The sequence below is a fragment of the Callospermophilus lateralis genome, chromosome 2, assembly GCF_048772815.1.
Source record: "Callospermophilus lateralis isolate mCalLat2 chromosome 2, mCalLat2.hap1, whole genome shotgun sequence".
Taxonomy (NCBI): Eukaryota; Metazoa; Chordata; class Mammalia; order Rodentia; family Sciuridae; genus Callospermophilus; species Callospermophilus lateralis.
In genome coordinates this window covers 38,941,552-39,013,640 of record NC_135306.1, presented here as the reverse complement: position 1 = coordinate 39,013,640, position 72,089 = coordinate 38,941,552, and the positions used below count along the sequence as shown (strand labels likewise).

General features: G+C 38.5%; 1 pseudogene; it reads left to right on the top strand.

The window, feature by feature from the left end:
* The first annotated feature begins 31,580 nt into the window (after positions 1–31,580).
* On the top strand, positions 31,581–46,507 carry LOC143385837 (sodium-dependent phosphate transporter 1 pseudogene; annotated as a pseudogene).
* The last annotated feature ends 25,582 nt before the right edge of the window (positions 46,508–72,089 follow it).

The window sequence follows — 72,089 nt, the reverse complement described above, 5'->3', positions numbered from 1 at the left end:
AGCTTCTAGTTTTTACTCTGGCTGTTAATTGGGCCTCTTTTTCACTTCTTTTCACTTCTCCTTAAAGTGAACCAGATACACATGTGCATAACTTGAGCCTCTCTTTCACCTCTGTCATGTTTAGGCAAGGGCAGGATTCTCTCTGTTCAAGGAGAGCCTTGGCTCTGTTTTAGCTGGCATGCAAATGTGGAGTGTGATCCATCATGTTTTATTTAATAGAGTCACTGAGAGAAAGGGAAAAGGAAATTGTTGTGAATTAAATGTCCTTGTCTCTTCAGGCAACAAGATAAAAGTTCTGATTGATTGCCGAGATGGCTGGAAATGGAAGTATTAATGCAAAACAATGATTTTGTTATGTTTCTATTCTCTGGAGTGTTGCGAATGGCAGAGAAAATTTTATTCCAGGAACAGATTAAGAGAGATAATTTCTTCTTTGCCAGAACAAGCAAATTTGGTGAAATCAGGAAGAAGGGGGTGGCAAGCCAGGGAGTGGGGCCTTGAGGTCTTTGTCCCCATCCTAGTCTTGTTACCTATGCTGCCATGATGGACTTGGACAGGTCACTTGCTGTTCCTGCCCTTAAGTTCCTTAATCTCTCACGGTTTGGTTGGAGGTGAGATACAAAGTCTCTCTCCGTGCTTACAATTCTATAAAATTCTTTCTCCTTCTGAATGAAACCACGAAATTGTCTTTTAAGATGATGCTGTTCTCTCAGAGATGCCACTGAGAATCTCTGGGGAAAATTATCAACAGGATTTTACCAACTATTGCCATTTCTCTTCAGTGATCTATGAAGAAATTATCCTACTGAGAATCTTATAGTAACAAATGTATAAAGTTCAAATACAACACAATGAATTGAACTTGACAATTTACCACAGTTAACCTGAGCCGTTATGGTCACGAAACCATAAGAATCATGCAAGGTGTTTTAGTGTCAGCTTCTATTCACACCTCACTTACAGAATGGGGGATATCCTTATTGATTATAGGTTATGGAAGTAGCTCTGGTCTCTGGTCCAGAGCCTCCTTCTTTGCCCCCTTTTCTGAACTTACAACCTACCCAGATTCAATGAATTCCTCAGTAGATATTGTTTCATTTTCTATGCTTGTAGACAGAGATGTTAGCTCTCTGATGCCTCCAGGTTTTTATGCACTCACAGAGAAACTCAGTACATGTCCACAATTGCGCAGGGATCAGAGTTCGAGTTGAGTATCTTAACAACATCTCTTTCTTACTCAGACGTGGGCACTGCTGAAAACTAAAGGAGGTTTGGTTTTCTTCAGTGTAGGTTTCTTCTGCAAAGCACCCAAGACTGTTCCCTCCAAAATGTCTCCTGGTGTGTGTGTGTGTGTGTGTGTGTGTGTGTGTGTGTGTGTGAGAGAGAGAGAGAGAGAGAGAGAGAGAGAGAGAGAGAGAGAGAGAGAGAGGAGAAAGACAAACACATAAAGATCCCCTTTTTTGAAAGTTCAGAGATAACTACAAGATTCTACAGCTCAAAACAGAGTCTGTTTCCTCATAGACCACACCTAATATTACCCGCAGAGTCAGAATTTAAACTTAATATGAGGTTAAATTTTTAAATGGAACTCAGGAATTTGTCTTAAACAGCAAGCCACTTTCAAAACCCATTCCAGTAAGGTCAAGCTTTATTCACCTGGTCTTGAAATGTTCTTTTACTTTATGTATGTTTCTGTTTCTTTTTAATTAAATATCTGATGCTCAAAACACTAGCACAATTCACATCCTACAATATTTAAAAGATAATTCTGTTTGAATCACAAGAGATGTTGACTTGACTACTGCTTCATTCAAAACAATTATTTAATAATTTATGTGCTAAAATGTCCATATCTTAAAAACAGTCCCCCTGAGTACAGATTTCCTCTGCTGTTTTAATGGTTTCATTTTATTCAAAAGTTGTTTCTGGATGCACAAAGTCAAATGTAGAAAGTTGATATTCTAGTGTTATGGATAAAAAGTAGTCAAAAATCTTCCCTTTGTTGGAATGATTCTTAGATAATAAAGAATAAGCATTCTCTCAGGCTGTTGAGAGGCACAAACACACACACACACACACACACACACACACACACACACACACACACAGTGTAAGTAATTCCCTGGCAGAGTAAATTAACAAATGTAACTCAAATGAACTTCACTTGTTAGTGTATAGAGGTAATGAGCCTGAAACATGTGAGATTAGTGTAGGAGAGTGAGCTTGGGCAGGCTCCAAAGCAACATACTGCATCCCAAACAGAAAGAAATCCGAGCCATTTGTCCTAAGGAGTGCAAGCAAGAGAGCCTGCAGCAGGTCAGGGTCCACCCTTGGGAATGCATAGGTAGTGTCAGGAGTTTGTACAGCTGGGCAGTTTATGGAAATGTGTGGAGCATTTTCAAATATATTGAGTGAGTTTGGGATACACATCTAGACTTAGATTTGTCAATGTATATTTGTATTTATATAACTATCTTTACGTTATACTCTATAACTTAGCCTTCAATATCCTTAGTTTTTCATAATTCAACCTGAAAGCACATTAGATTAACCTTTGCCCCATTTTTAAATGCTTAAAAAGGAAAATAAGGATAAAATATAATTATAAGGAAAATTGTATCCTAATTGAATCTGAGAATGAACCTTAACATCTTTGACCAGTTTCTCAAGTCAGTTCACCTGCTGAGAGGTACTGGCCTCCCTGATTCCTAAAGCCAAATATTAGTGCTTGTATTTCATAAAGGTACATAAACTTTCTGTGCCTTAATTTCTTCTATTGGAAATGAGAATAAAAATAACACCTCATAGAGTAAATTTACAATGTACATGGTAAATACTACATTTATTTGCATTATTTCAAAGGGTAGATTATATTCAAAGTGGAATAAAGTTAGATTCTTATTTTGCAACATATAAAAAATAATACTTTGAAAACTTTAAGGTAAACAATGAAGATTGAAAAACATCCCTAGCAGAAAACACAGGAATTTTTTTTTTTTTTTTTACAGTTTTGCAATAAGGAAGTATATGTGAGAAAACAAAACAGAAATAACTATCAGGTTCAAATTTGTAAAGATTAACATTTTTCTATGTAGAAAAAGGTTTTTCAAAAAATGATTAAAAAAATGAAAAAACATTTTTAGAATATCTGAAACATGACAAACAGGTCATATGCTTAATTTACATAAAAATAGACAGAGAACTTAATAAAGAAAAGGAGACCTTCCAATGGGGTTAAAAAAAATAGGTAGAGAGCATGAACAGGCTATTTAACAAATAGGTATTATATATAATAACAAAGTAATGAACATTAAAGCAACATTGAGATTGGTAATATCTAGGGTAATGTCCATGGTGATATGTGAATCTGGTAAAGATCTGAGCAATGAGAAGATGGATTTAAGAATAAGAAAATAAGTTAGATACACTGGTGCACAATAAGAAAATAAGTTAGATACGCTGGTGCACATCTGCAATGCTAGCAACTCAGGAGGCTGAGGCAAGAGGATCGAAGGTGGAGGCCAACCTCAGCAATTAAGTGAGACCCTATCTCAAAATAAAAAGGGCTGGCTCAGTGGTAAAAGTACCCCTGGGCTCAATCCTCAGAACCACAAAAGAATAAGAAGAAGAAGGAGAAAATGATACAGAAAATATGGAGAACAGGCTCAATATGGAGGACAGAAAGAATCAGGGAGAAAAGCCTAGCATAATTTAGAAGGAGGCAGCCTAGAGGTCTTACAGAGAGAAATAGACCTGGATCTGAGTTTTTCCTCTGATGATGACATTGACATCCCTTAGAAAGTTACTGGTTTACATGATCCTTGACTGTCTTCATCTAAAATTTAAAGTACAGTTGTGAAGATTGAATAAAACAACATATTTAACTCAGTCAACCTCATTTCTCCAGTAAACAACCCGGCATAACAACAAACCCTGTTGACTAATGTAAGCAGCTCTCCCTCCTGCTTTGCACAGACCTCCCGGCCCCTATCCCACCCACCCCTTGTGCTGAAGGGCCTCCAGGCCTCTGTTCTTCCTCATGCCCCAGGGATAAAACTGGCATCAAGGACCGAAACAGCAGGTTCCTTTGGAGGTTAAAAGCAAAATGGACATGAGGAGGTTTTCAGATCTCAGCCTGAGCTGTCTGCTCCAGAAACCAGAAAACCATCTCCCGGTGACCAGTGAGTAAAGCAAACACAGTCAATCACTTTTTTGTAGGAAAAAAAAAAAAGCAGCATGGATTTTTCAGGGAACACAGGAGATGGATTATTCTCACATTTGGTCTCTGGTTATTTAATGTTGTTTTCTTTTGGGTGGGAGGATTTGGGATTGATGTTTTGGTTTGGTCATCTTTTATGCATTTATTCCATGGACATTTTATTCACTGGAACAGTCCCTTCTGCCACAGTGGCATTCAGAAACCCTCCTCATTATTTCAGAGATGGAAAGAAGGTTGTGACAGTAAGAAAGTTAATAAATAATAAATATATTCATAAAGATATAAATAAAATGTATCTTGGGAATGAGAGGCCAAAATATAACATGAAAAAGAAAGAGGGAGGGGAAGAGGGAGAAGGGGAAGGAAAAGGAGGAGGAGGAGGAGGAGGAGGAGGAGGAGGAGGAGGAGGAGGAGGAGGAGGAGGAGGAGGAGGAGGGGGACCATAGCAACCAGTGGTTGCAAATGAGAGGATTTTTTTTCCGTCCAAGACTGCCACCTAGTGGAATTGTAACTGAGCCTGCTACTCAGGCCGCAGTTGGTCCTGGAAGGAGGCCAGAGCAATCAGAAGCAGCTGACCTGCCCGCCTTCAAAGCGAAATAAAAAGCAGATGAATAAATGTTGGTGCATCAGTAGATTCTAAATCTTGACAACTCAGAAGCCTTATTTAATTTGATCCCTGTGCATCAGAGACTTTAAACTGCCATTAGTCAGGCACGCTGCCGCTCCCTTCTCAGTTGCAGAAGGCTAGTGCTGTTTATGGGGCATAAACCAGCTATATTTCATGTGAGCAAGCGAAAGGAAACAAAATCTTTTGTGATAAAATAAAGAATAAATATAAACACTATTGCTTTATCCTGCATAAGCCTCATGGACCTTTATTCAAGCTATTTAGTTTTCTTTTTTAAAAAACATGTGTCTATATCTTTGAAATTTTTGAACAAATGAAATGACCATTGGCATTTTTTAAACACCACAAAATGGTTTAAGTTAGACTAGATTTTTAAGAGATCGAAGATAATATCAACAGAAAGAAAAATATATTCACATTTAAGGTTTCCTCTCTATTCTACCAAACATAACAGTAAAATCATATGTCTGAAGAATTTATCCTAACTTCGTGTCTCCACACTATATTGCTGACTTAAACAAGGATTAGTATACCATATGCCAAAACTCTGTTTAAATGCCAAAAGCAACTTTGCATTTCTAAGGCTTTTTGTATTGCCTTTGTAGCTGGTAGAGAAAAAAAGCAAATAAGATTTGTCTTTTTTTTTTTTTAACTCTAGCCCAGGAAAAAAATATATATATATCTTAGAAGCTCTCATATTCTCTTTAATCACATTTTCTACCTCTAGGCTCCAAATTCAATTCTCATTTACAGATTTCTAAGGTTTGCATAATTTCCAAAGCACAGCACTATGTATTTCTGTCCCATGAGTTGAGTATTCTGGACTCAGCTATTTTAGTGCACAGATTTGATGACCATCCAACTTTGTGCAAAAAGAACAGGTAAACAGATCCAAGAGGATTCTTTCCCCATTAAGCTCATGTTAAAGTAAAACATTAATTGAATAAAATTAGAATCGTGACCTACTTTAAAAAAAAAAAAAAGTTAACAACAAGATTTTCATTTGGATACCTAACCTAAAAAGCTTGACAAGAAACAAGAAATAGCTGCAGTGTGCATACAATATTTATCATTTGTTTAGATGAGCCATTAAATTTTTTCCAAAAGTCAAATTCATGGAGCAGACAATAAAGAAATAGACTGGGTAGCAGAAGAAGAACCAAGAAAGTAAGATTTCTTAGTACCCAAGGGTGCAGAGTTTTGAAAAAAAAAAAGAAGTAAATACAACTGAGAAGTTCAGTAAAATAGTCTTAGAAAATGTCAATGCCATCAGATACGGCAATTAAGAAGCCATTATGCCTTAGAGAGAGCAATCTCAACAGAGTGTTAACAGCAGAGGTCAGGACACAGTGAATTGAGGAGGAAGCTAGAGAAGTAGCAATGGTAGTAGTAATATTACTCTTTCAAAAAACGTGGATAAAAAAGAGAAAGCAAAAAAAAGGGGAGAATCCAGAGTCCAATAGAGGAAATTTTTAGATCTGGAGAAGCATGAGCATGTTCATTCACTGCACAAAGGAATAAAAATCCTTGGTACCAGTGGAGAGGTAGCCTTGAGGATGCAAGGGAAAAAAAATGTCTTCAGAGGACCTCATCTTGAATACAAGGGGAAGGTATGTCAAGGGCAAAGGGGGAAACGGGCTGACCTGGAACAAAAGGAGGAATTCCTCACTTGTCTGGGATGGAAGGCAAAGGCAGAAGGGGTAGTTGTGGATATGGATATGTATCTTGGTACAAGAACACCCATGGCCTCCATGAAGGGGAAGGTAGGGACCCGTTAAAACCAAGGTGCAGTGTAGGTTGACTAGACAGTCTAAGGCAAGTGGTGAAGATTTGGAACAGGAGAAGATGCTGACCAAAGAGAGTCCCTTGCATATAAGAGGAAAGAAGGCAAAATGTTCCATGGATCACAAACTGGGTTTTTCTAAAGAGGTGTAGGAGAAGGAATATGAGTAATATATTTCTGCACCCAAATTTATTCTCAAAATTGTTCGCAGAATAAGATGATGGCCGCTAATTCTTAATGGTTGATCTTTCACTTTAAGTAGAATTATACACACCACCTACTCCCCATTATATTAATATCAGCTGTTATTATCACAAAGCTGCACCTAATGCTAACTCTCCTCTCTCCATCACTATTATCCTTCTGTTCTCAGAAATAGAGATATTTATGGCAGGGTTTTTTTTCACCCTTTCTTTCCAACAAAGTTTTGAAATTCCTTCTGTCTCTGGTTTGCTACTTATAACTATCCAAAGTCTCTCTTAAGTTTCTAAAACAGGACTTTGTCCTCACAATATTAGCATATTGCATACACTAAGGATAAGTCATCTACATTTGCATATTTGATTATCATAAAGTGGACAGATAGCCAGAATTTAGAGATTTGATACTAACCAAGAGATTTTCAAGGAAAAAAAATTTTTTAAATTTGCTTAGATACAACTCCAAAGTTACAGATCATAAAAGACAAATCTAACAAATATGACTATATCAAAGTTAAAAACTATTGTAGTGCAGAAGATAAGCTACAGATGGGGGAAGAATTGTGGCAAAGGATAGACTTTTCGACAAATGGCACAGGAACAGTTGGATATTCCTATACAGAAAGAAAAAGAAAATTGAATTTGAAACTATTCTTCATATCATACAAAAAAAAACTCAAAGTAGATCATAGGCCTAAATATAAAGTTTAAAAATTATAAAACTACTACAAGAAATCACAGGAAAAATCTCTGAGAACTTGAATCACGCAATAATTTCTTAGACTAACTACTAAAAGCATAATCAATAAAAGAACAAATTGACAAAGTAGAACTCAAATTTAAAACTAAAGACAGTGTCAAATAATGAAAAGACAAGTCATTAACTTGGAGAAAACATTTGTAAAGTATATATCTGATGAAAACTTGTATAGCATAAAGAACTCTCAAAACCAAACAATAAGAAAGCAAACACTCCACTTTTTCAAATGGGCAAAAGATTTGAATACACATTTTATCAAAGAAAAGTACACAGATGCCAAATAAGCACTTGACAAGGCACTTGACCTTAATAGTAATGAAGGAAATACAAATTGAAATGATTATCACATACTTTGACACACCTATAAGTGGCCCACACTGAAAACACTGACCATACTAAGTATTGGAGAGAACGTAGAAGAACTTGAATTCTCCGCCCTTTTGATAGGAATGCAAAATGGTACAGCCACTTCAGGAAACAGTTTAGTAGTTCCATAAAAACCTAAATACACACTACTACATGATCTAGTCACTCCATTCAAGAGAAATGAAAGGATAGTTTTACACACATACTTGTTCAAGAATGATTAGAGCCAATTTGTTTGTGATATCCAAAACCTTGATACCACCTAGTGTCCCCCAGTAGATGAATAAATAAGTGAATCATGGTACATCCTTATAACAGAATGCTGCTCACCAATAAAAAAGGAAAGCACTATTGTTACATGAAACAACATTGACGAATTTCAAAAGCAATATAATGAGTGAAAGAAGCCAACCAAGAATACATATTATATGATCCTAGTCATATAATATTGTAGGAAATGAAAACTAATCTAATGGCTATGGGAAGAAAATGAGTGGTTCCCAGGGGTAGAGAAAGTACAGAGAAATTAAAAAGACAGATTACAAAGGAACATAAAGAAAATTTGGGAGATGATGAATATGTTCATTTTCTTAATTGTGGTAATTATTTTGCAACTGTATACATAAGTCAAAACTTCTCACATTGTATACTTTAAACACGTGCTGCTTACAGTATCTTGATTAAACCTCAATAAAGTTTTAAAATTCCATTGCCACATGTTTTCTCCATTTAAAAAAGTATAAGTAAAAGATATAATGGATACCTACATATTAATCACCCAGCTTAAAAATAAATTATTACAAATATATTGGATGCTCCCTGAATATACTTCTTGAACAGATTAGAGGTTCTCATTACCTCTATAATGAGGGGACCCTATAAGCATCCCCAAACCCCACATTTCCCTTTTGTGAATAAATGTGTGTGACCAATTATATATAGTTCTCAAGCAGAATAAGAGTCCAGTCATTTCTCACTAACTCTCTGCTCTCTTCACAGGATGTTAAGGTCAAGACCCATCTAGATAGCAGTAAATAACCCCTTTATCTAACCACACAGGCCTCTTCTCACTTTGAAAGAAACATGTTTGGGTCAGCCCCACACCACACAGCCCGGTACTGCTTTGCTCCAGAAGCCAGCAGCTTGGGCAGAGATGCTCTGGGCAAACGTTGATGCAAGTGCAGTCTCTTTTCACTTCCTAGCTGACTGAGAAAGGGAGGGCAGACTCTCCACTTCGGTGTTATCACTCTGTGCTGTTCCTCTTTTCATGCATTATATGCTCCCTGTTGGAAATGACAATATCTCTGCTGGAAAAAAAAAAAAAAGAAAGAAAGAAAGAAGGAAAGGCTCAGCCTGTCAGCAGTAGAGTGAGAAGGAAATGCATTTCACATGTCCCAATGTTATCTAGCAACTGCTTTTCTAAACATTTTGCAACAGTACAAGAAAAGCCTTTTTTCACAACGATATGACCCCAAAACATCAAAGAATTAGTGTCAAGCTAAAATGGGAAGCATAAAGCCTGCCCTAAGACTGCTCTCTGGACATAAAATAAGCTAGCAGATTCCTAAGTAATTATGCTTCTTACAGAGAATTTTAGAGTGTGGAATGCTCTGGAGCCTCAGAGACCACTGTCACCAAGATGCTCGCTTGACAAACAAGGAACTGAGGCACGACGGCTTTATGACTTTTCAGCTCAAAACATTCTAAATCTCTAAACAGTCACCAGAGTATGGCCACATTTATTGTGCCCCTTAGTGCTTTGTTAATGGCTTTTCAGCACTTTCCAATTGTAGAACAATAAGGCTTTGAGACAGAAACAGTGGGATGTTCTAAATCGGTGGGGCTAAAATGAACAGTGGAGAAAAGCTAATTAAATTTTATCCCACCATGGGACAAAAACCAACAACTGCTTCTGACCTATGTTTTCCCTGTTTCCCTGAAATCGATGCAAAGAAGAGATCAGTTGCCCATCCTTCTGCCATTTCACAACTAGCACAACACACATGGTCTCATAATCAAGTGACAGATTATTGATGGCTCCTTGCATAGCCTTGAAACTCCTTGTATTCACAGACCAGAAAAAGCTGACATGCATGTTGGTTATGAGGGTCTAAGGGGATCTGCTGTAAGCAAGATAAATGACCCCTTTGTCGACACTGCCGTAAGAGTAATCTTTCAACAGGGAATGTGTAATCACGTCTCTCTTTAAAATTCCTAAATCATTTCTCAGCACCTTGAGTTAAAGTTCAATTTTCTCTGTTTCTTCATACCAAGTCCTTGATAACCTGTCTCCCTATTCTTGACTGCATTATTGGGCTATAACTGATAGGCAAAAGATAGCACATGGCTAGGATTGTGGCTCAGTGGTAGAGCCCTTGCCTGACATGTGTGAGGCACTGGGTTCGAATCTCAGAACTACATCTAAATAAATGAATAAAATTAAGGTCTATCAACTACTACAAAAAAAAAATTTAAAGACAGCATATGTTGAATCTATAAAGTTGGATGCATTTGTAAATTTTCATCATATGGTATCATCATAACTGAAATGCCAACATCATGATTATGGTAATAAATATATCCATCACCTCCCCAAGATTCCTGTGTCCCTACAGGATTTGTTTTGTTTTGTTTTGAGGTTAGAGTATATAATATGAGATTTACCCTCTAAGCAAATTTTTAAGTACACAATAACACTTTGTTAACTATAGATGCTCTGCCATACAGCAGATCTCTAGGACTTATTCCTCTTATATAAGTGTAGCTTTACACTAGTTGAACCTGTCTCTAACCTCTCTTTTTAGTGTCACTTTCTGCTGTCACCACTACCACCATTACCAGGCTTGATCCCCTGCACCCAGTCAACTCTCTGAAGTTCTCCAATCAGGCCTTACTTATGTTTTCACACCTTAGCTCACTTACGTCTCCTTTCTTAAATATACCTCTCCACTTCCACCATCCCAAGACTGCTCTGAATTCTTACTTATCTGTAGTAGGAAATTCAATATGCACCCACCCCCGTCCCCACCTCCTGGTGTTTGTGACTTTGTATAACACCCTCCTCTCAAATGTAGGCTAGAGTCTGACTTCTAGTGAGCAGACTATGGCAAGAATGACGGAGGAATGTCACTTTGAAGATGAGACTATGACTTCAGTCTTACCTTCTCTCTTTACCTCCTATTGCTGGCTCACTCTGAGGAAGTAAATTGCCATATTATGAGCTGCCCGAAGCAGAAGTCCAAGCAGCTGGAAACTGAGGGGAGCCTCCAGCCAATAGAAACAAGTAACTGAGGTCTCGAGTCCAGCAGCCTGTGAGGAACTGAACCACAACCATGTGAGTGAGTCACAGCAGGTTCTACTCTAGTCAAGTAGTAAAGCTGAGGGTGTCCCCATGGGGACAGCAGTTTCCTGAAAAATTCTGAGCAAGAACCACCCAGCCATCCTACACCTGGACTCCTGACCTATTGAAACTATAATAAATGTTGTTCAAAGTCACAGATTTTGAGGGTTATTTGTCTCCCATCAATTGAAAATTAACGTCATCATTTCTTGACATTCAAATCCTAGTATCTACCCGTCTAGAAAGAATTAACTCCTCTCTCCTTTACAACTAGCTGTGCCCTGTACCCTGCCTCTATCATAGAACTGTCATGCATTTGCATATTGTGATCTATCTGAAGCTCTTTAAAATTGGGAATATAATATTCATTTTATCCTGAGATCTTAGCACAAAGCTTGACATGGAAGGACTTGATAAATGTTTATGAACTGACAGATGGAAACAGAATCTAATTTCAGAACTGATTTTTAAAAGAAAAAAAAAACAAGTAAATTTTGCTAGAAAATGTTCTAGGAATTATCAGAGTAGCACACAATGCTGTTAAAGGTCTCATATTCAAAGAGGACCTTTACAGATCATGTCATTATCCTGTGCAAGAGATGGTTAAGGTGACCCTTCCTGGAGACTCAGTTAAAAGCATCTAAACATTCTCAGAGATATAAATCACTTTGATCACTTAGATCACTTTGATCACTTTGATCTGCTTTGTCCCTTTGTATCTGCTCCAACTCCTTCTACAAGGAGGACATTGGGAGGATAGGGACTTTGCTGAGCCTTCCCCAGTACAACAGCATCGGTTAGGAGTCTAACAGAGCTTCTGGTTACTTTTCAAAAGGAAAAATATTTCACAAAATCTTTATTATTGTTAGGTAGTGTATGAAATACACTACCTTCTATTTTTGTTTCATATTTTAATTAAGATTAAAATATATAAAATCAAAAAACCCTGGATTTATCTTCTATAAAACAAATAGGGTAAGGATTGTGGGCCACTCTACTGTTTAAGGGTTATCTAACTATATAGAGATTAAAAAGTTGGAAAGCAAGTTAATTTTCTAAAGCCAGTAGAAAGTAAATGTAATCCACTTTATTTAACGACCTAGCTTATATCCCCTTTGCTACCACATCCATCCTATGCTCCAAAATTAACAATTTTTTTCATGTCATGGTTTTAGAATCTACAATCCAGGGGAGTTAAGAAATTTTCCCTAGGTATGCAGCTAGTAAGCAATGGGATATGAACTTAGGTCCAGTTCTCAAAGGCTTAGATCCCGTATTCTTTCCTCTTAGACTGTGTAAAAGGTATCAGCCTAAACTTTAATTCACTCTTCCTTTATGTTAATAATCACTTATTGAGCATCTTCTTTGTGCCAGGATGTTTGCCAAGGAAGGCACCAGAAGACCTGACACTGGGGTACCACAGTGGAAGATCCAGCACCCAGAATGAAATCCCTGCCAGTGGCAGCCCTTATATTTAAGAATTTTTTCTTTTGAGAATTTTTCTGATACAATCTAAATTTTTTTTTCAGCTGTGTCCCTGTTACAGGAGCACAAATATTCTAGCACAAACAAGATTGATTTTTGTCAAGTATAGGAAAGGCAAGCTAATGGAGTGCTTCAGTTAATGATGTTTCCAACAATGAGGTCTATTTAGTGACTTACTTTATGGTACAAACTGTGCCCAAAGTAATAAAAATTTACTTCTCTCACATCTCTCTACTTAGAGCACAACACTTGGTAGCTTGGGATTTTAAAATATAAATAATTTCCATATGAAAATCTGAAAATTCAGTTAAACATAAAGTGGCTCCCAAATATATAGATGTTGAGTAGACATATGTCAGCCCCTCTCCAGACCCATTATACAACACAATGCTAAGCATTCAGAAATGGTGCTATATTTCATAACCTATCCCAATTAATTGCTTCCTCAACTCTGTGAAATAGATGTTAGTATATCCAATCTGTAATTATCTAACATATATTTGGCAGTTATTTGGGCCAGGCACAGTGTTAAGCTAAATTTATTTTATATATTAAGCTAAACATATTGTTTTCTTTTGTTTTTTTTCCTTCAATAAGAAAGTCCTTCAATTTTTTAGTCCCCTTTGGTGGCACACACCTGAATCCCAGCTACTCAGGAGGCTGAGGCAGGAAGGACCTCAAGTTCAAGGACAACTTGGGCAACCTGGTGAGATCCTGTCTGAAAATAAAATTTAAAAGTGGGATGGGGATGTACCTCAGTGGTAGAGAATCTTGGATTCAATCCTCAGTACCACAAAGAAAAAAAAAAAAGGAACAAAACTCCAATATTTTCTGAGAGTCTACTATAATCTAAGGATTAGGTTAACCACTAAGTGTATAGCAACAAACAAACTAATAGATAAAGCACTGTCTTCATGGAACTTGCTTTCCAGGTTATTGAAGACAGCAATAAATAATAAATAAATAACAAGATAATGCAGATTATGTTAGTTCCAGGAAGGAAAATAATTAAGTGAAGAGATAAAACTGCCTGGTGGTGATCAGGGAAGTTTCTGTGGTGCAGAGATAATGTCCAACCTGAAATCATGGAAGAGATAGCCATCCCAAGACATGAAGGAAAAGGTCCAGGACAGAATAAGTGCAAAGGCCCTAACGGGAAAAATCGTCTGGCTTGCCATTTGAGTGGAAAGAACAGCAGAGGTGGGATGGTACAAGGTCGATCTGAAAAGGGGGGTGAGAGTCAGAAGATCCAGGGCCTTATGGTTCATGAGGAATTTTGATTCCATTTTACTTATTTATGTATTTATTTATTTTTCTATCTATTTATTTACTTATTTTTGCAGTACTGGAGATTGAACCAGGGGTGCTCTACCACTGAGCCACATCCCCAGTCCTTTTTACTTGATTTGGTTTTGACAAAAGGTCTCATTACATCACCCATACTGACCTGGAACTTGCGCTCCTCCTGCCTTAGCCTCATGAGTCACTGGGATGACAGGTGTACAGCACCACACCAGACTGATTTCTACTTTTGTGGTCTGAAATGTTTATTCAATTCTAAAATAACATTAAGTAAATAGTAATTCCTTTATGGTACTTCAGCGGGCTTTTTGGCTGTCGGGGAATCTTTTTTATTTTAATTTCTACTTTTTAAAGTTGATTCTGGTTGCAGTGAAGGGAATGAACCTTAGATAAGCAAGAGTGGAAATGAGGAAAACAGTGGAAGGACATTATTGCCAACCAGATGAGATGATGGAGAAAAGGAGGTAGCCATAGGTATGGAGAAAAGTGGATACTTGTGAGGTATGTTGTAGTGGTAAAATCAGCAAACCCTGCCGACAAATTTCATGTGGGAAGCAACTTCATGGGGTCAGCAAGATCACTGCCCATTTATAAAGAAACTGACACTTAAGCCTGAGGCCCTTAACCTCAAGTTTGTCCCACCTTTTACTCCTACTCCTTGGTCTCCTGGTTTGTAGCCAGGACTGTTATGTACAACCATGCAAATTGTACCCTGCCCAACTAGAGGAGGGAGGGGACACAGACTACTGTGAAGGTTTTAAAAATAGGTTTCAAAATCATTACTGCTTCAAAGTGCTTAATTCCCCTCCTTTTCGAGTCTGTGCTAGACTGTTCACTTGTGGTGAACAGAGTCCCTTAGAAGTAATAAAATGTTACTCATAAGATTAGGCTACATTGGCTTTTGTCCTGGGAGTTTCTTGGAGTTCTCTCTACCTGCTTCCCCACCCATCTATCCACCACCCACTCAATAGAAAGCCCTCCCTCCCACACCCCTTCATCACTGACTCAATAGAAAGCCAGCTGCTATGTCAAGAGAACACTCGGGAAGTCTGAGGCCAGGCCCAGACTGCATGGAACGAAGGCTATCAGTAACCATATTGGAGGCCTGCCCATAGCACCATAAATGTCCCCCAGGTGAACTTTAAAATGACTCTAGCACCAACCAACAACTTGAAGACAGCCACACGAGAGACTTAGATGTCTCACTCATGGAAACTGTGAGATAATAAATACGTGTTGTTTGGGTGATTTGTTACACAGCAGCGGAAGACTGATACAACTGGTGTTGGCTCCTGGAGATATGCAGCATGGCACCCTTTCTTCTGTCATTTTTACAGCCCTATTACTAGAACTGTTCCTCTACTCCAAAGACTAGTTTGGATATTTTTATTCCAGTTCAACTTTAAACACTCTCTCAGGTAAGATCTCCAGTCCATTTGCTGACTTCACATTCCTCACCCATGGGTAAGAAATGCTCCACCTCCAGCCATCTTAAACACAACAGATGATTCTAGATAGACCGGTATCTTTTTTGCATATTTGCCTGGATTAAATAACTACAGATAAAAGTTTTTAATTTCAATATTTCTGTTTCTTGCCAGTGTTAAGATACTGATTGTCAAACAGTGTTCCATGGAATGACTATATCAAAATTTCTGGGGAGATCAACACATATACAGATTTCTGGGCCTCAGCACTACAGAGACCAATTCAGTAGGTTCTAGGCAAGGCCAGGAGCTGTGGTTTTGTAAACTCTGACTCAGTAACTGTCCCTGACTTGCTGTGGAAACAAAGTACATAGCTTGAACCAGAAACTAAATTTCCTGTGTCCTCTTTAATTGATCTCTCTCATATTTGTATGGACAAAATAAAGCTTATATTTTTTCTGTATGCATTTTCTTGAAGGCAACATTGGTTAAAAACTAAATCATTTTGCTGAAAATCTGCCAAGATGATTAGCAATAAGAATATATTGAATTTACACATAAGACCTTTGTACTTTTATGAAACTGGAATTCAGCTCGATGTAAGTCAGTACTCTGAGCATACAAATGCATTTTCTGTGATTTCATTTTTGCAGTGATGACTTTAATTGCCATTTTCTCCATCTCTGTGGATAATGTGAGGAGCACCTAAAAAAATTAATAAATGACAGCTTTAGGTTTATTAGCAATTGAGACTGCAAAACTAATAGCTCAAAAATATATAGCAAAGCAAAAATAGAGCCATTTATTCTGTTAAAAGTTAAATTCAGAAAAACAGGGCAGTCAGCAAAATTGCCAAATGGAGTCAGATGCTACTGGAGAAGGTTTCTGGAAGGAATAAAGGAAGCTTCAGTTTTCTAATTAACAGTGCAACGAATACCAAAAATGACCTTAAAGTAGGGCTTAAAAGGTATTCTAATGAGTTTTCGGCAGGGACTGCTGATGAGCCCTTTTCATAAGTTAAGGGAAATGTCTTAAAATTAACCAAGGCTTATGATCATCACATTGGAATATTTCAGGGAAATAAAACCCTTTGCCAAAAGTTAAACAAAAAGCCCAGCAGGAATACTAATCAAGCTTATATCTTATTCTAATAACTCTAAGAAGCAGATTCCAATGTAAAGACTGTGGCAGGTCTAGGCTTAGTGGTACAGCACTTTCCCTGCACCCATGAGGCACTGGGTTAGATTCTCAGCACCATGTAAAAATAAATAAATAAGTAAAGGCATTGTGTCCATCTACAACTAAAAATATTAGAAAAAGAAAAAAGACTGTAGCATTGTCTCTTTTCACCTTCCAAGAAATTAATGTCACTGATTTGAAAAGTGTACGCGCACGTGCACACACACACACACACACACACACACACACACACCCCTGCTTCTTACTCCACACTTACCTAATACCTCCTCCACTACCCTTCCCTTCTTCAATGGTTCTTCAGATACTTTCCAAATGCCAGTTACATTAAAATGTAATAATTTTCTAAAATGCTTTTTAATACCTTTTCTTGCACTCAATTTCTAGTTTGGTTTGTTGTTGTCATTGTTGCTTTTGGGAGGGGGGCGAGTATCAGAAATTGAACCTGGGGGCACTTTACCACTGAGCCACTTACCCAGCCCTTTTTATATATTTTATCTTGAGACACGGTCTCACTAAGTTGTTGAGGCTGACTTTGAACTTATGATTCTCCTGCCTCAGCCTCCCAAGCCACGGGGATTACAGTCTGGACTCAACTTCTAGTTTAACATAGTATCTGCCACCAACTTTCTACTAACATACCTCTGAAGATGGAGGAAAGCAGCCTGCATTCTAGCGTGCAATCCAGTGGCCAGAACAAATTGTTAGGTAGTGAGTCGGCCATTCACAGGTGAGAAGGATGACTAAAAACCACAGGAAACCCTATCAGACAGGCAAACATCTGGAGGATGGGGCCTGGTATGTCTAAACCATCGCCAACCATAATTAGTTACATCCCCTTAAGAAAAACTGTTATTTCAAGATCATGTCATACCCTTCCAGGTGGCCAGGACCTTCTCTTATCACCAAAACTATGTCACACGGCCCTAACCATTCCTTATGACCAGGACAGCCCAGACCCTCACCAAAAAAGTTTACTGAGAACTGTTCAAATGATAATAAACAGATTAAGGTCGTGTGGGAAAGTGAGACAAGTGACAATGGTGAGAGTCATTGTCACTCTCCTGTCCAAAAGGATCCATTCTCAGCCTGGAGAATGTCCCTGTCCCTTTCCTTTCTTCCTCTTCCCTTCCCTTATAATAAACTTTGCTATTGTTTTACCATGTGTCCTGTCTTGCCTGGATCTTCTCAAGCAAGAACACAGGAGTGAAGGGTATGGACCTCCAGGGATGCCTCTCTGGGTTCTGCAGGTGGGTCTCCTCTACAACACAAATCATGCCCCAAAACACACCGCCGCACACCCCCCCATGGCAATTTCTGGTTTCCTGTAAGGAACTGATCTCACCACAGTCACCAGCCAGTTGGGTCCATAAAACAAGGTGATAATCCACCTCCCACTCAGGCACCACTGAACATGAGTGGAAGCACCCAGCCACAGCTGCAGGGTCCCTTCCTTTGTGTTGTAGCAAAGGAAGCTCATATTTAAACTACAATATAGATTTTGGATTCCTCCAGGACCACTTAGTGACTGGTTGGGAAAAATCTGTATTGATGTTCAGTGTTGCCAAGGACAAAAGAAAACTCTTATGTCTCAATTAAGTTGGAGCAAAACTGGCCTTTGATCATCTGTAGTAAGTGCTCTGTCTTCTGGAAAACCTTAATATGAACAGCAAAAATGTGAGTAGGAACTTTTATTTTAGATTTAAAACTAAATTGCATAAGTTTTTTCAAATGAAAACAAGTGATTTGCCATTAGGAAATTAGAGGTGTTTCTAGACATTTTATTCATACCTGTAAACCTAAGTACCTTGGAGGAAATCCCCTTGGTTCAATAACTTTGCCAAATAAAAGATAAAATACAATCTCTCTTGTAGAATTTCTTGAAGGGTTTCACCATCAGTATGGGGTCTCAATTGATTCCCTAAAGTGAAACAAAGATGTGAGAAAACATATATGTGAGTCCCCAGGGTTGTCCAGATGCTACTGTCCAGACGGAGGTCTTGGTTCCTATAACTAGAGGTCCAGGTTTACATCAATTCTGGTCATAGCTGCTGGGTCTGTGTGTTTCAACAATGTCATAGAAAGCTATGCAGCATTTTGAAGATCTGTTTTTCTCATGTCTTAGTGTAGGTTCTAGTTCCAGGTCTATCTCTCCTTCTCAGTTCTAAATCCACAGAAGGGAGAAGTCTTCTCTCACAGAATTTTTTTTTAATTATGCAACTGAGCTTAATTGGCTCTGTTTGGTCTAGTTTGAGTCACTTCTGATCATGAAACAATCTAATTGGACAGGTAGATGTGGCCCTTAAATTAACAGACCTGACTTGCAAGCCTACTCTAGAAGCCAGAGTGAGACAGACCCCATTCCAAGTGCATGGATTAAAGTTATGGGAGGGAAAATGGAGGAGCTGGTGGCAAAAGAAGGGGAGATTGATGCTGAGGGGTGAAAACTGCAGCTGTTCCCACAGATACCTTTCTGCTGAATCCACCACTGCTCTCCCCTGCACAGAGGTGTCCCCAACAGGAGCAACGGCAAGGCCATTCTTCAGAACAGAACCGCAGCAGGGCAAGGAATTATAAAACTTCCACCCCCAAAGTATTTTTGTTGTCATTTGAGGGGTGTCTATTACTCCATTTTGCTACTTACAATATAATAAATTTGAAATATATTTAAAACATGAGGATTCATAGCACTTCTCTTATTTTTTAGCATGACAAGTCTTGACCCAATAATCTGATGTAAGCCAATTTTTCCCATCATCCCAGATATGGAACTCATAAAAATTTAAATACAACAGTATCATTTGGTTATATGATAATAATAAGAATAAAATTGTATTATAGTATTTAAAATATTTTATAGTTAATTTTAATATAACATATAAGCTCTAAATTACAATCTCCAATCTATTATTTATTAGCACATAATAATTATACATAGTAGTTGTGTTCATTTTGACAAAAATCATGCATCTGTGGAATTTTATTTCAGTCCTGTTCCCCACCTTTTACCTCCCCTCCCTGCCCCCCATTCTTCTTCATGTACTCCACTGATCTTCCTTTTGCTCATCTATTTTTGATTGGTACTTTCTAACTTAAAAAAATGAAATTCACACTATTGTCATGTATGAAAGAAATTTTTAAAAATGAAATTCCCTATGATATAGTTATATATTCTCATAACATTATTTTGTCAAATTCATTCTGTATTTGCTCCCCTTTCTCCTCTTTCCTCCCTCTTTTGATCTCCTTCCTCTACTCCACTGATCTTCCCTATATTTTTATGATACCTGATCCTCCCCTCCTTCTTTCCCTTATTTTGCTCTAGTTTCTGTGTATGAGAAATAATATTTGATCCTTAACTTTCTGAGTCTGGCTCATTTCACTTAGCATGATGTTCTCCAATTTACCATCTACCAGCAAATGCCATAATTTCATGCTTCTTTACAGCTGAGTACAATCCATTGTGTACAACACACACACACACACACACACACACACACACACACAGATGCACTTAACTACTGAGCTACATCCTCAGCCCTTTTTATTTTTTATTTTGAGACAAGGTCTCACTAAGTTGCTTAGGGCCTCATTAAATTGCTGAGGCTGGCTTTGAACTTGCGATCCTCCTACTTCAGCTTCCCTAGTCGCTGAGATTATAGGCATGCATCACCCACACCTGGCTTGTACCACATTTTCTTGATCCATGCATTTATTAATGAGCATCTGGGATAATTCTATAATTTGACTATTGTGAATTGTGCTGCTTTAAACATTTAGGTGGCTGTGACTTTAGTTTTTTTTGGATAAATACCAAGGAGAGGGATAGCTGGGTCATCTGGGGATTCCATTCCTAGTTTTTCTCCAAACTGTTTTAATATATCTGTGTCAATTTCATTAAAATGTTTGCAGAATTTAAAATCTGGGACTTAATGGGTTAAGAAATGTGAAAATCATGAGCCAGTGAAAATGCAGGAGAAATCTGTGATGGCAACTAAGCTCTGGGTGAGACTAAGACATGGGTTGATTCTGTCCTCCTGAGCGTCCAGTACAATCTCCTTTGAACTCCTAACATTGAAGGTTTCAGTCCTAGTCAAAGTTCCCGAAGATTTCTTAATGCCTCTGGTTAGGGTGACTCTGCCTCAAGGAAACACTGATCTTATGTCTCAAAAATCTGGATACCGAACTGTGGGTCACATTTGGAGATGTTCAAGTTTGTTCTTTACTACTCAACTCTCAAGTGAACTATTCTGTACAAATCTACTTTAATTATGTATTAATTTCAATATTATTACATGCAGTACACAACTGCTGCTTATTAAAAATTAATCAGTATCCTATCAGTTTTATTTAGTATTCATTATAAGGCAATGTTCACTTTTTTTAAAAAAAGGCCTCCAGATAAATGTGTTGCTCTACATAACCAAGCAGTGATTTGCCAGAAATAGAAATGCCCTAATAAGAATTCTGTCTGCCTTTTCCCTTCCCTCCTCTCTTTAATGGCTCCATTCACGACTACCAATAATGAACTGGTGGAAGGGACTGGCAGGGGCTGGCTGGGCACAGCCTGTTGTAGGTTGCTGTTGGATTTGGAAGGCCAAAATCCTATTCTCCTTGGCAATTAAAATTATTCTGTGTCCTTGTCTTCAACAGCCCCACTCTAGAGATTTTGCTGCAGCAATGTCTTTGTTTAGATGCTGATAAGAAGCCACAGAGTTTCATTTTTCCATTTCCATTACAGCACTTTCCCATGCAGATAAGTGCAGGGTAAAATAATAAGACTTAAACAGTTTGTAGAGAGAGTCACATGGGACTGCAAGAAAATAAAATCTTGAGCTATTTTCTCCTAATCTGAAACTACCGGTTAATATTTGTGGAGACTTTACTATGTGCCAAGTACTAAGTACATATCTTATTTAATCCCAAGGTGTCTACTAAGTTATTCTCACTTACTGAATTCAGTATTTTTTTCATTCCTTAGAAGACTTTATACACATATTCACAATTACTGAGCAATACCTTAATGCAGAAGAAACAAACCCTTAACCCTGCATTCACAATGCCAAACAATTTACAGTGAAAAGAAAAGGTACAAGTGTGGTCTCTGCTGATTATCAAACCCAAAGCAACATTTCAAACCCAAGTTTAGTAATGCATACTGGCCTGATATTACTTTTTAATATAGGAGGTATTGCAGCACATCAGGCTATTACTTTAACATATTGGCCTCAAACTAGAATTGACTCAAAAAGAAGTTTTAAAAAAGAATATTTCATGGCTCCTTCTCAGTGAGCCACAACTCAGTGGGTTCCCACTCTAACTTTTCTTTGACTTTCTCTTTGGTTCTAGTTAACAAGTAAAAGAAGTTTGAAATGTGATCAGCCAATTTATTGTATGGCCTATTGAGTTGACAAAAACCAACCAAGTCAACATAAGTAAGCAGGGAAATAATGGGTATAGGGTGGGGGATATGATTCGGGGGCTCATGAGGAGTCAAAAGCAGGTTAGCACCCAGGCTTCAGGAAGTAATGGCAAGTGAGGAGGATAGTCAGGAATCTCATCTCCTTTTTCATCTGTGGTATTTTCTACTCTCTTCACAGACCAGTTTTCTTTGTTTCTTAACCAAACGATAACCACATGTTGGTCAAATAGGAAACACTGTTTTCTCCCTCTCATTCCCTATTTCCAATTCTCAGATGAAATACTTGCAGAAATGAAGTCAGGCATTCACCTCTGGACTATTTATCTGTCAGTGACAAGTGACATGGGATCCATTAATACAGGTTGGGAAATCATTGCCCAAGTAAGGGGCAATGAATGAGAACTGAATAGATGCCCTAAAAGAAATTGTGTTAGAGTTCTCCAGAAAAATAGAACTAATAAGATACATAGAGAGAGACAGAGACAGAGGAAGACAGAGAAAGAGGAAGAAAGATTGTAAAAAATTAGATCATGCAATTATGGAAGCCGAGATGTCCCAAGATCTGCTGACAGCAGGCTGGAGACCCAGAAGGAAAGCCTATTCTGTAGTTTCAAAATTATTTCAAAGGCCTGAGAATCAGAAGAGAGCCCATAGTGTCATTTCCAGGAAAAGACTGATGTTTAGCTCAAGCAGTCCAGCAGATGAAGTTTTCTTCTTTTGTTCTTCAACTGACTAGATGAGGCCCACACACATTAGAAAGGATAATTAGCTTTACTCACTCTATTGATCCAAAGAGTAATTGCCTCCAGAAAAATTTTACAGACTAGAATAGTTTGGTCAAATATCTGGGCACCCTATGTCCCAGTCAAGTTAACATGTAAAATTAAACGTCATGGGTATCCTCCACCACAAATAACACAGTCTTTTCTATTTCTAAAATTTTCTAGAATTTTAATGAATGGACTGGATTAAAATATTCATTCAGCAATATTTTAATCTATAACAATGTAGATAATCATATAAAATATAAAATTTTGATAATAAAAAATTAACTGCTACATACTTGAAAGGAAAGTGGATTGCTAAACTGAAGCCTTGGGCCAAAAAGCATTTCTATAATCCAATTAATCACAAACTCCTCTTAGAAAAGGCATAGGCACCAGGAACCCCATCGAACTTTCCTTACTAAAAACAATGAGGTAATAATGAAGTATTTATTTACTTTCAGATTTATTTGAAATTTTTATACTTATAATGTCATTATATTCTTCTTTGCTTAAGGATGTATGCATACTCTGATTCATAAACCAAACTATAGGAATTAACACTTACCACAGTGGTGGATGTGATGACTTTTTGCATTATTAAGCAGAAGCAGAAGGTAATTAAAAACTTGATGTTTTAATCCACTAATGAAAGGATAACTGATTAGCCTGTGGTTTACATTATTAAGCAAGTTTGAAAGGTTAAACATTCATGTTCTGAATTATAGAATAAAGGTTACTCTCATCCATTTCTTGCTGCAGAAAGGAAGTGTGTTAAGAAGACACTTCCTAAAACATAATCAATTTTGCAATATTTACTCTTTTAAGTTATTTATTACTATTTATTCACTGGATACTTGAATACCTACTGTGTACCAGAACTGGACCTTTTTTTTTCTTTTTTTGAAGTGCTAGGTATTGAACCCAAGGTCTTGTGCATGCTAGGTAAGCACTCACCACTAAGCTATCCCCCACTCCTGATGGCCTTAACTTTAAGGGATTCATATTCAAATGCAAAGAATGCTTTTTTTTTATTTTTGAGCTAGTTGGCTCTATTAAATATGTCTGCTATTTAGAGTCCTGATCTTAAAGCAAACCAATAGTATTGGTTTCAGTGTATGTCAATCTTTTAAATATTGACCATTTACATACATACCAGGAAGTACTTAGTCCTTTGGGTGCTATCATTAGGGATTAGCCACCAACCCCCCAACTACTTTTTAATCTTTTTTGATATCCATCATTAACTTCACAATTTATAGTAAAACAATAAGAATAAATACATATTTGACCCCAGACCAGGGGTTCCAATGTACGAATGAGATTTAATTTCCTATCTGCTCCTTTGTGTAAGGGTCAAACCATGTTGTTATGACATAAAAAAATTTAAAATTGTCATTTCCTGTACTCAAATGTCAAGGAAAAATTTTATTGGTGTTACATAACTGTTGCATGATTTGTCAAATCAGTGGTGGTGTGGTGTTGGAACAAAGGAATAGATCCAGAGTCATAAGACTGTTTGTCATACCTTCATTATCAGATGTTTGTGGGATCTCCATTAAGTCACTTCACCTTTCTATGCAGTGGTTTTCTTCATTGAAAAATGGGTAACATGCAACCTGATTTTCTCGGAATAATTATGAATAGGTAAATGACACTTTTTTTAAGGACAGCAAAAAACAATTAAAAAGTGGTGTGGGGAATGGTGGCAGCCAACCCCTAATGAAGGCACCCAATATGCTAAGTACTTCCTGGTATTCATGCCCTTTGTATTCCCCACCCACAATGAATCCGGCTAACCCATGACTCACTTTAGCCACTAGCATGTAGCAGAAGTAATGCAAAGCCAGTTCTAGCCCTAAACTTTAGGAAAACATGTACTTTTGGGGACCCCAAACTACCGTGTATGAAATCTAGCTATCCTGCTAGCCATGATTATATGAAGAGACCTTTGGAGATAGAGGCCCAGCTGAGCTCAGCCTTCTAACTGCTCCCCACAAAGTGCTAACCTAAGAGTCAAGCCACCCTGAAAAATAGAGTCTCAATCATTTGATCAATTGCAACTCTATGAAAGACCTCAAGCAAGACCATCAGCAAAACTTTCTAGCTAAGCCAGGCAACCCACAGAATACTTGAGAAATCTATTAACTCTTTATTGTTGTATCAATAGAAACTCAAACCAGCAGGTTACAGCATCTTAGCCACCATAGAAATTACTCCTCAAAGAATATCAAAAGTTACATGTGACTGCACAGTGAAACAGAATCATCAGACTGGCTCAGTGGTTCTACCTCAGAATCCATCCCAGGCCCATTTCCTATGATTGGCCACACTGTTCCTTGTATGACTCCAGGAACCACCATTTATTTTTAAATCATCATAGCTTTATTTTATTTGTTTGTTTGTTTGTTTATTTTGGCAGTTCCGGTGATTAAATCCAGGGCCTCATGCATGTGAAGAAAGTACTATATGGATGAGCTTCATCTCCAGCCCCTAATCATTATATATTTATATAATTATTAGGCAATAGCAAAGTTTATTGAGGTAGGGGTACCATACTCTAATTCTCAGAGTTCTCATTTGGATTTGGGAGAGAAAGCACTGTAATTAATGGTAATATATGCTGAGGTTAATTAAATAATTGAAAACCACTGATTTCAAGTGCCTCTGAAATTTTGAGACATAGGTCTATTGTGTTCTGTCATTTCTTCTTTTTCTTTCAAATAGTTTTCCAACTTAAAAAAAAAAAGTCATTATATGCAAAATGTCAATGAAATACATTTAGTTCATTTCCAAGTAGTCCCTTCTTGACCTCTGGAATTTTTTCTTAGTTTTACTAGTTCTGGTTCTTTCCCCAACACCAGACTTAAATGCAATTGTGCCACCAGGGAATACATGACAAAAACTACTTAACCTAGTCAAGGAAGACCTCACAAAAGAGGCAACCTTTGATCTCTTTCTTACATAAAGTTGGAATTTTGATTTGCTTTCCCACACTGTACAGGATTGATGAGATGGTATAATAAGATACTCACCCTCCTACTACAAAAGCCAAAGAAGACCTACCAAAAAAAAAAAATTAAGCCTCCTTTTACCACCCTAAAGCCCATGTTCAAAATAAGGATGGAAGGAAGAAGACATATGATTTAAGTGTTGCAGTATGGGAAATTCCTATTTTGTATATAGAATTCATATATTTATTTAATCAAACATTTACTGAGCACCATGTATGAAATTCAATACTAGACTCTGGGGTATTGATAAACAACATCATCCATGACCTCATTACAATTACAATTCAGTAAACAATGCCAAGAATATGTTCCAGTTGCAAAAAAAAAAAAAAAAAAAAAAGGAATATGTAGAGAGTTAAATCAAAGTGCAGAAAAGGGAATGGATGTTTCTTCATAGAGACCTCAGAAAACATGTCAAAGTGTGTTGAGCACTGAGAAATGAACAGTATGGGTGCAGGATGTTCCAGGCAGTAAAACAAGATGTATTAGTCAGCTGTGCATCTCTGTGATGAAAAGACCTGAGAAGAACAACTAAGAAGAGGAAAGTTTATTTTGGCTCATGGTTTAAGAGGTTCAGTCCATGGTCAGCCAACTCCATTTCTCTGGGCCCAAGATGAGGCAGAACATCATGGCAGAAGGGCATGGTGGCAGAAATCTGCTCAGTTTACAACAGTCAGGAATCAGAGAATTCCACTTGCCAATGACAAAGTATAAACCCAAAGGCACTACTGAAGTGACCTACTTCCTCAAGCTTTACCCTATCTACTTATAGCTACCACCCATTAATCCATTCAAATTAGTAATCCATCAAGTGGACTAATCCACTGACTAGGTTGTAGTTCTCATAATCTAATCATTTCACCTCTGAACATTCCTGCATTGCCTCACTCATGTGCTTTTAGGAGACACCTTATGTTTTAGTCAGCTTTTTTGCCACTATGACCAAAATATCTGACAAGAACAATTTTGAAGGTTATTTCGGGCTCAAGATTTCAGAGGTATCAGTCCATAGACAGCCAACTCTGTTTCAGGGGCACAAGGTAAGGCAGAAAATTATGGCAGAGTGTGATGGAGAAAAGTAGCTCAGGACATGGCCAAAAGAACAGAAAGCCCCTCCTCACCAAAGACAACATATACCCCAAAGGCATGACCCAGTGACTCACCTCCTCCAGGCCTACCTTACCTGCCTATAGTTACTACCCATTTAATCTCTCTAAGGGAATTAATATGCTGATTAGGTTAAAACTCTCATAATCATTTTACCTCTAATCCTTCTTTGTATTATCTCACACTTGAGCTTTTAGGGGACTCTTTATATGTAAACCCTAACACCTTATATCCAAACCACAACATTTCTGCTCCTGGCCCCAAAAAACTCTTGCCAATCTCACAATGTGAAATACATTTAGTTCATTTCCAAGAGTTCCCATAATCTTAACAGTTCCAGCATCACCCAAAAGTCTAAAATCTTATTTGAGACTCAAGGAAAATTCTTGACTGTAAGCTCCCTACAGAAATCAAAAGCAAGTTGTATATATCCAACACATAATGGCACAATGTAAACATTTTTTATTCCAAAGAGGAGAAATAGGGGCATAGAAAGAAGTGGTGGGACCAAAGTAAGACAAAAATTCAGCTGGACAAACAAGTGCTGTAGCTCCACATCCAGGATCTGGGGCACATTGACATTATGATGTTCTCTCCAAAGGACTTGTGTAGCTCTTCCCCTACAGCCTTGTTGGTTATATCCTATAAACCCTCCCTCTTGGCTTGTTTCTGCTTGATTTCTGCAGCTTTTCTTGGCAGATATTCCAAATTTCTGGCATCTCTCCACCTTGGAGTCTCCCCTGCAGCTTCAGTTCTCTTCTCATGTCTTTACACATTGTCCTCTCAGGGACTGCCTGGAAGGATTCCAACCCTACCACACTTTGCCTGGCATCCCAGGCCTTTCTTTGAAATCTTGGTAGAAGCCCCCACCAAGCCTCCACGACCTCCAAATTTAGTATCTTGCATTCCTAGAGAACCAGCACCACATGGACAATGCCAAGATCTGACACCAAGATCTGACACCATCTTGAGCAGTAGCCAGGTCTCCTGGGACCATAATTGCAGCAGCCTCTTGAGTGCCTGGGCAGCTGAGCATAGTGAAACAATTTCTTTGGCTCCCCTGTGCAAGCAAAGTGACTTCCTGGTCTCTTCTCAAAGAACTTTTACTTTTACACCTGGAGCCTGTGATAGGTGTGGGGTCTTACCAATTTCTGAGATGCCCTCAAGTACTTAACATTCCTTTAGTGATTATAATCTCTTCAACAACCACACTTTTTTGGCTCCAGTTTTATGTGCACTTTTCTGGCCAAATCACAAATTTTTCAAATCTTTCTGCTCTGCTTCTCCTCCTTATTAGGGCAGTAAACTTGGCTAAAAGATGCCAGCAATATTCATGTCACTGCCTGAATACTGTGCTGCCTTCAAATTTCCTCTGTCAGACTAATTAGTTCATCTTTAAATTTCACATTGCAGAAAGTCTCAGGACATAAGCAAAATATAGACAACTTTTTTTTTTTTTTTACCAGAAAATAACATGAATAGCCTCTAGTCCAATTTACCATAGAATCCTCCTTTTACTCTGAAGCCATATGGGCCCAATTCTTACTGTTTGCAGTCCTATTGGAAATCTAATTTTCTGAGCTCCCACCAAAATCACCCATTAAATGGCACTTACAACATTCTAAGTCTTCTCCAGCCTGCAGCTCCAACCTTTGACAAGCTCCTCCCACAAACCAGTTCCAAATATTTTGAAATCATAGATTAGTCTCAATGATGACCCCACTCATGGTATCAATTTCTGTGTTAGTTAGATTTGTGTCACTGTGACCAATATAGTTGATAAGAATAACTTAGAGGAGGAAAGTTTTATTGGGGGCTCACATTTTCAGAGGTTCAGTTCATGTCAGCCAACTTCGTTTTTCTTGCCCAAGGTGATGTAGAATATCATTGCAGAAAGGCATGGCAGAGGAAAGCTGCTCAATTCATGACAGCCAGGAATCGGATAGAGTTCCATTTGCCAGAGGCAAGCCCCCCAACCCCCAGTGACTTACTTCCTCTAGCTATGCCCTACCTACCTACAATTACCACCCATTAATTCAGTCAAATTACTAATCCATCAAATGGATTAATCTACTGATTAAGTTATGGCTCTCATAATCTCATCATATCACTTCTGCATTGTTTCCCACATGAGGTTTCAGGGAACATCTTATATCCAAATCATAACACAAGATTAACACAATGATGGAAATGTTGAACAGCAAAAGAAACTTTAGGATCTCAAATGACTCATCATGGTGGGAGCATGAGTGGGAAGTGAGGACCACAGGAAAATGGTTCTTATCTAGGTCAATGATCTTTGGCAGATTGCTGCATGTTAGGGTACTTCAAATTACTTTTAAGTTCCTTTAAGTTTAAAAATAAAGGACAATCAAGAGATTTAGAATAGATTTTTGTTCCCAGGCTAAGAAGTTTCAACTAAATCGTGAAAACCCTAGGGAGCCCTTTCAATGTGGTAAGCAAGAATTGCATGATCAGATCTGCCTTTTGTGGATTAGAGATTGATTTGGAAGGTAAAACTGGACTCAAGTAGGCCTAAAGTTGCTACATACAATTTCTGCTACATAGAAATTGTAGAAATTTCTTCAATTACTATGAGTGAAGAAATTTGCTGATAGCAGAACGTATTGCTTACTCCCTTTGTAGTTTATAAACCGGAAAAAGGACATAATAATGACATATTTATTTACTATCTAACCTGTACAAAATGAAAAGACAGACATATGTGGGATAGGTCTTGAGAGAGCAAAGGCCTGGACATTAAAACTAAGATCATCAATAGGTCATAAAGTCAGTTTATATGAATATAAGTCAGGCTATCATCAGGGAGATGGAAGCCTTAATTAAATAATAGCAGTCACTTTCATTGAATTCAATCTTAAATTTTCTCTCCAAAGAAAAATGTATAAGAGGAAATGTTTACTAATGTATAGCCATGGTCCCCTGGGAAACTCCAATTCATCTACAACTGTAGGCCAGGGGCCCAACTCTGGGTGCCCCAGTGCATCAGGTCTGGCCACTGACCCCAAAAACCAAATGGAAAAAGAATTAAAGAAAACCAGAAAAGGAATGTATTCAATATAGCTGAATTAGAAAGACAAGGGGCATCAAGAACCTCAGTCATGTTCTTTGAGGGATTGGCATGAACTTCAAGTTTAAATATGAAAGAAACAAAATTGAGAGGCAATAAGTGTGTATGGTCAAGCAGTGGCAGTTAAACTGGGGTCTGGTTGAGCATTGTCTCATAATTGGTCAGGCAGGGCCTTGTCCATGGTAGGAAAGATGCTTTCTGTTACCTAGGGGATACTTGTCACAAGATGTTTATCCCCCAGATCTGTAGTTCCTGAAATCCAAATAGACTGCAGAAGAAAATCACTCTGACCAAAGAAAACAGATGCAAAATGGAGGCAGAGATGCCAGGGTTTTCCTGCTTTTAGTTACCCATTGGGTACCAGCAGGTCCAAATGAAGAGTCAGTACTTCTAGCAAAAGCACCCTCTAAGTCCTTGTCATGCAACCTCAGAAAGACAAAGGGTCTCTGAAGCTGTGGATGGCCAGCTAGGTTTGACTTCACCTTTTCTTTGGAAGTGCTACTTCATCACATGGGCCTAGGGGTAGGGGAAACAGTGAATCTATGACTAAGGAAGACATCAAGTAGAATAAAAAACCACATTTAAACTTAATGCTACTTAAATAAAACAAAGTTGATGAACAAAATGGGGGGAAGGGTAATGATTTTTTAACCTTATCATGTAGAGGGTAGGAGGATTAATAGCTTGCTTTTATAAAGTGTTTTAAAGATAAATTGTGCTGTTAACTTGCCAAAATGCATTCTTATTATGATTATTTGCTGTGTCCTGCATAAATATTTAATGATTACCCTGGGAAAGTAGCTCTTTTTTAATCTGTCATCCTTTTCTTATTAGTAGATTATATGAAACAGCCTAATTTTTTTCCAGAACATATTATTTTTTAAAAAAACACCTCCAAGACAGTTTCCTATCAACCAAGCAGTAATGTACAAATAAATCATGATAGTTTTGGTCTTTCTGATTAATGAGAACCCCATGATATAGTATAAACTGTATGTTAGAGTTCGTTTAAGGTAAAAAGGAGTTAATTTTTCTCCGAGCCTCTATGGAGGCAACCAAACTTGTCATTGTTAAAAATAAGCTTTTTACTAAAGAAGAAACAATACAGTTCTGACTTATTCAGCTCTTTCTCAGCATTACTAACCACAAAACATGCCTTATTTATAGAAACATGGGTTTTGCAAATTAAGAGAAAGTATTCCTGGTGTCACCCAAAGTGGTGATTTTTAGCCAGCATGCTTCATATCCCAGTAATTAATCTATTTGCAAGAAGGAAGAAAATGAATATTAATGCCTCTTTTATCTGGACTTTTAACCCTTAAGTGAAATCAACACAAGCCCTGGGATCTGGCCAGGATGCCCAACCCTGCTACATAGAGGATCCTTGGCTGACTTTTTTCTTCTTGATCTGCACATCCTGGACCTTTGCCTGTAACCCTGGCAAATGAGCATCTTGGCCTCCCACAGCAGCTAGCATGGTCCCACATGCATACACAACACCTGGCATGGAGGGCAAAAGGGCAGAAAGCCAGTGGACAGTTCTTGGCAAGTAAGATTGTCACAAAAAAATATCAGGAAATGAGCAAAAGGATAATCATGAGGAGAAATAGCATGTACATGGTTACCCTTCACAGACCATAGGATTACAGTGTGTTTGTCACACTCACAGGTGAATACAGGTACAGACAGGAAGCAAAGTCTGAATATGTTTTCAATTGTTGCCAGGAGAACCCTTTGTCCCCAGTACACTAATTCTGGGTCCAATTAGTTCTGAACCACTGACCCACAGAACATGCTATTAATTCCAAAACACTGGCTAATTTCTTTCCCAGCTGAAGCCTTAATGAACTGGCTAGCTCTACCTTCATCAATGGGAAGCCCTTATCTGGAAGATCAGTCCCCAAGAGATGACTTTTTTTTCCCCTACCACGTTTGATATTGCTCCACCTTCCCGTGCTGTGCCTTTCTGCAGAGCTGTGACCTTAGATTTGAGCTCATCCATAGACAAGCAGACTTCTTTGGGAAGAGGAAAGATCCAAGTATGAGTCCTTGAGACAAATTCCCTCAAAAGAATGAGATGGTCTACAGGTTAAGCCCTGTACCTCACTGAACAAGCAGAATTTGAATCTTCGCCCTTTCACATAAGAGCTGTGTGACCTTCAGCAAGTGAGCATTTCTGAGGCTCAGTTTGCTCATTTGCAAAATGAGGAAATGGCATTATAAGGATTAAATGCCAGCTATTATCATATTCTTCATCTAAAAATGCATTCAATCATATTTTAATGTAGAAACAGTGAATTTAGTGTGAATGAAAAAAAATTGCTAACCTTTAAGAGTAATAATTATTCACACATTTATACTTCACTCTGTCCTTCAGTTGCATGACCAAAATTTAAGTGAAATAGTTTTTAATTGAGTATCTAAAGAGGTCTTTCACTCATTTGTGTCCATTGTCAGTTATGCATTTATCTTTTTCAAAACCAGCACTCATGATTCTGGTTTTGTTGATGATTTTGTTTGATATTCCTTAGTATTTGGGACTGCTACATATGGTTGTACAGGTTATGTACTCACAGCCTTTAAAAAAAATGTCATATTCATAGACCATAAGGACGTATCTAAAAATGCCAGATTTCTTTAAATGAATGAGTTATGCTAGAAACAAATCTCCTCTTCATGAAAGCTCCCAGAACCTAGTGTAATGCAACATTCAACACCTGCAGGGTCAACATCTGTAATCACGTGCAATTTGGTTAGATTAAATCTCTTTGCTTTAAAGATTTTGATTTATAATATGGGGCTTTTTAAAAACAAAGGATATAATGCTTACTGATATTTTAATGGAACAAATTTATATTTAAATTTATATTTATATTTATAACCAAAAATAAAATAATTTTACACAAGAAACAAAAAAGAGGAATCATGAACTTTACTATGATTTTCAAGAAACATTTGCTCTGTCAAACGTTCTATTGTTGAGTGAACAACAAATAGTCCAAGCAACTTTTAACTCCTATCTTTGCTTTCTAAATTATACATATCATTTTCAAAATTCATTCAGCTTGGAAGAATTATTTTCTACAAAGTCATATTAGATCACTGTACTTAGAAAACTATTTTTAAATGTACCCATTAAGCAATCATAAGATATTACATACCCAACACAAACAATTTTGAAGGAAAAAGTAATGTTTTAGTTAGTTTTTGTTGCTGTGACCAAAACACCTAACAAGAACAACTTAGAGGAGAAAAGATTTATTTAGGGTTCGAAGTCTCAGATGTCTCAGTCCCCAGAAAGTCAACTGCATTGCTCTGGGCAGCATATCCTGGGGGAAAGCAGAGGAAAGTTGTTCAGTTGATGGCAGGGGTCAGAAAGCACAGAGAGACAAAGCGGGTAGGGGGCTGCCAGGAAGATGCACCCTTCTAGGGCATGTCCCCCAGTGACCCACCTCCCCCAGCCACCACTGCCAACAGTTACTGCCCAGTCGGTCTGTTCAAAGTAGGATGGACTGATGAGATTACAGCTCTCACAATCTAATCATTTTAACTCTGAACACTCTTGCATTAACACAGGAATTCTGGCAGGGAGACCTCATATCCAAACCACAGCAAGTAAGCATAGAAAAAAAAAGACTATGAAAATCGTCCATTCTATTAACATCCCCAGAGATGACCTCTTTAAATATTTTGCTGTATGTATCCCCAGCTTTTCTTAAATTATATACATGTACATATGTAATTTTTTCTACAAATTCAAAATTATCCAATTATTTACACATAGTAGTCTTCAGTGTCCATGGAGGATTGGTTCCAGGACTAATGCAATTAAATCCAGTGTAAATAGTTGCATTATTTACAAAATAGTGACAAGAAGTTCACACAAGTTCAGTTAGAGGCACAGTTTTGGTTTATATTTTTGATCTGCAGTTAGTTGAATCCACATATGTGAAATCCATGGATACGGAAAGCCAACTTTTTTTTTTTAACAATATCATCAACATTCTTTGAAATACCTTCAAAAATATTATTTTAATGACTCCATGTTACTACATTATTGAATATTTGATTGCTATTAATTTTTAACATTATACATTTTGTGAAAAATGTCTTTTGCTTGAGTTTTTGATGAAGTATCCAATGACTTTGTAGACAAGATCTCTAGAATTTTCAAGGCACATGTTAAGGACTTTCTCACAGATTGTCAGTGTCCCTCCATTAAATTCATACTAAAATATATTTCACTAGAATAGTTAAAAAAAAAAAAGTGTTTATTTTTTTCATATTCTTATCAAGGCTAGATTTTTTTTTAGACTGCCATAATTCTTCTGATGTTTACCATATGCCTAAAATGATCAGGTCCTGGGGTATGGCAACAATAAATGCAGCCTAGTAGAAGATACAAAATTATAAATGAGTGAAAGGATTCATAAGTAAAGGAGTAAATGCAATTTATGCTGTCAAAGATGGAAAGAGCTCTGCTTAAGAAAAGGTGAGACAACTCCCTGAGTAAGAAAAAATATGAGCAAGTAGTTCCCTAGACTGGCTGGGAAGATCTTCTTCTTTAAAAATACCTTCTAGATTTTAAAATGCTTTTCTGCTAGACAATATTTTAAATGTCATCTCACAGATGAAGAGCAGGCACACCACTTCCAAAAGTTGGCCAACCACTGAGAGGAAGCCAAAGAGAAGTTGAATCAACACTTTGTGGCCGCCAAGGAAATGCAAACCCTGTGATGAGTGTGGGATGGCAAGTTCAAATATGACCCAGTGAAGCTCTTTTTTGCAGAGACAGCCTTTAAAATAAGTTTAAACAGAGTGTTACCTTTTTTGTAGGCCCTCTAAAATCAGGGAACACTTATTTAATGTAGAAATAATGCAGACATATTAATACTTAAAATTCCAATACAGCATAGAAATTTAACAACAAAATTTTGGTGCTAGTCAAGAAAAGGCATGAAGCTAAAATCAGCAAGCTTCTCAAGTCTAGAGCAGTGAATGTGGCCAAAAACATTCAAATAAAACAGAACAAAACTGAATTGAATGAAAAGGAATCTAAAACACTGCCAACATGCATAATTAAGCTCTCTTGTTCTCTAATTTTGCAGTTAATTTGCCCCATTATGACCCTTTGATCTGTTACTTGCCGTCAGTTTTACCACCAGGATTTTAGTTGTTCTTTTAATATACTCTTGGTATGCACGTATGCATCTGCATGCATGTATGTATGAACTTCAGAGCACAAATGACACCTTGAGGGGACAGAAAAGAGCAAGGAAAGAAAAGAAATATTAAAGCCAAAGTAATACAGGCCTGGCATACTCTGCAATTTCTTCTAATACCCAGAAATATTTCTTTATGAATAATCCTGCCTTGGGCTATTATTCAAGTATCAAAAGGCAAAATCTAGATGTTAAGGCATATTTAATGAGACTCTAAGAATAATTCTGCTTTAAGTTACAACACAAGTAGCTGTACTGAGAAGGCAATAGAATGTATTTAAGGGCATAGAGATCTGTATTCAAATTCTGACTTGATTAAAATTTGTGTGATAAATCTTTTGTAAATCACTTAATTTTATAAGCCTTTAAAATGTGTATTTTTTAAATAATACTCAACATCTAGAGTTGTGAAAATTAAATGAGACAATGCAAGTAAAATATCTTAGCATGTAGTACAATGTTATTAGGAGTAGTAGAAATTGTTTTTATAATTAAGGACTATACTTACAAAACAATTTCTTTTCCTCTTGCATTTCACAATTTCCTGTTGAAAAACAGGGAATCATAGTCATTCAGATCCTCCTTCACCCAAATCCAAAATCTGAAAAATATAGTTATCTCTTCAGATACAGTTGATGTCTATTATTCATGATATCCAAATTCTACATAATATTTCTCATTCCTATTCTTCAGTGTATTAACTTCAATAAGCTTCATGTAATATGAGTGAGAATATAGATTCATAGCCTGTCAAATTTATTACTCTGGGTAAATAATTTGCTCTAATGATTTAAAAGGTGGAGGAGGAAGAAGTGCAGGAGGAGGATAAGGAGGACGAGGACAAGGACAAGAGAATGCTCAAAAAAAATGTAGAAAGTGGGACTGGAAATGTAGCTCAGTGGTAGATTATTTGTCTAGCATGCAAGAGGCCCTGGGTTCAATCCCAACACTGAAAAAATATATTTAAAACACATACACACACACACACACACACACACACACACCCCCCAGACTATCTCTGAGAGGCTGTTTGCTCAGATTCATATTGACACAGTTCTTTCTCCAAAACAGTTTGTTCTGGAAGGATGAGGACCTTTGGCTACAGATCCTGTCTCAGGTGAAGGCTTTCAGAGGTACCCTGAATTGATAACTGGGGGAGTGACAGAATACTCTCATTTTAATTGTAAGGATAATGTGACACCCTGCCTGGCTCTTTTCTGGAGATTTCTACTGTGTGAAGGCAGCAAAACATCCAAGGTCCTAAATCACTAAAATAAATGAGAAAATGAAGGACCTTGGGATGTAGCACCAAATGGTTTATTGAATCAAAGTATACAAGAGGACCTTGTCAGAACCTGACATGTAAGGAGACATGAGTTTCTCATCCACCATGACAAGAAGAATAATTCCAGAGGAAATCAGATAGCAAAATTTGTCTCCATTCTGTTTTGAGGAAGTCTCCCAAAATGTATATTAGGGGAATAAAATTTCTAGGCAGGCTGAGAGATGTGGAGACCAGAAAAGTTTCACTCTCTTTCACAGAGAGTGAAACTTGGTTTAATTGCAGGATCCGAGGCTCACAGGAAGTTTGAAAGCCTGAGTCCTTATTGGAAGTACAATCTGAATCTCCTTTACAACAGTTCCACTTCAGACAGTTTTATTTCTACCTTGGCGAATGAAATTAATCCAGAAAAATGCATTTGCTTACTATTCTCTTGGACAGACAGATTGTCGGTGTGCCTTGGCATTTTGGAATAGTAACCCTCATTATTTTCTCTGTTGTTATCCCAAAACTTTGACTTCTTCCTGTCAGTAGCATTATCCATGTAATTCATCAAAACTTCAGCTCCAACATAAACTCCTCGAACACACCTCACTTGTGAAGTCTCCTCACTGGCTTTCTTCTGTTATATCCCTTCGAGTTAACTTCCAGCTGACAGACCAAGTTTTTTTTTTCCTTTTCTGGAATCATTAATCTTCACTGAAAAGCTATTCAAGTGCCTTCCAACAGCTTCAGGGGCAGAGCCTCCTGCTGGCACTTGTAACTCTCATAAATATTATTGGAATTGTGCATGTACATCAGGGAGAGATTTTTAACCTCAGAGAACATGAAAGGAACTCCAGCAGTCTCATTCTGAATGAGTATAAGTTGTGCAACTTAATGCAGGAGAGAGTGCATGCAGGTAATTAGGTAGCAACTGAAAAAGCAAACAGGTGTTCCATGCAATCTCTGCTTCTAAGGAGCAATAAGAATGTCATATGTCATTGTGTATTATTGTTACTTATCATTACTTTTTATGTCCTCTAGTAAATTACAAACTCCCTGTGAGCAGAATCTTTGTATTATTTGCAATGGATTTGGTGACAGGCCTTCAAAAGATGTTTGTTCAACAAGTGAGCAAATGCCTAAATAAATGGATAGATGGGTGGAAAATGAAAATCTTGTGAAATAAAGCTTATATTACTAATAAGTCAAAAACAGTCGCTAGTAAGAACATACTCTCCAATATTAACATAAGCAAGATTTTCCAGGTCTTTTATTTTTTTTAAATGACAACAGATAGATTTTCTATTTTTTAATACTGTTTTTTTTAGTTGTAGATGAACACAATACTTTTATTTTATTTATTTGTTTATTTATTTTTACATGGTGCTTAGGATCGAACTCTGTTGCCTCACATGTGCTAGGCAAGTGCTCTACCACTGAGCCACAACCCCAGCCCCTCCAGGTCTTTTTGAAAAGAACTGTCATCAGGTAAAGTGTAATAGTACATGCCTATAGTCCCAGCTACTCAAGAGTCTGAATTAGGAGGATCATTGAGCCCAGGAGTTCAAAGACAGCCTGGGCAAAATAGCAATGGGCAACCACAGCAAAACCCCATCTCAAAGGAAGAAGGAAAGGAGAAAGGAGGCAAAACAACTGTCAAAGTGTGAATGTGCATGCTCACAAATACTTATCCTGCAAAACCACCCACATAATTTTTGAGGCATGACTACTTCAGAGATTTAAAACATCAGTGTATTTTTAAATACATCTTGATGCTAATTGTCTGGGCATGCATTGGAGCCTTAGATGTATTTTCTAAAAAAAAATACTGCCTACAGAAATGAGCAAGGTAAAGTTATGACAGGGAAAAAGAAACATTTTAATAAATGGAGTTAGAAAAACAAAAAAGCTATGGTACACTTTTGTAAAAGTATACTTACATTAAGGTTCAGTATATTTATATAAAAGCTGGACGAGAGATAAAGCTCTTGTGATAGATTATGAATTTAGAGATGAAATTAGGCTTATCACATTTGAATATTATAATGAGAATCATTTTCTAACAGAGAGAGTGTCAAAGTAATTCTTCCATTTAATTATTTCAGTTTTACTCCTGGAAAGCTGGCCAAGTCAGCTTGCTGGTCTGGGATGGTTCTCAATAAGCCTCCACAGTGATAAGCTGCACAGAGCACTTAAAACCCTATGCAAATCCCAGATTCTTCCCAACATTGAAATTATTTGACAGAGAATTTAAAACTACTTTGATTAGTACGTTTAAGGTTTTAATTAAAAGATAGAACACATCCAAGATCAGAGATATAATTTCATTAGAGAGATTATATAAATAAATAAAACAGTAATAGAGATAAAGAATGCCTTCTATCTGGGAGGCTAAAGCAGAAGGATTGCAAGTTCAAGGCCAGCTTTGACAACTTAGACTCTCTCAAAAAATAGAAGGGACAGAGATGTTGCTCGGTGATAGAATGCCCCTGGATTCCATCCCAGTACCAATCATCATCATCATAATCATCATCATCATCAAGAATGCCATCAACAGCTCATCAGTAGTATAGACCCAGCTCAAGAAAGAATAAATAGACTTGAAAAAAAGTCAACAGCTATGACTCAAACTGAAATCCAACAAGACAAAAAGAATAAAAAGTTTTTTAAAGAACAGAACATCCAAAGGCTGGGATACAGTATTCTAGAGGATAAGGAAGCAGGGCAGAGGCAGAAGAATATGTTTAAAGAAATAATGGCCAAAAGTTTTCCAAAATAAATGACAGCATGCATCATCATATCCATGCTAAGAAAACACCAAAGGTAATAAATAAATTTTTAAAAACAAGAAATACTCAGCCAAAAACTTGCCCCCAAGTGTCCATTCTGAGAAGGGGGCAACTCTCAATCATGCATTTCTGAGAAGCATAGCTTCTGGTCCTTTCTGTCCCAAGCAGCACCTTCACCTCACCTTGGAGTCCAACCTGAAGACTTGCCTAGCAACATATCACAATGAGCAGGACTTTCTATCCAGGGAATACACCCTGTGACCATCATACTGTCCAAGAGAACTCTCCCTAATAGCACAGACCAACCAGTGTCTCCTAAGACAGCAGAATACAGCTAGTAGCCCAACCCAATATCAGAGCAAAGGCAGTGACTCAACTAGAGAACTCACAACAAGCTCTGACTGCCTGGATTACTCACCAACTGACTCTTCCAGAATCACCCACTAGACTAAGTAGTAAAAGTCTAACCTTGACCCCCCACCCCCACACCAAAAAAATTATTAAAGCCAAAAGAGGGGGCTGTCTTCTCAGATAACAACTCAAGACTCAAGAATTATAAAAAAATCATTAAATCTTTAAAAGAAACGAATAACATTTCAATAATAGACTCTAAAAAATGAAGATCTATAAATTGACTGATAATGAATCCAGAATATTCCTCTTGAAGAAGATCAGGGAACTACAAGAATATACAGGTAGAAAATTAAGTAAAATTTGGAAAACAATACACAAACAGAGCTAGCAGTTTAAGAACAAAAGTAGAAACAATGAAAAACAACCTAACAGATATCCTTAAGGTAAAGAATATATATAATGCCTGAACTGAAAAATAATTTGATAGAAAGCTTGAATAGAAGACTTGATCTAGTAGAAGAAACAGTATGAAAGCTATAAGGTAGAACATTTGAAATTATCCAAAGGAGAAAAGAAGAAGAAAGAAAGACTCTGGAACTCCACTCAGAGACCAAACTTGTGCATAATAGGAATTTCAGGAGAAAAATCAAGACAAAAGGACCAGAAAGCATATTTAAAGAAATAGTGTCTGAAAACTTCTCTAATCTGGAGATCAATGCCAATATTTAGAAAGTACAGAGGTCCACAATAAAATTCATCCCAAAGAAGAGTTCACCAAGACATATAATAATCAAATTATCAAAAATCGAAGACAAAAGACAAACAATTCTGAGAGCAACAAGAGATAAGAAACACATCACATACAAAGGAGTGTTAATACAACTATCAGCATATTTCTCAGCAGAAACCTGTAGATGGGTAAAGAGGAGAAGGTTATAATCAAAATACTGAAAAAAAATACTTTCAAGAATACTTTACACAGCAGAGCTCTGTAATGACTTATCTTTGCCATTTTATTAATTGTTTTGGGGGGTGTTTATACATTCTTTGTTCTTTCTTCTCTTGCTGTCATGGTTTGATGGGTCTATAGTGTTGTTCTTTGAACCCTTTCTATTTTTTGTTTTGAGCTTCTAATAAGTACTTTTTTTGCTTTGTGGTTATTAAGAGGCTTGCATAAGCCAAGCGTGGTGTCACATGCCTTTAAGCCGAGCGACTGGGGAGGCTGAGGCAGGAGGATCACTAGTTCAAAGCCAGCCTCAGCAAAAGTGAGATGCTAAGCAATTCAGTAAGACCCTGTCTCCAAATAAAATACAAAATAGGGCTGGGGATATGGCTCAGTGGTTGAGTGAGTGCCCCTGAGTTCAATCCCCAGAACTCCAAAAAAAAAGAGGCTTGCATAGAACATCATATGCTTTGAACAGTCAATTTCAAGATGGTAACAACTTTGTGTATAATGCTATACTTTTATTACCACCACATTTTATATTTTTGATGTGAGAATTCATATAATTTTATAATGTGTATTTCATTACAACTTATTTTAGTTGCAATTGCTATGAATAGTTTTTTTCTTTTAACCTGCACACCAAGACTAAATTTCTTTGTACACATCATTACAATCCTAAGCTATTATGAATATGACTGTTGTATTGTTACCATTGTTTTTTGTGCTTTCATGTGTTTCATTTTATTAATTTATGACCTTTTGTTTCAGCTTAAAGAACTCCCTTTAGCAATTCCTGTAGGGTAGGATTAGTGATGAAAAATTCTCTTAGTTTTTGTTTGCCTTGGAAATTTTTATCTCTTTTTCATTTCTGAGAGGCAGCTTTGCAGTGAATTGTGATAAAGAGAAACAAATGGATTTAAAAAAAGAAACTCAACTATAGGCTATATACAAGAGACTTCACTTTCAAGGACACACATAGGCTGAAAATGAAGGAATGGAAAAAGATATTACATGCAAATTAAAACCAAAAGAAAGTAGGTGTAGCTATATTTATATCAAAGAAAATAGATTTTAGTGCAGAAACTATAAAAAAGAGACTTAAAAAGAGACTCTGACATTATATAATGATAAAGGGATTAGTTCATTAAGAGAATGTAACAATTGTAAATATATATGCATTAAACATTGGAACAACTAAATACATAAAACAAATATTCAATGATATGAAGCAAGACATAGTTTGTATAATAATATAATAGTAGAGGGCTTTAATATCCCACTTACACAACCATTATCACAACCATTTCTCAGGTTTGTGTTTGCAGCAAGCATCCTTGATGGATAAGGTAATGTCTACACCCAGACAAAAAGTGGATTCTCTTACTGCTTAGTATAAAACATTAAATTCCTCTCCTGTAACACAGCTCACTACAGGTGCAGATTCTATCGAGGCCCATCTGTGTCACCCCACAGGACTGGAGGGCATGGAGGAATGGAAGCAACAGGATGCTCATGCTGTTGCTATGCTGCTGTGTCTCTGATCTAGGAATTTCATGTCATCTGCCAAGATCTAGAAAGCAGTAACAAGCTAGTTTGTTACCTCATGAGTAGAGTAAAATCTCAGAGCCTTTATAATTCATGATAAACTCTTAATTTTCTCATTTACCATAGAAAAGTAGAACCTGTCCTATTTTCCTCATAGAATTACTGGAATAACTGAGTAAAATAATAATTGTGCAGACACACTGTCAATTTGTATATAAGATGAGATGTTATTTTAACCCAAATGACTATAGACCATAAGTAGAGTCCTGTGTCATAGCAATGAGACTTTCAAAATAGAATAACACTCTATTGTTGATTACAAGTCAGCAAGTGTCTACATTTTTAGGATCTATCTTAAAAACCTTTCATGTGGTTTTGGCATCAAGACACAGAGAATAATGGTATGTGAGTGATACACTCCTGTGTATGCATGCAAATGAACCTTCTGGCAACTCAGGAAGTGAAGCAAAGACAAAAATCTCCAAAACATCAAATTTTTTTCTGCTGTGATTACATCATCCCTTTTTATTGTAGCCTGGATGTAATCACTTACATATTCATTTTCCACTTACTTAAAGCAGCTTTATACTGAGGAAATTCTACACTGTCTTTCAAAAAGACTTGTCTTTTCATTTGGACTAAAGACCAGGAAGATTCACATGGAAAGACAGATTCCTGCTCCTCCTACCTCAAATGCATCAAGTCTAAAGGAAGAGGGGGAGAGATTTGCTTTGAGACTTAAGGCCAACTACATAGAATCAATGAAAAACCAGGGCCTTTGAGTGATGTGAATGCTAGTTGCACTTTGAAGCTATCAAGTAATTACTGGATATGCAATAGCCCATATGCTGAAATCTTCAAATAGCCAGATGGATTCTGCCCAGAATCAGAGAACCACTGAGGGTCATTCAAAATCACTACAACTAGTACTCTTGACATTTATCAAACCTGACCTACATGAAAAGTGATTAAGTGAAAAGTCATTAAAATAGCTTTAATATTTCATAAAAAGCCTTTGATTTAAGGGTGGTCCTTTTTTTCCCAATGGGTAAACCAAAATCATCAGAAATCCATATCACATGAGCATGAAGAATATTTAATTAATAACAAATGGACTCTAAACATGGATCCAAACATGTCTATCTGCAAATGTCTGGTGAAAGAGCAGGAGGCCAAAAGGAAGCAATTTGCATGAATCAATTTGCAAATGAAGTTTTTTGGTTTTGACTGATGAAGGAAGGAGCAGTTTTTGTATGGCTCCTTTAAAAAGAATATAATGCATGCCCCTTCCCCTTGCCACTGGACTCAGGAGTACAGGCAGAAGCTGCCTATGAGGCTATGAGAAATTTCAGAGCAGAACAACTATAGTTATGATTCTAAGTGACAGAATGTAGCTTCCAAACATAGTCTCCCTGGCAAGAAGAAATGGCATTCAAGAGCTTTCACTGCTGTTACACCAACACTTTAACAATGTGCCTGAGTGTAAATGGGTCTATTTGCTCTGGTTCAGTGATTCTAGACAATAGATTTTAATGTGACACACAGGTAAACTGCTCAGCATTACTAACTGAACACTACAATCACTTCTCCATCGATGGAGAGGATCCTTTGTGATCTGTATGTTCTCATAATAAAGTCAATCAAGAAAATAAATTTAGAAAATATGAATTTACTAAAAGTTTCTAAGACACATATCACATTTCAATTTAAGGGGAAAGTAGGAAAAGAGAATAGAGAAAATGAAGGAAGAAAAGAGACAACAATGAAGAAGTTTAATTTTTAATGTGCTATTTTTTAGGGAGTCTCTGTGAAAGCCTTATTTTTTTTTAATTTCTGCTATTTAGCTTTAATTTTTAAAACACTGATTCTGTCCTACAAAATTTTCTCTTTACTTGGCCAAGTTTTCATAACTCTAACAGACATGGGTCACTTCTAGTATGACTTAGTATTTCTCAGATAAAACCGTCCCTTCCTTATCCTGAATTTTATAAGCCTCTGGCACTGGATCCAGGACCCTCCCCTGTTCAAGAGATTCTTAGAATAGATAACAACTCTTCTTTTTGGGACAAAGAATCAGGTGACAAAGGCACCATAAGAAGCTGAATGTGGTGACCTTGCCTTCCTTGCTTCCAAGTAGTTAGATAATTCCTGTCTAATACAGGAATCAAGAACTTCTCAAGGTGATTCCTGATTTACAGGAGGAAAGTTTGGAGTTTTAAAAAAAGGTCAAAGACTTGTAAAAACAAACTATAGAGAGGAGGGAGATGATTTGACATTGTTAAGGCAGATACTGTTCCCCATCGGAGCTTTGGGTCCAGTGCAAGTATATTACATTTATGTCTGTCACAAACCCTGCAGTATGGCTGCATTATTGAAGGAGCAGAATTCTGTAGTTACAAACTTGTTGCTTTAATTATATTTTGTCATTTTTTATTACTGGTGTATTATGTGTCAACGTATCTCCAAGCTGTGTTGTAAAACTTCATTCCCAGATCACATCAACCCAGACATTCAAATTAGAATATTCAATAAGATCTGATAATAAATACAGGCTGAGTTCCTCCCAGTCAGTGCTCCATTTGGTTCCACTGTATGACAACCAGTGACTTCATTTTTTGGAGCTCACCATTTCTGGGACCCATAATGCCTGTATTTATTGTCAGTAAAACCATTGTTTCTCCCTCATAGCAAAGGGCAGGAGGCTGACAAGTGGTTTGAACTGATGAAGATTGTAATGTCTTAGTTTATCTCTCCACTGCTTTCTGTTATTATGTTTGGAATTTTATTGTTCGTTATTTGTACATTCATCCTCCACAAAGAAGATCCAGTTCCTAATGGTTTGGGTGTTTTCCAGCTTTCTATACCTATACAGTTAGAATAAACCTCTTTTCCATCATTTATACTGGAATGGAACACCATTGCTGGACTTTGACAAACTTCCTCGGTGGGTTCTTATTCTCATCTCAGTGGGATGTACATTTTCTGTGCTTTCATCACTTTGTTCTTTGTCTTGGGATGGAGAGAAAAATCAAACAAGAATGCAGCCTAGTTCTTCTGAAACCCCCTTAATGGGGAAAAAAAGAATAGCTTGAAAAAAGATCATGAAGAAACAAAGCTGTTTCTCACTATTCTAAATAGGAATCCTGCTTCTGAGGTAGAGTCTGCCATTGTGCCCCTCTGGGCTGTGGTGAAGGACAGAATAGTCTCACTCAAACTCAGAGACCTGTTGGAAACTCCAGAGGATGAAAGGCTCTCCCCTGCCATGGACCAGAGGAGAGAGATCAACAGAGACAGCAACATGAAGAATGCAGCACAACTACTATCTAATGGGTACCCCGTTCAGTTCAATCAAGCCATCAGCAACTAAGTAAACTCCCGTGGCCACCATAAGCATCACACCATGCATAAAGATCCTGGTTTGTACAAATAGCTGCTCCATAAATTACACCTGCATGAGGTAGGAGACTGCATGAGAGATTCTGCTGGCAATCCCTTGAGGGGCAAAAATAACTATAATTCCTACATCATAGAAATTTGTGACTTGCACCTAGATTCATTCTGTGCCAAAGAAAATTAACATAAGGGTGAAGAAATGGAGGAGCTAGCATGGCCTGATGCAGACACCAAGGAGTAAAGTTGAATTCAATGCAATGTCTGAACATCACTTTGCATCTGAGATGAATATGAGTGTCAGGGCAGAGATGGGTATAGATGGCAAAAAAAGAAGTAGTAGCTCTCTGTAAGAATGGTATGATCAGAAAAAAATCTGAAGTTTGTCTCCTCTTTGGGTCCCTGCAGACCCTTACAGCCTGCTTCAGGTCATTCGCCTACAGAGTCAATGATGTTAGCAATGACATTTGTCCTCTAATTGTTTTGTATCTGGTTTATGATCAGGAGATATTTCTTTATAAGTGGTGACACTGATATAGCTTCTACTCTATGGTCTTGATGGAATCTGTATTGGTCTGTGGGTTTAGGGAAAAAGAGTTACCCAGATCATGGAGAAGGATTTGACACCAATTGCATCCTCTAGTGGCTTCAGTATTGAACTGGCATCTATTCTCACTGTGGAAATTGCATTAAATATTGGCCACTCCATCAATACAGCACATTGTAAAGTGGGTTCTTATGTACCCGCTCACTGGCTCCAATCAAGATGGCTATTGACTGGCCACTCTCTCCCAACATATTTATGGCCTGGTTCATCACAGTCCTCATTTCTGACATTACTAGTGCTGCTACCATGGCAGTCTTCAAATGTGTCATCCTCAGAGTGTGAAGCTGGTTGAGATTAAAATTCATGTCAATGTTTGGGACCACCTTACACATTCCTGCTGTCTTGAAGAATGATTACAGTGTTACTGAAGACTGACAAGAGTCTTTTTAAAGTTTGGGAGATGTGGGAGGGAAGTGTTACTTATGCTATAATTGCTTTTGTGCTAAATATGACTTGTCTCAAAATTAGCTATGTAAAATAACCAGGCTTCCACTGGTTCCTACTGAGGTCTCCTTTCCTTCTGGGCTGTGAATTCCTATGCATATTTTTCAACTTTTTGTGTCAGACTTCAGTTCCACAGTGTGTTAATGTTGCCTCTGAAGGTGTGTGTGTGTGTGTGTGTGTGTGTGTGTGTGTGTGTGTTAACCATGCAGAGTCATTTGGCAGAGCACAATCTGCTTTGTTGGTTCCAACAGTTTCTGTCCTAACATCCACCAGGACTTAACAACAAAAAATGTAACTGTTGTCCCTTATAGTCATTGGGAATCTTGCCTCCCATCAGTTGTGGCAGATCCTATTGACAAATATGGAAACTTCTTAGGGGATGAAGTTCTTTAGACACAGTGAAAATTTCAGTAATAACTTCTTTGCACTTAATCATCGCTATTAGTGCTAAGCAGAAGTAGGAAGAAAGAGTGTTTTGGCAATCTTGGTTATTTCTTTAAGATTCTGGCAGTGTGGCAAGGATGAGAATGAAGTGGAATATGAACTTTAGAAGTTGCAACAGACAGTCTCCCATGCTCATCTATCTCTTCACAAAATAAAACGGTCTACAACATCTACAGAGTTTCAAAGAAAGAGTATTGTGATCCAGCATTAATTTGTGTGAAAGGGAAAAAATAAAGCATTAAAGAAATGCTGGTGAACCACATATCAAGAAGGAGGAAGAGGAGGGCTGGGGTTGTGGCTCGGCTGCAGAGCGCTCGCCTAGCACGTGCAAGGCCCTGGGTTCCATCCAGAGCATCACGTGAGAATAAATAAAATAAAGGTATTGTGTCCAGCTACAACTAAAAATAAATAAATAAATGTTTTTTTAAAGAGAAGGAGGAAGAGAAGCATGGGGAAGGAAGAGAGAAAAAGGAAATGGAGAAAAAGAAAAAAGAAGGGAAGAAGGAAAGAAAACATACTAGTTTGAATATATTCGACGAAACAAGGCAAATATCAAAAATAATCCCTGAAAAAAGCAACAAGACACAAAATATTAAGTAATAATAATCTGGATCTAAAATACTATATCATATTTTAATATCTTAAGATGAACTCTTGAGATGAGAGAAAATAAAAATACACTAAATTTCTCAGGTAAATGATATGTTTTACATTTTCAAAAATCAAGGACTTTCATACTTCTAAATACTATATAGTCATTTTAAAACATGTACTTCTTGGGCTGGGGTTGTGGCTCAAGTGGTAGCACGCTCACCTGGTATGTGCAGGGCACTGGGTTCAATCCTCAGCGCCACATAAAAATAAAATAAAGATGTTGTGTCCACCGAAAACTAAAAATAAATATTCTCTCTCTCTCTCTCTCTCTCTCTCTCTCTCTCTCTCTCTCTCTCTCTCTCTCAAAAATAAATAAATAAAGCATGTACTTCTGGTTATAGATAAAAAAAATCAATCTATTTCTCCTGAGGTCACATTGACCAGACTTGGTTCTCATGTCCAAGAGAACACCAATCTCCAGTCATCCTGGGCTGGGAGTGAAGCCAACCTTCCTAAAAACCAAGAGGGTTTAGCCACAGAATCATGGTTCTGTTTGCAGGAAAGACAGGCTGGGAGGACTGGCTGTTGAGAAACCAGTGAATAAAGTCAATATCCTCCTGCCAAAGACCACCAGGAAAAACCTACAGATGAGCCAGGTGTGTTCAGTGCTTACGGCAGTGAGGAGAATACATGCCATGGGAAACCATGGACATCTCAGTAAGAAAGAGTAAGAAAAGATCAATTATAGGGTTTGAACATGGGCTAGGGAAGGGTTAAAGGAAGTGGGACTTTTCCATGGAAGGAGGCTTTCAGGAAACGGGGGCAATTCTAGACTGGTTATCTCTCTACCTCTTAACTGTAAGTCAAGAGGAATGGGTGGAGGCCAAAGCTGTGATAGCCACTTATATTAGCCAAGCAGGGAGATGTTTGTTATCTTTGTGGTTTATTTTTGTGTGTGCTTAGAGGAAATTATTAAGTCATCTCACTTGTTTTTTTCTCTCCCTTCACCACCATCACAGAGTGGCCTTGTCCTGTCAATGTTCTGTGAGATCATTCGTGTCCAACAGAACACCATGAACACGTTGCGATTGTCAGGCCAAATCCCTCATGTCAAGAGCTGCTTTTCTCTTTTTCAGTGATTATATCCACCTAGTGAGATTGAGGTGAGAACTCATCCTAATAGTAATTACTTGTACTGAAAATTTTTGAGGCTTGTTAGACCTAGTAAGAGGGACAGGCTTAGCAAGATTTCAGTAACAACTATTTTTAAAGAAAAATATGTTTATATCTAAACAATGAAACAGTTAATTTTCTCTAAGCAGGAAATGATGACCTCTTTCACTCTTCTTCCCCTAGCGAATCTCAGGGGCATTTCTGTTTGCAATAAATATGTAGGGCTTTGTTTATTTACTTGGTCTTTCCTAATACCCACAAACATTGATTTATACCAGTGGGTTATTTAAGCAGCAAACAAACAAAAAAAAGCTTCCCCAAATGAGCATTTCTAAGCCAACTTTCTCGCCAGAGGGAATTTGTTTCCCTTTCAGTTATAATTCTCTCAAAACAAGGTTCTACAGGGGAAGGCTAAGAAACAGCATGTGTAGCTCAGATCAGTGTGGTTTTATTTCAAGTTTCAGCTCCAACCAGGACTGAACCACACAACACAGAAACCAATAGAAACAGAAGATTTTAGTCCCACCAGAAATAGTAGCTTCCAGGTCTCAGTAGGCAACAAAAAGAAGATAGTACGTCTCAGAAATAGAAGATAAGACTTTTTGTAGCCCAGTTCACCTTTAGAGTGCCACCATCCTGCACTTTCATAACATTTTAGCTCCCTGAGTGCAAGGAATCCACAATAAGAAGAAAAAGTCCAAAGTCGCCTGTTTGGTAACTAATCCTCTACAATCTCATGACTGAGTTAGAGACAGAAGACAAGAGGGGACACAGACAGGATTCTGTGCCTCTGAGGAACTGAAGCAGAGCAGGGTGTTGGCTGTGTTGGCCAATGGGAAACACCTGCCTGTTCGAGGACCTGTCCCTGGAGCATGAGTGTGGAATTAGCTGAGAACTCATTCTGCAGCTTTCCACTGTTTTCCCATCCCCTACTGCCTGGACCATCATAGGCATATATTCCAATCCATGACCAGTTATTCAGAACAGGCCTTCTTCTGGCTTCTAAACCATGATGCCATGACAGACTTCCAAGAGTAACACAAGCAGGAAGCTCCTGCCTGGTTCCCCTGATCTTCCCCAGATCCTCACAGCTGGAATACTTGATGACACGGTTACAGCCCCAGGCTCACTGTGGCAGAGGCAGAAAGTATAGCAGCAGCTTCAGATTCCAAGAGGCTCTACCTCAACCTGATCTCAAGGACTCTGGGTTTGCACTGGACCAACTGGTAAACCCACAGTTCCAGGTCTCCTTTCTACCCTCACCCATCCCCACCCTGAGTGTTTATCCAGACTCTGGGACACGACTTCTCTGCCTTAGTTTTCCTGCCTTACAACCCCCATTGGGAACTCCTTGAGCCCATGGATACCTAATTATGGTGCAGAGATTATGCCATCCTCTTCTGGCAATCTGAGTCCTCTTTCCCCTCCCAGCCCTTGGTTGGGGACCTAGTTTAAATTGAACTTTCTCTATCCTCTCCAAAGTCAGACTTCTCCCATTTCTTCTGATCTGAACTAGAGGTCTCCAACCCTCTGTTCTGCTTCAGAATATTCCATACTGATTGGGAAACAAAGTCAAATCCACAGCCTCCACCTACAAACCATAAATGAATAATATGATGAAAGTATGTTGCCATTAAAGAAGGGTTCAGAGGATATGAAATAAAGGGATTGGCTCTGACTGGCAATATGAGACCAATTTCCACTCAACACTGGTCCTATAGATGGCCCTCAATCAGCGGGCAGTGAAATCAAATGCCTGTCTGAAAAAAAAAATCAATTATGTGATTAATCAACTCTCTACAAGGGTCAGATGATAAATATGATTACCTATGTTAAAGGTCCCTTCTACTATGGAGACTCTTCCATCCTCCACTTAGAGCTAAATCACCATTCCAAGGAGCTTGTACTTCTCCTTCCCTTCTCTGTTCCTGGCATCATTTTGAGGGTTATGAATTTGCCCTTCAGCAATGATGAATGGAGTGTTGTGCTAAGGCCGGGCTGCCCCATTATTCATGTCCCCATCCTCTGTCCAGGCCTTTAATTGCAGCATCCTGGAAGCAGAAGCAAAAACTGTATTCCAGAGGAAACTTTCATCTTCCTGATTATAATACCTGACAAAGGCAGGCTTTTCTATTAATCTCAGGTACCTTCCACTGGGAGGGCATCCATTCACTCCTCATATATGCACAGGGACCACATCCAGGCAGCACCACACAGAAACAGAATATGTGGCTCATGGGATCTATAACTTCAACCTGAAGAAGCCGAGCTGGTAATCATATCACTCCACTGCCACATCCTTAATCGGCCTATTACGGGCATAAATTAAGAGTTTTACTGAAGAAAATCCATGTCCCAGAGTTCTTGACTGCCAGGGCCCAGATGAGCTCTGCTGAATATAAAGTATCTCGCCATATCCTAGCACTCTCACCGCAGTCCATTATAATCCAATTCATGCTTATTCAGAAATGCCCTGGATTTGTCAGTCATTTCTTTCCTTCCTTTTTAGTTCTTACAGTGATACTCAGAACAGTGTATTCAGTCATACAAATTATATCCAAAGGATATTGACCAAAGATTTATTGTTCAGTATGTATAATTATAGTGATTTTTGTCACAATTAACAAAGAGGCAGAACAAGTGACAAACCCATTCACAGCACAATAAAAGCATCAATTTGGGTTACAAGACAGTCCATTACTGTAGTTGATCATGGCTTCTATTAAGTCTTGGAGCTACAAAGGTTGTAACTTTGCCATCTGCTACTTCATCAAATGGTTTATAGGAGAGCTTCTGGCCTGGAGAAAACTGTACTGCAGCTGCAGGCTTTTGGCTTCTATCTTTTAAAATTAAGACTTTTCAAGAAAGGCTAGGGTCTAATCCAAACTACAGGATAAAGGTAAATTATTTTTTGTAATATAATGCCCATAAATCCTAGAATTTACAACTGAAAAAGTTCAAACACAGTTTACCTAGAATTTATTGCATACTGGGCATTGTTCTAGCCACCCAATAAAGGAAATACAATGGGACCTGGCCCATGAACCAATTGAGAAGTGTTTATGGTTGCCCCTTTTCAGATGGACAAAAAGCCTCCTTTTTGGTTGCCCACCATGGAGGCCACTATCCAATCTCTTTGTATCTATGGAGACCTTGTTGGAGAAAGATGAATGCAGGATCTTTTCTCTCCCATCTGCCCTGGCTTTCCTTAGACCCTCCCTTTTCTGGGTCCATAACAGAGACCCCTCTAACCCAAGCCTGAGTCCTAGAGCACAATCAGAAGAAAGTCAGGATCTGTCCCCGTTCCATGAGGACAATTGCCCCTCGACGGGCAACTTCAAGGCTTCTTGAAGTGGCTTAAGGTTTTTTTGAAGAGCCATTGTAGCTCTCAAACAGAAGAGAAAGGGCAATGAACCACAGCTTCAATTGATCCATTTATAAAAGAAACCCAGGGCCATAGATTAAAGGGGGAATTATGTAGCTATAGCACCAAGAACTGACTGTTTTCCGATGATCGGTTCCCTTTTCTTTCGAGCTGAAGATGATTGTGTTCCCTTGACATCTAGGGCAAAATTGGCAACACCACTTTGTGGTGGGAGACAGATGTGGCAGTCAGAAAGAGAGCCTGTTGGTGGAAGAGGCCCATATACTTTGAATAGTGGTTTTCTTTTCTATTCTGTGTGCTCCTTTATGAAAGAGATGTGTATGTGCATGTGCGTAGAGACAGACGGGCAGGGGAGGAAATAAACAACCTTTTAGATAGTCTCCATCCCCCCAAGAATCTCATGGCCTTATCAGGAAGATAGACCAGTAAATTAAAATAATTTTTAAAAACAGCACATTACAGTTCACAACAGAAATAGAAGTAAGAGTGGTTGACCTAGGAGTAGTAAACTGTCGACTGAAGACAGACACGTCTTTATGGGGAAGAGGTGATGATTGAATTGATGGTCTAAGGATAAGTAGGATTAGATGGATTAGAAGTTAAGGACATTCCAGACAGATGGATTAGAGAGGTTAAGGACATTCCAGACAGCATACACTGCACTTGCTTTGCTTAAGTGAGTGGCCCTCAAATTTTAGGTTGCCTCAGAGTCACCTAGAGATTTGTTAAAGCACAGATTGCTGGACCACATCCCCAGAGTTTCTGACTGAATAGATCTGAAGTAGGCCACAAATTTGTATTTCTAACAAGTTCCCAGGAGGGACTGATGCTGAGAACTGCTGCCTTAGATGCAGTGTGAGAAGTAGAAGCAGAGAATGATGTGCTGGAAAATATGCAGGGCCTGAATCAAGGGGCTCTGAATCCATGTAGAGACCACTCGCCATCTGGACAGTGAGACCCATTGACAGACGTCAAGCTGTAGAGTGCAGCAGTCACATCTGTGTTTTAGGAAGGCAACTCTGATGGAAGGGGAGAGGGAAAGGGCAGTTACAACACAGTTCCAGTCAGCCACTGGGGAAATAACCAAGTCAGAACAAAGGCCCAGGGGAGCACAGGAATGTAGAGCATGAATCTGAGGTTACTTACTTGAAAACAAAAGCCTGGCCTCTTGAGCTATGCTCTCAAAGGAGGAAAATAAATCATCTGTTTCCTCTGCCTCTGGAAGCTGTTGTTTGTTCTCTTCCCTTATTAAAATATGCATGTTATATCTTCTGGGAAAGGGCACATAGATTTTAGTAACATTTACTTAACAGTAGTAATTTGTTAATTCTTTTTTCCAAGAAAAAGGGAAACATCCTTATCTGGTAAAGTCAGAGTATCCCCTGGGTTATCCACATGCCTGTCTGTTACCCACAAAGTCCTAGGTTAAGGTGCTAGATTAAGAGGGGGCTGGGAATGAGGTACCTGTGTCTGGGCAGAGGCAGAGCAGAGGAGGCTGGAGTAGCAGAGCAGTGATAGGGCAAGAGGAGGGGTGGAAATAACAAAAGCTCAGACACCTGCAGAGAACAGAATGAGGACTTCCAGAAAGCCCCAGAAATATCTGGTAGGTGACTAAATTTTCTGCAAAAATATTCTAGATAGGAGAAATTTTAAATATTGCCAGTAATGTTAGTAAAAGCTAAAAATTATTGATGCTTCCTATTTTCACTTAAACTCCCTCAGAAACAGCATCTGAAACAGAGGCTCACAGCTGGTAGCTTATTTGGTAATGGGACCTAAGAGCAGGAAAAATGGTGGGTCAGGGAATGGCTCTAGGAAGCAGGGAAAGCCAATACTAGGCAGCCAGAAAGCACTGGCCCCTGCTATGGGTCACTGCTCACTTGATCCCTGAGACACCTTATGAACTATCCAGGGAAGAAAGCAGGCAGGATTCATCCACTGGCTGCCTTCCCCCACTGGTCAAGGGCTGTCCCAAAGGATATTAATCTCTCACACTCCCGAGTTACATACATGGAAGTGCCCATTGCAAGTATCAGAGAAGCCCTGGAAGAAAGTGAGAATGGTAAGGAGCTGTCAGGTTGCTCCTGAAACAAGTGGGTCAGGCCTGTGTGGAACTGGTCACCCCATATTGGCTAAGAGGTGAGCTGCCTCTCAGATGTGCACTTGCTGTGAGACAAGTTATGGACTAAGGGCTGTCCATGCATTCTTCTCTTTAATCCATACCCTACTCCAGTAAGGCAGAAGTTATTATCCCCACCCTACAGATGAGGATTAAAGACCCAAGATAAAACAGGTAGGTAGTAGTAGGGTTAGAACTCAAATTCACTTCTTTCTGGCATCAAAGCCCATGCTTAACCACAATATTGAACTGTACCTAACAGTAAACTGTATGGTCATTCAAGAAGTTCTGTTAAGGAGTCATATCAACAGGCTTTAAAATACTTAATAATTTTATTTCTGTCCTAGAAATCTAAGTTAAGGAAATGATCATAAATGTGCACAAACATTGATATTTATCCTAGTCTTATTTATGCTGGATTATATAGGTAAGTAGACAATTAGATAGAGAGAGACAGTCGTGTAATATACATGCAATTATTTTAAATGACAGTTTAAAATATAACAACAGAGAAATACTTTTCTTAACTTGATGTTAATAAAAATATAATCTACATAATTTACAGTATGATTTTAACATATAAAATATAAATACATAGGGGAAACGACTGAAAGAAAAAGTTGACAATGTCAAAGTAGATGGCAAGATAGTAGAAATTGTTTTCTCCATCCTTCCCAAAATGTTTAAATTTTTTTCACAAAATCATGTATGACTCTTATGATCAGTGACTTTTATATTTTGAGTTAGTTGACAGTGGGGTGAAGTGTTTGATATCAATCAGGGGCTCCTCACTGATGCCTGGGTTGTTGGGGTGGGGGGGTCTGTCCTGCTCTGCACCTATCATGCTGACACTGAGGTAAGGTCCTCCAGGGCTAGGAGAAGGTCTTGTGGTCCTTCACAAAAATGAATCTTTTGAAGCACTTTGCTTGGAACCTGGAACTTTGTCTCTACTTCTGGCCCCAAAGACATCTCTGCCATCCCAACCAGGGATCACCCTACCCTGGTCACTATTCTCTGTGCCCACTAGAGGGTAGTTGTTCTAGAATGCTTGTGTTTGAGAAGATCTTAAGTGGAAGACAGCCCTGCTGCAGGTCTGGCTTGTCCGGATGAGCTGTCCGTCTCTGGCAAGCAAAATTATTTCTTCTGCATTCCTTGAAGTCCCAGGAGTCTGCCAGGTTCCCAGAGAAGATGACAAGGTAGGAGAGAGCAAAGTGCATGGGACCTACAGCCTCTCGCTGTTCTTTAATAGCTCTAGATGCAATTCTACTTTCACACCATTCCCTGCCCAATTTCCTTCATTCCCAGAGGAGAGATTCTCATATCAAAATGATTTTCCACCTCTGATTCTACTTATTCCCTCCATCTTTTAATGTTTTTCTGTTTTATTGTTTTGGTTTTTCTCTCTTTTAAAAATCTTTTTAAAGAAACGGCCATATCACTTGATACAATTCTCTTATAATTGTCTCTCATAATTGCTGTCTGACCATTTCCACCATCGGTTTATCTTTGGAATCTATTCTCTCTATTTCCCTTCTGGGATTAATTCCTGGGAACCCAATACTAGAAGACTGCTATGCTCCGTCAGAATGGTCATGGACCAGTACCTCAGTGATGTTTCAAAAGGCCACATGGTTCCCTTTTGTCCTTTAATAAACAATCTGAGTTATTTCATTGAAAACTGAACTACTTGGAAGGATGCCCAATGGAGGGGAGACAGGGCTGTAATTCTGACAATAACCTGAAGCATATTTGCAATTTATCACTGTGCATTAGTGGACATTAAATGATGTTTTGACAAGGGACCAATAAATGACTTTCCTACATTAGTGTTACACAGCATATTTTAAACATCATTCCTGTGCTTAGAGTATTTCCCACATTTAAAGGTCACCTTCCCAAAAGAGATATGAGGCCAAACTATCCAGCATCCTTTGCAGTGGTATCTGTAAATGATTCACAGTTGGTTTTCCAGGGAGGAGGATATTGGGGGGAATCCCTAATTTGGAAATTGCATTTACCTATTTCCATTGTGTAAATATTCCTCATGTGGCCTATTTCAAGTTCACATTTTTAAAACTAGTTTTGAATATCTTTGAAACTACAACTATTTCTCATGAGCAGTTTGAGTCAACTTCCACATTCCACTGAAAAATTCCACAATTAGGGGGCTGGGGTTGTGGTTCAGGGGTAGAGCACTCGCCTAGCATGTGCAAGGTGCTAGGTTTGATCCTCAGCACCACATAAAAATAAAATAAATAAATGCATTGTGTCCAACTAAAATATTTTTAAAAAAATAAAGTTTCCACAATCAGATACACCTACATTAAACTTAAGTTCTGTAGAGAGAAGAAAGAATTGCAAGGCAGCAGGCTCCCCATGGACCCTACATTCTTGCAATGTGGCAGAGGAAGCATCCTGTTGGGGAGTTTGTTTAGTCTCAGGACCAACAGTGTCAGCTGCCATGTCTGTTCCACAGCAATGCAGTGGCTCTCCCTGAAGCCTGGTGTGTCTGAGCATTGTACCTGACCTCGAGTCCTCTGGCTTTCCTGGAGGTCCTGTAAACATCTTTATTTTCTCTAATAAATCTCTTTTGTGCTTTGACAGAATAACGTGAATTCTCTCAATTGTGATTAAGAACCCAAGCTTATTGCAGTGAGGATCCTTGTTTCAGGCAGAAATAGATGCTCACAAGCAAAATTAAATATGCTCTCCATTAAATCTGCCTTTAGACTTTAAGATTTTCCCCATGTGAAAAAATTGGGGTTTCATTTAATACCATGTGCTTCTCACCTATAGTGGTGGTGGGCAGAAACAACCTCATATTTGTATTATTCTGCAGCCTATGATGTAGGAATGCTACAGCTTTGTATGTGCAATGAAGCATATAAATAAGAGTCCCAAGAAGCCACAGGGAGATTGAGAAGTATTCCCTCCTCCTCAGCAGGGCCTGCTCTCACACTCCCCAAAATGACTATGTAAAAAAAAAAAAAAAAAAGTTCTCTGAAGAGTAACAAAGGAACAATGCAAGACCTCCCTTGGGGACTTATTTTTTTTACTTCCACCAAATAATCAGGTCCATGAACTTGACCTTGGGTTCATTCTAGCATTTTCTGGACCACCTCCCTCCAAAAATCCCCTAAATTCTTCTTAAAAGTTATTTCTGCATGCTATACTTCCTGAATCAGAATCTCTGGGATAAGAACCAGGAATATATATTTTTTTCAACTTGTGCTTAAATTTTTAAGAACCAAATTCTTTTTATCAATATCACACAAAAGGTCTTTCTCCTCAATATACACATAACAATTTAACAGACACTCCAAGATAAATAACACAAATTACATGTATAATTTAAATAATATATATTATACATGTATAATTTAAATAATATATTTCAGATATAACATTGTCATAAGATATTTAATTTAAAAAAATTAACCTATAGTTTTGAATCTTTAAAATGCCTATGAAATATGAAGAAGAATTGAGAGAGAAATCCATTCCACATTGCTGGAACTCACCATCTGTCCCCTTCTTTCCATCCATGGTCAGAAATCTGCTGTCCCCACAGATATACCCAGGTAGATCTCTAAGGCACGTTCCACCCAAACAAGTAGTTTCAAAATGTTGTTGCTTCTTTTCTTTCTTTGGAGATATAGTGGAGTTAAACATAATGATAGATAATTTTTAAGGAATTCTATGGGGGAAGGGGGGTACTGGGGATTGAACTTAGGGGCATTCAACCACAGAGCCACATCCCCAGCCCTATTTTGAATTTTGTTTAGAGACAGGGTTTCTCTGAGTTGCTTAGCACCTCACCATTGCTGAGGCTGGCTTTAAATTCGTGTTCCTCCTGCTTCAGCCTTCTGAGTCACTGGGATTACAGGCGTGCACCACTGCACCCTGCTAAGAAATTCTATTTTTAAGACACCTGTTATAGCTTGAATCTGGAATGTTCCACTAAGGCTCGTGTGTTCAAGGTTTTTTCCCTAATGGTGATGCTATTGGGAGGTGGTAGAAACTTTTGGAGTTGGGGTTAGTTGGAGGAACTAAATCACTAGGAGCATGTCCCTGAAGGGTATGTTTTGTCCCAGCCCCTTCTTCTCTCTCACTCTTTGCTTCCTGGCTGCCATGAGGTGAGCAGCCTCCTCTGCCACACACTCCTGCAGCCATCGTATTCTGCCTCCCCTCGGGCCCAAAGCAATGGAGCCCACCAACCTTGGACTGAAACTTCTGAAGCCATGAGCCAAAATCAATCTTTCTTCAAGATGATTTTCTCAGGTATTTGATCACAATGATAGAAAGCTAATTAGCAACACCATACAAAGTATTTTGAATGGACTGTTTCATCTTGAAGCTTGAAGATTTAGAAACAAACATTTTTTTTCTACAATTTTGAAAGTAGACATAAGCAAATTATCCAAGTTCTTTGTGAGTTAGAGATAAACAAGATCCAGACAGCATAAGCTTGACTCCTGTCTATACTCTGAAGCTCTTCAGCACCCTGATGGCGCCTGGCAGTGGTCAGATCAAAGACAAAGGATGGAAATGAAGGGCGCTTCAAGGAAGCTGCCTGACTTATGCATAGAAACCCCGAGGCCTACAGAAAATCTAGGAGGGTCTTACAGAGGGCTAAGTTTTCTTACTAGCTGGTGGAAACTAGTCTATGACACATGCGTGGTAGCAGTGGGAATGACACAGTCTGTGGTCTGAAGAGCCACAAACCATGAATTTATAGAGAAGTGGCTACAGTTCTTATTACAGAGGATGGATTCTGTCATTGCTATTTGATCCCATTAATGATAACTTCCCCATTTCTTTTTTCTTTTTTCATTTTTTAAAAATTATTTATTCTAATTTGTTATACATGACAGCAGAATGCACTTCAATTCATAGTACGCAGAACACAATTTTTCATGTCTTCGGTTGTACACAAAGTAGAGTCATACCATTGTGTCTCTATACGTGTACCTAGGATAATGATGTCTTGTCCATTTCTATACGTTGTTAGGCACCCTGTTTTTCAGGACATGAGCACGGAACCCAAGGGCCTGACCTATAATGACCTTGAGAACCAACCAGAACCAGAAGAACAGGGCCTTGAAGATCTAGATTAGAAGCAAGTGGTGCTGTCAACAGTTGTAGGATGGACCAGAATAACAGAGAGACTGGAAACTCCCCCATCAACCACCAGGCGGATGCAATCTCCCTTTACCCCAGGCTCCTTCACTACCAGTCAATTGGGGAGACAGACTTGAGTATGCCTCTTGCCTCTGCGTGAGCTGACCCAAAATGAAGGTCTTTGTTTTACAAAATCCAACGCCATGGTGTTTGTTTTACAAAAACCGACACTTCTATGTGTGTCAGGTACAGAGCCCTTGCTAGGTATCATTGTTGTCTTCATTAAAATCAGTAAAAGAACACCTAATAGGGCTTTTGCTGAACAGAGTGGACTCTGGATGCTTATCAAAGCAGCCCTGACTGAACTCCACCTCCTTCACTCTCTTGCTTTTTGTAGGTTTCACAGGACAAAAGCCTTTCCCTGGAAGCAGTGCCTTTTGGTCCTGGGTTCAAGTCCTAACTACCACACAAACTCCACAACCACAAGTTGGCCAACTCTGAAACTCAGTTTTTCATCAGTAAAAGAAGGGTGGACATTCCTAACTCACAGGAATCATGATATGTGAATTAAGTAAAACTGCATTTAGCAAAGGTTCCAGAAAAAAGCAAACGCTCAGTAACTCTGGATTGTTATGAAAGCTCTCATCTCTTCTTCAACCATTCTTTCCTTAATTCATGGATGCCTACATTCCTTTGACAAGCGTTTCTGGGTGTTGTGCTTTTTGTCCTGTGCACCAAATCCCCACAGGGACTCTGTTGTTGTGGGTTTGGTGTGTGTTGTCAGGCCTGTGCTCTCCTCCCCTGCAAGAACAGTAACTGGAAGATGCAGCATGCCACCTGGGGGTAGTTGTACCCAGAGCCAGCCAAGGTGTAGTGAGCCTCCAGGTCTGAGGAGTCAAGCTGTCTCTTCCTCCATGCTCTTTACCTTTTCTCTTTAACCAGCAAGAGGTGATTTCTTTGCATGGGGGACTAAAAAGGAGCAGAAACTTTCTCCTTTATTTATATTTTGCCTGCCATCCCTCTTCCATCTCTTGTCTCTCCAGATGTGTTATCCTGAGACTTTACCCATCCCAGAGAAAGGCAAATCAAGTCTATATCCCAAAGTCACACTGAACATGAAACAAACTCTTCTGATGCCTGTTCTGATGAATGAGGAATGTCAGCCCCATAAAATTGGGGAAGATTGAGGGATACCTTTCTGGAGGGATGTCATATAGGTTTCATTTCCTAGCTTGCCCCTAGTGCCTAACAGCCTAGTTTTTATCATGTATTTTTTACATTTATTCATTTGAATAAATGGATTGTTTTATCTTTCTCAGATTTCCCTCTCGGTGGCCACCCAAGAAAAGAAAAATTTGAATGTGTCATTTTAAGCCCTCAAACCACTGTTTGCAACTGCAAGAACTGATAAGAAACAGACTTTTTATTCTGCTCTTTAACTGATGTGTTTACCATTTATTGTACCTTAAGTATGTAGCTACAAGCTTCCTGCCCTCAAATCTCATGGACTAGAGCAGTTTCTCAATCTCAGCACTACTGATGTCTTTGTTGTGGAGAGCCATCCCGTACATGGTGGGGAGTTTAGAACATATATATAGCCTCTATGCCCAAGTGCCAGCATCATATCACACTAAGCACCCCAGCCAAAATTGCCAAATGTCCACAGGTATAAAACTGCCCCTGGCTGAGAGCCACTGGACAAGATAGACATGCAATGAATATTTAAAATGCAATAAGAAACCTATTGAGTGCAATGCAAGGACACACCTGCTCCACCAAGGAAGATGAGAAGACTGTCACTGAGGAGATGACAACTGAGCTAAACCTAGAGCTGTTGCTGTCGACAATAACTCCTTATTGGACTCAAACTAGCCTTCTTACACAGCAACGGTCCATTGGTATAAACTTTCTCATTTGATCCTTTGAAGTTAATAAATGCAAAACCCAGTGCTCCATACAAGTATTTCCCAATTCATATGATAACATCTGAACTCACTGCTGTGGACCCTGTTCTTGCAAGAGAGATTCAGGGGAAAGAATCCTATCAATGAAGGGGAAATCCAAAAATGGAAGCATAAGTGTATCTCCTATCTCTAAGCATAAGCCCCCAAGTTTGCATTAAAAACAAGAATCTAGACAAGCATTTTAACAGTCTGATATATGTTTCTACTGTGAAATGAAACAAAAATGAGCCACAGCAACTGTTGTTTAAAAAAAAAAAATTCATGAGTTTAAGATAGTGCATTCACCATTACCCAGAAAACTCTATGCATATAACCGCTGCTGTTGACTAGTGGTGTTTGCTTTGTTCTTTAGGCTTTTAACTGTTTGTTCCTCTCCAGGTTAAGAAAGTTTCCTGCTAGAACATCAAGCACCAGATACTTAGTGTGCAAACATTCATGTTGGGCAGTCACAATAGTGTTACTGTTTAGTGCCTGTGGAGAAGTGTGGGCATACAGAAGCGCATTTATTTTTCACTGACTTTTTTTTTTTTTATTACACACAGGAAAAATGAAGGGACTGGAGAGAAGTACCTCCAGAGTAGTAGACTAAAAATCTCCAAAACCCCATTCCTCCATAAGAGCAATGAGGACATTGGCAAAAGATGAAAGTTGAAATTAACTTTTCCAGAACTCCACAAAAAAACTACAGGCTTGCTTAAATACAAGAAGTATTTATCCAAGAGAAACGGCTGAATCTTAGTTAACATGAGTGAGCTTTTTAGTGTTAAAACTTTGTCCTATCCATCCCATTCTCCCTGTTTCTTTGGTAGCCTTGAAAATGGACAGCCTCAATAACTATGAGGAATGTCAGCCCCATAAGCTTGGGGAAGACTGAAGGATACCTTTCTAGAGGGATGTCATATGAGTTTCATTTCCTAGCTTGCCCCTAGTGCCTATCAGCCTAGTTTTTATCATGTATTTTTTACATTTATTCATTTGAATAAATGGATTGTTTTATCTTTCTCAGATTTCCCTCTCGGTGGCCACTGCAGTTTTGCAGCCAGTGGAGACAGCAGAAAGCCTTGGCTGGAGTTTCCTAAAAGGCCACAAAGAGTTGCCACTACGTGACCAGCCCAGAAGCTCTCTGGAAAAGCCCTCGTCCCTGGAGCTTCACTTTATTTGACCTAAAGCAGAGCTCACCAGTGAGGAAAAACCCTACACCCATGGCATTTATCAAAACCAGTCAGTAGCAATTGTTTAACATCATAACTGCCAGAAGCTGTGAAACCAACTGAATCAAAGAAGAAAATGGCCGAAAACTTTAAAACAAAAGTCTGAAAATAAAATACCTATAAGAAGCTTTCAAAAGCCACAAGATAATCCTGGGTCAAGAAGGCCACATACATATGCAAGGCCATGTGCATGCCCAGAAAATACCTAAGACCTCAGTCTCCCACTTCTGGCTCACTGTGAGGCTCTGAGCAAGCGGTCAGTGAAAGCTAAGGCAGAGCTATAGATAGCACCATTGGGAAAAGACCGGAAGGTGAGGTTTAGGCATCCAACAGGTCCCAACACATACACAGAACACCCTGGCAAAGGGCAGACGATCTATTGGTCAAGGAATTTAAGGAAATCACTGTCCAATCATACAACTGTCCACTAAACTAACCGAGTACAAACTTCAGTGTCAACTAAAATAAAGTATGTAGAATATATATAATTAATCCATGAACGTTTTCTTAAAATAATGTTTTCAATGAATATTACAGGGACAACTAAAAACCCAAGTGAAAAGAGTGAAGTTGGGCCCCACTTCATTTAATATACAAAACTTTAATCTATGATCTAAGCATAAGAGCAAAAACTATGAAACTCTTAGAAGGTTGTGATGATTACTTTTATATCAATTTGGCTAGATTAAGAAATACCTAGATAGCTGATAGAGTATCATTTTTTGATGTGTCTGTGAGGATGTTTCCAGGGGAGATTGGCCTCTGAGCAGGCAGACTGAGCAGAGACCTACCATCAGTTGACTGGGGCTCTGGATAGAACAGACAAGCAGAGGGAAGGTAAGATCTCAATCTCAATCAATCTCTCCACCCCACACCGTCTTTCTGTCTCCCTCCCCCCATCCCTCTCTCCTGTCCCCCTAGATCTGGGAGGCTCTGCTTCTCCTACCCTAGAACATTGGAACTCCAGGCTCTTCAGTCTTTGGACTCTGTAACTTGCACCAGCAGCTCTCTGAGTTTTCAGACTGTGGCGTCAGACTGAGAGTTACACATTCCACATCCAGGATTCTGAGACCTTAGGACTTGGACTGGGCTAGGTACTGGCATCCCAAGTTCTCCAGCCTGCAGACAGGCCAAGTAAAAGGAACCAAAGAAGAGCAAATTCTGGATGACCCCAATCATATAAACCTCTAGAACATGCAAACTAGTCTACAGGAAACAGTTTAGATGTTTCTTTAAAAGGTAAAACATGCCTCTACCTTATCACCTGTCACTCCTCTCCTGAAATATAAACATATACAAAGGCTTGTATGTAATTATTTATAGAAGCTTTATCTATAATGGCAAAAAAAAAAAACAGCCCAAATACCTTACCAATAGGTGAACAGATGAACCAGTGGGGTCTATCCATGCAATGCAAAATGACTAGGCAATAAAAAGGGGCAAACAATTGATACACAGAGCAATATGGATAAATGTCACAATAATAATGCTAGTGAAATAATAATAATAGTGAAAGGAGCCAGACAAAAAGGAGTGCTTACTGTATGATTCCATTTTATATTAAATTCTAGGAAAAATACAAACTAATCTATAGTGACAGTAAATTAGTATTTACATCAGTTGCAATCATTCCTCATGAACTACTTAACCTGCAGATCCATGAACAAAATAACTGTTGTCACTGTTCAAGCCAATAAATGTGGGGATCATTTTTACTCAGCTATATAAACTGGAACCACTCCTTTCCTTTCTCTGCACCAAAGTGGGGCCTAGAAATGAACTGCTGTGGTAAAGTTAATCCTCCACAAAACTATGACAACTAAGACCTTAATCCCCTATATACCATCACAGGACTCCCACACTACCTAGGACCTCCCTTGGTGCTGCCCATCCAGGATGCCCCGGCCTCACATTCCAATCTATTCTCAATCTGTTTCCCCACCACAATTACTGGATCGTGTCACGTTGCCTCTGCGTTCTTTCTAAGAAATTGGCCTGGGCCCATCCTTATCCAAAAATAGAGGCCCAGACTTTGGGTGGTTCATAGTTTGAAGTATTAGTTTACTTCCACTGAAGAATTTGGCTACCTTTCAATGAGGCCTTTTGGAGACACATATCTTGTTCCAGAATTGAATTAAAGCTGAGAAATTCTAGGTAAAAAGGAGACAGATTGGCCCTTTCCCCTTGTCTTTGGTTGGACCACACTGGCCTATCTCCACAGCAATAACCAGACAGTGCACAACTAATTCCATAGTGTATATCTCGTTCCTCTAGCTGTTTTGAATCAGAAAGTTTGCAACAATATTTGTTGAATGATAAGATGCAGGTTGGTCTGGTTGAATAAGCACCCTCAGGTTTATAATACAACTGAACACAACCACCAATTGCACCAACCACACACTCAGCTAACATTGTTTGGCAAATAAGTGAAGTGACACAGTGATTTTTCTCATGCTCTAAATGAGAACATGGCCTGCATGTAGATCCCAAAAGATGGCTGTTACAGGGGGAGAATCTGGCTTAAGATACACAGCATACATGGAGTTCTTTGCAGACTTCTAATACACTATCATTATCACGACCCCCACTTTAAAATGCATTCCTGAAAACAAAAAAAAATAAAATGCATCCTTGGTCTTTCAACAGACCTTACCACTAACTTTAGGACTCTAAAATAAGATTTCAGTGAAAACAAATACTCCTCCACCAGCATGAAAAAGGAAAAGTTAAATTGCTTATAACTGTTGGTGAGTGTTTTAGGACTCTTTTTTTTTTTTCAATTCATTTTGCCAAGAATTTAAGCCACTTTCTCATCTCTCCAACTGCATTGGTTACCATGGTTTTCCAGCTTGCGCTACTTCTGGAAATAAACAACCCTTTAGATTTATGTCATTGTTAATTCATCTCTTTGCACAACATAGATAGGTGATTTGTAACCTGAAAACTCAGCATTAGCTATCCTAAGCTTCCCATAGTGAAAAGTTAGCACTAGAATGTTTTAGCAGTATATATAACAGGAATTCTATTAAGAGACCTGACCTCAACATGAAAAGGTAAGTATTATTTCTAATTATAATGCCAATTTTATATGCTTCTAAATAATGAAAAATATAAATAGTCTTAAACTGTTTCCCCAAAAAAACACAAATTCTGAAGTGATAGATTCCAAATGACTGAGGTTTTTGTTTTTGTTTTTGTTTTTAATTCACTTAAAAATGGCACTCTAAAATTGTCTGGCTGCTCTTTTGGGAGGTGTTTGATTGGACCACCATGGCCTGATGTCCAAAAGCAACACCCAGACAGGAAGAGAGACAACGAAGTTCATTCTCTACAGTCAATTCCTACAGCTGTTTTGAATCAAATAGTTTGCACCATTCTGTGTTGAACAAATGGATGCAGGCTGCTCTGGTTGGTGATATGAGAGGATAGGATTCTTTCAAAATCAAGAGAACTGGGCTTGGGCTGTAGCTCAGTGGCAAAGCGCTTGCCTAGCATGAGTGAGGCACTGGGTTCCATCCTCAGCACCACATAAAAATTAACAAATAAAGACATTCTATCCATCTACAACTATAAAAAAATTTATTAAAAAATCAAGAGAACTAGTCTAAAATCTGGGTGGTATAAATCTTCCTCACTCCTTCCCATTGAACTTTTATAACATTACCTCCATTCAGTATAAAATTCAAAGAGAACCGAGTCTGAAAGAACACAAATAGCTTCATAACCACCGGTAAGGAAAGAAGTGCAGAAACAGTCCATAATCCCCCCACCTCCCGCACAAAGGGCCAGATCCTATTTTCTGACTAAATTAACTTAGAAGCTCCTGAATCAAGACCATACTCCCTATTGGTGTCATGGAGAACTGCTGCCTCAAATCTTCATGCTGGGACCTTCCTATCCACCCCCACCCCCACCACCATTTCTTACTTGAACCTCTTGCATATAATATTTGCCAGTAACTTGAGGGTAGATGTTCTGCTTAATTGTCTTCTGTACTGTTATGTTAGCACCTGCTATAAGGTAGGAAGATAAGTATTCTTTCTATATATTACACATCTGGGGCATATGAAGTTTTCAAATGTGTTGAAATAAATTGAACTAAAATGTTTGTTTAATGAATAATGATGATATCATCCTTATTTTGCCTGTGTCTAGTAATCAGAAAGAGAAGTTTTAAAGGTCTGAAAAAGCAAGACACAAGATATTTTAATTTTTTTAGCTCTATTCAATTTTAAATGAGGAAGAATAATGTGGAGGGATTTTTAATAACCATCTTCCAAATTATACTTATAAGATACTTAGATACATTCTCACATCTTTCCAAATATGAATACACAGTACACAGAAATTATCAAGTGTTGTTCGGGCTGGTCCTCTGCTTAGAACTCTAGTGTCTTCCACCCCTTTCTCCTTGTTACCTCCACTCATTATCATCTTGATTTAGAAGTCAATTACCCCGTAATGTCTTCTTCATTCTTCTCAAGGACCCAGCTACCCATTTCAAGGCACACAAGACTTCCTTTATCAGAGTGCTTACTACACTGTTTCTTTTTTATTTGGGGGGGAGGTGGGTGCTACAAATTAAACTCAAAGACTTGAACTCTACTAACTGAGCTATATCTCCAGCCCCATACTACACTGAATCTTAAATGTTCGCTTACTTTTCTGTCCATGTAATTATATTAAATACCATGAAGGTGGAGGTGCACTTGGCTGAGTTGCCTGAATCTCTGCTCCAGGTTTGGTGTACGGCAGTACTCCATGAGTGTTTTATAGGGACTTCTCAATCTTTGCAGAGCACATTTAAAGAGCCTCAGCAAAAGTGAAGATGCAATAATATTTAGTGGCCAAACTACTCATCAGTCTAATTAGACATGAAAATGGATTAATGCAAATTTTTTGCACCAAATATATAACTCAAGGCAGCAGGTCCTGTCCCTTATGTATGAAAGAGGTTCATTGTTATTTAGCAATCAATCATAGAGAAAACAAGAGTAGAAAAATAATTTCAAGCACAAAATTATCCAACATTTTTATTCCTATCATTAATTACCCATCCCCACAATGGCTTTTAATAGTCACTAATAAAGAAAAAAGGAAAACATGTCCCATAATTTTCTCTCCTCCCTCTCCTGCCTTTTGCCTTCTAGAACCCTCAAGAGGAACTGACAATAGTCAGAAGAAGAATGAGGAATAAACAGCATGAATAATCCCTGCCCTTCAGCTTTCAGTTCAGTTTCTGACAAAGGATCAGAGTGATGCCCAAGGCTTAAACAACTGGAGAGCCAACACTCAGGCTCGGGAATATTCATAGTTCTGTGTCCACAGTCCTGGCCCCCCTGCTTGGAAGCTTCCTCTCAGAACCTACCTGAGACATTAGGTTCAACATCCATCAACATCACTGGGTGTCTACACACCTGGACAGCTGCTGAGCATGACTCTGAGTTGCCACATTACCACTGGGATGGAGGACAACCAGCGCTACCCTTTTCGATGGAAATGCTCCCATTTGATCTTTATCAGTAAAGATTGCTTTTCTACAAGCTTGTCACTGCATGTGATGCCTCTATTACATACAGGGCCTCTGGCAACACGGACAAGGCTGAATCCCTGCCCAAAATCAAAACGTGCCAAAGCAGATCAAAGTAGGAAGCAGTGCTTCAGTTGATGTGGAGAGCAATTTGCAGACCAAATTTCTAACTCTAAACTCTTTCTTTCCTTCTATCACTAATTTCCAGATGGACTGTGGAAACCTAAGTGGATACCACATCACCTTTTTTTGAAATCTCACCCTGATTCTCAAAACCATTATAACCACCAAAACCACCCAGTTCCCACTGTGTCATACAATACTAATCATTGGATGCTGGCAGGCAGGCAATGGAAACTTGACATGATATCTTCCATTTCCAAATAGAACCCAGGCAAAGCATTGCTCCATTGACAAATGCTTGCTTTCAGCACTCTCAGTTACCCCCAGGTGGTTCATACGCACGCCCAGTTGGAGAGTGACACTTTCCAGTCTTGAGCAGCTGTTCCACTGAACCGCCCTCAGAAGGTTGCCTCAGCTAAAAGCCAGATTTTTATGGTGATACCCACAGATTAATAAAACATGTGCAAAGAGATAGCCCTCCAAATAATTAGGCTTCCAATTGCAGATCTTGGGAAAATCATGAGGGTTCCTAGTCTGCCTACAATTCTGGCTCCTTTAATCAGTATAGTTGTGAGAAAATAAAATCTTTGTTGTTACAAACTTCAGGTGCTTTTCTTAAAGCACAGGTGAAATACTTAGGATAGAGTAACTTCTGACTGTCACCCAAAATGCAAGTGTGCTTCTCTCTCTGGGCAGAAAGGCACCAGTGGGGTAGTTATCCAAGTTCTCAACTGGAATGAATCTACATTGGGACAAGATGAGAGCAAGAACTGATGTTGGATGATGTTCAATGTATACATGGGGAGGTGTGAAAAAGACTGATAATGCATCAGTACTATGTAAAGAATAATGTGTTTCTTATTATGAAATAATTCACGTTTATTGTAGAAATATAGACAAACATAAGAAGAAAAATAGAATAGCAATAATCCACTCTTCAAAAGTAATCACTGTTAAGGATTCCTCCTTTTCGTGTGTGTGTGTGTGTGTGTGTGTTCATTCATGTGTGGTAAGCTATAAATACTGTTTTGGTTTTAAATAATGTTTTTACTTAATAAAACTTCTTTGTTAATATCTTGTGCATTTTTTAAAAGACTACATGTATGGACCCTACAAATAGCATATATTGAGCAGGAATCTTACTATATTATCTCCCTTGATGTTCACAAGGACTGGGTTAGATGCTATTAGATTTAACCATTTTATAAATGAAGGAACAGAGTGTACAGATGGGCCAAATGATGCCCTTCTTCTGCTTCTCGTTTCCTTCCCCCTTCTCCCCTATACCAGGCTCCTACCAAACAGATAGAACACAGCTTTAGTAGCCCTCTCAGATCACCACAAATTAGCCTTGATGAGGCCCCATGAAAGCAATTCCCAGGCAGCAATCCCAGGACCATCTCTGCTAGGGCAGAGCAGATGTGCCTGTCCACAGCCTTCAGGTTCCAGTGACAGCCTCCTGATGTTTGCTGCCCTGCCTGCACCAGTGTTGGGACTGGGCCAGTTTTATTTGAATGTAGGAGAGACAGCATCATTCTCTGTGGAGTGTTCCCTGTGCTTTATTTTAAATAAGAAGTCATGGCCTGTACCTCAGTTTTGCTAGACCAGAGTTCCATTAACCACATTTTCTCTTTACTTAGAGGTATTTAATCTTATTCTTTCCTGCCTTTTGTGTCTTGTTTTGAACTATTTTTCTCCCATTTCTTTTCTCCCCATTCCATTTTTCATTTCTGCTCATCTCTGTGGATACCACTTCTTCTTTCTTTCTTTCTTGGTTCCCTTTGTTCATTCCACTTCCTTCCACCCAAAAATGATTTCTCAGCTTCATTTTTGGAAAATATCATTTGGTCCTCTTCTTTTTTCCCTTGGTTTAACATGCTCATTAAAAGTTGTTCCTATATCTAGCAGAGCCAATGACTCAAATGGAGAACTCCTCACTTCAATTAATGAAGGGATGTTGCAAAATCATTCCATCCAGAAGAATCTGCCAGCTGCTTCCACACACAAGCACACATTCATCCAACCATTTAAAGCCACCTTCCTGACTTCCAATCTGCATTCTTCCTCCCTGACTCCCAGCTCCCATTTATTCCCAAAGCAACTGAAACCAATGTGTTGTTGTTGTGTTAAAAGGTCTTTCCTATGTTTCACCACGTGGATTATACCTCACAAATGCAAATACAAGTAATGTGTACAAAAATATTTCAGGTGCCATCTGGAGTTCACTCTCCTTAACTTTCTGACAAGGTGAAGGTATTCCTGAGATAATTCACTGCAGTCCAACCTGCTATATAGAAACCAGGCTGCCTCATTTTACCTGTTATCAATAACTGAAGCTTAAGAGTCAGGATATTGAAAGTAGTTTAGAAAGCAAGTGAAATGCAGTTCTTTTTATTTTATGGGCTGACTTTCCAGCAAGGTTTTAGGGAGGACTTGCTTTTGCTTTTTTAGTTTGATAGTATCCCCCAATATCTCCATCTCTGTCTCATCTCTGTGCCCCCTGCTGTCCACCGACTTTTATGTACACACATATATACATAATATTCGTTGTGTGTGTGTGTGTGTGTCTCCAAGATTCTGGGCATTGTATAACTCCATGATTCCAAGAATTTTCAAGATGTACTCACAAATTGTGATGCCTAATTTTAGGAGTCAACTTGACTAGGCTAAAGAATACCTAGAAACTTAGAAAAGCATTATTTTGGGAGGATCTGTGAGGGATGTCCAGAGAACAGGAGCATGTGAGTCTAAGTCGATGAGGTGGAAAAGAACCCTTCTCAATGTGGGCAGGCACCATCCAATATGTTGGGGCCCCAGAGAAGACGAATACAGAAAATCTACTGGTATCTCCCCACTCCTGTGAGCTGGGACATGTCCATCCCCTGCCTTGGACATCAGAACTGGAGACTTGTTAGCCTTTGGACTCCAGGATTCATATTGGTGGCCCCGATACATTTATATGGGTAGCCCCGAGTATTCAGGCTTTCAGCCTTGAACTCAGTTACATCAACAGTTTCCCTGGTTCTAAAGCCTTTGGAGTTGGACTGAGCCATGCTACTGCTTCCCAGGGTTTCCAGCCTGCAGATGACCCACTGTAAGACTTCTCAGCTGCCATAATTATGTGAGCCGTTGCCCCTAATAAATCACCTTGCCTATATCTATATGCATATATCCTAGCAGCTCTTTCTGGAGAAGATAAGATGCTAATAAAAACAAAGCACTGTTTATAGTGAGCCTTTTATTATTATTATTCTCTGAAAACAAGTGAGCCCAAGACTTCATGTGTGACTACCTACAGGGTTTGCTCTCTAGAAGTATATCAGATCCTGAATTGTCCTCTGAAGGCAACTCTGGGGAGCAATTTCACAGGCGACAGTCTTACTGTGGACAGCACAAGTCCCATTTGAATAATGTATGATCAAAACTGTGTTGTTGCTTTGCCTTCACACAAAGTATCTCACTCAAGGCTAAATGATAGTGGCACAAAACTGGCTTTACACTCAGCTAGGAAAGAATTTTCCTTGATATTCTCAAGAATGACAGAAACATGTAAACTTTATCAGGATACAAATATCTCACTTAAAACCAAGTGCATAGGGTAAAGACAAAGTCTATGGAGAGGTCAGAAGAATAATTGATTAGGGAAGATCTCAAGCAGGTAAGAATGAGAGGCAAGGTTTTAAATAGCTACTTTCAGCTATAAAAATAGGTGAACTATAAATTCTTCTGAATGTAGGTTTCCTAAAAACAGCAGAG